This window comes from Nyctereutes procyonoides, unplaced genomic scaffold (genome assembly GCF_905146905.1).
Source record: "Nyctereutes procyonoides isolate TBG_1078 unplaced genomic scaffold, NYPRO_anot_genome, whole genome shotgun sequence".
Classification (NCBI taxonomy): domain Eukaryota; kingdom Metazoa; phylum Chordata; class Mammalia; order Carnivora; family Canidae; genus Nyctereutes; species Nyctereutes procyonoides.
In genome coordinates, this window is record NW_026575134.1 from 25,494,748 (window position 1) to 25,562,982 (window position 68,235).

Consider the following 68,235-nt stretch of genomic DNA (forward strand, 5'->3'; position numbering starts at 1 on the left):
AGTAGACCCCTGGGCCAGGTCCCCCATGTGCACCTAAGCCTGAGGACAGCTGTTGCCCGAGTGCACGAGCCAGTCCAGGCACCGTGTTTGGGTGTGTCAGCAGCTCCCAGCACTGGCAAATGTGTAAGGGTCTGGGTCCCTTGTGGCTTTGGGGGTTGGAGTGGGCAGCATGCCCGGGAACAGGTGTGGTGACGTGGGGCCTTGCAACCAGAAGCCTTACTCTGGGTGTGGCACAGTCCTGCCTGCGTGGGTCCCTGTGGACAGCAGGGACTCTCACAGCACGATGCCAGAGGCCAACAGAGGTCATGGTGACTGGAGTTAGGCAGGGGTCCCCCCGGGTGACCTTGGGGGTGTTGCCCTCTGTACCTACATGGTCACACTGGCTCATCTTCCCGCTTCCTGAGTGGGTTCCATTCTAGAGGGTCAGCCCCGAGACCCTGAGGGCCCCCTAGCCCCCGGCAGGTGTCGAGGGGGACGCCCAGCCCTGGGTGGCATGGGCTGCTGCAGGGGAGCAACTGGCAGTCAGCGCTTCCCCCCGGGGCCTCGGGACAGACGGCTCTGCAGCCAGTAGCCTGGGTCTGGATGACTGACTCCTGGGGAGGGTCCAGGCCTCCTGGGGGAAGGGGGTCACGGCTGAGGTCCTGATCTGTGGGGCTCGTGGGCATGGTGTCCTGGGGCATCATCGGCCAGCTGCCTGGCACCTCATCACCCAGGTGGGCCAGGTAAGGTTGGGCCGGGCATAGGGCTCTGCGGGGACGGGAGTGGTGCCTGTGAACCTGGGGTTATGCTTCGGGTCAGGGACCCCGAAACACGTGCTGCGGTTAGAAGGTCCTGTGGTTTCATTCCTGTCTCTGGAAACGGCCCCAGACGGAGCAGGGATGGGTGAGGGGGAGCCATGCCAGGAACCTTCCCCGGCACCTGGTGGTTGAGCGTCTGCCTTCGGCTCAGAGTGTGACCCCAGGGTCCCGGGATTGAGTCCCACATCGGGCCCCCCACAGGGAGCCTGCTTCTCCCTCTGCCTGGGTCTCTGCTTCTCTCTGTGTGTGTTTCCTATGAATAAATAAATAAAATCTTAAAAAAATAAACAAAAGAAAGCACATTTACTAAACGTGAGTAGATGGCAAGGAGGTCAGCCTGGAACAGGAGAGTGTGGTTCCTTCCACCAGAGATTGCAAGGCGTAAATGGAAAAGGGAGCAGCAGTGATGTGTGATTAACTGGGCCCTTAGGACCTCCGGCTCAGGAGAGGAGCCACCGGCCCGTCACGGAGTGACGGTATTTGCGCAGCGACAAGACGTGGTGTGCAAAACACAGAAAGGGCCTCCGAGTCTGGGGGAGGCGGCCTTCCCTCGGCAGGAACAGACACACCAACGGGAAAAATCACCCGAGGCAAGACCCACGCGGCCGAGAACTTCGTGAAAAGCAGTACATTAGATGGCAGCAAACAGAAGCAACAGGAAGAGGCCTTTGCCTCCCCTGCGCGGGTGAGTGTGGTGTGTCACCCTGCCCGCGTCCCTCGCAGCCGGCCCGCAGCTGGTGCATTTGCGCGGATGGGGCCGCAGGGCGGTGGGGACACGTGTGCACCCGCCTTCACAGCGGTGTCCCCCGTGGCGGGAAGGGGTCTGCGGGCCAAGTGGACACGGGATCCATCAGCGGCGCAACCTCACAATGTGGCTCAGCCCAGGAAGGGTGTTCTGACCCCCGCCGCGGTGTGGACGGGCCTGGAGGACGTGGGTCAGACCCGGACGCCGCAGGATTGCCCCACGCGAGTCCCTAGGTCTCCGGACCTCGCACAGCAACACATGTGCCTAATGCTCAAGCTGTGTGCTCGATTCAGCCGGGCTGGGGAGGGTTCTGCGGATTTGACGACAGAGATCTGCTTGCGGCGCACGCATCCCACCCCAGACACGGGGCCCACGTGGCATCACGATCATATCTCGAGTTGCAAAGGCTTGGAAACAAGCCTGGCCCCCGGGGGACCGACGAGGGCGGCAGGCGGCAGCGGGACTTCTAGGCGGAGATGGCGGAGCTCTGCGCCCCTGCACACATTCTCAAGAACATCAGGGGGGCCTGTTCGGGTTTAGGGCACAAGCCACAGAAAGGGGAGACGGGGAGAGGGAGTGGACAGCCAAGGGCGGCAGGTGACCCAATCAGCCCGAGGGGTGGCCCTGGTGCAGTGGGGCAGGTGGGCCGGACGCTGGACTTCAGGGCCACTGCCCTGCTCCACGGCCCCCCGCCCCGTGGGCCCGGCTCTGGCAGGTGGCTGTGGGCGGGGTCCGGAGGGCGTCCCTGGGCCGGGACTTCAGGGCTGCTCAGCATGTTTTCGCTCTAAGTGGTTCTCTGGACCTGCCTGGGCCTGCCGTGCGGGGACACGGCCGGGGAGTGCCACTCAGGGAGGTGGGTACCGGGAAGAAAAGAGAAGGGCGTGCCTCCGACACGGCAGCCCCACGGGGCCTTGCCCCCCGAAAGCCTCCCGCTTGCCCACAGCTGAAGTCCTCAGCCGGGGTGGGCTTGGGCAGCTGTGGGCCGCGGAGGAGGAAAGCCCGCCTCCCCAGTCTGGTCTGGGCCCCACAGATGGGGTGCTCACGGCAGGGAATGGAGAGACACCCGCAGGCTGGAGACCCGAGCCCGGGAGCGAGGTGCCCCAGGCCTGGGGCTGGGAGTCCACCTAGGGTCAGGGCCCAGGCTCCCTGTTCTTCCCTGGAAGCCTGGCGGGGCGGCGGGGGCCCGGCCCCGCGTGGGCCCTGCTCTCCCAGCCCCGAGCAGGCGAGGACACCAGCCCGGCCATTACACAACAGTTTATTTCAGACTCGGCCTGTGCTCAGGCCTGGGGTCCCAGTGGCCGGTTGGCTAGGCTCCCCCCGCGCCCGTGCCCGCTGCCACTGCGCTGAGGGCTGCACGGCAGTGTCCCTGCAGGCTCAGCGGGCCGGTGCCCATGTGTGCCAGGCCCCCTCCAAGCAGCTCTACTCTAGGGGTTATTGCATGTATACGCTAGTGAGACTCAAAGGGCGCAGTGGCGGGGCACAAGCTGGGCCCGGCTGGGGCGCAGGTGATGGGCAGGGGGCATGGAAGCTCGGCCGCTGTGTGGCCTTGGCTCAGTTGCCCAGTGCCGGGCCTACCCACGTGGACCCCCGGCCCGGCCCGGCCCAGCTACAAACAAAGAGCAGAAATGGGGAGAGTGAAACAGCCATACCCTTTAATGTCCCCACACAGGCTGGGCCTGTGCCCTGGGGACCTGTCCGCACCCCGCTGCCAGGGAGCACACAGGACCACCGGGGCCTCTCTCGGGGCCGGCGGGCGCTCAGGAGCGTGTCCAGTGGGGACACGACTGTGGCGGGCAGGCCGCACCGGAGGGCCGCTGCCCCCACTGCCCCCGGACCACGGCCCCAGCCGGGACGTCTGCCCAGGACGGGGAGGGAAAGTGCTGGGGGCCGCGAGGGGGCTTGCTTTCCATTGTGGGGGCCGGTCCATGTCGGTGCCTGCGCGTGTGTGGGGGCTGTGCGTATATGTGTTACAAGGTACGGATGTCTAGTAGCTGCGTGAGCTGGGCATGCACTACGTTCCTGAGGTCTGTACAGAGTGGCTCTGCCCCCACCTGGGCACCGGCCATCATTTTTTCCGGGCCAGGAAGGCCACACCTAGGATTAGGGCCATGGCTGCCACAGCCACACCCCCCGCCACCAGCAGGGGCGTCAAGTTCTCAAAGGGGCAAGGGCCTCGGCCCCCGGGGCCCCCGCTGGGGGCTTCCTCCTCCTCGGCCCCATCCCCAGGGCCCTTGGGCTCGGGGGTGGCTTCGGGGCTGCTGGGGGCTGCTGGGGTCGGCTTCAGGTTGCTGTGGTTATTGAGGAGGGTGGGGTCGGCCTTGGCCGGGGTCTTCTTGGCGGTTGGTGGGGTGGGGGCCGCCGCAGGCTCTTGCTTCTCTGCTTGGGCCTCCTTCTTCCCGGGCTTAGCGGAGGGGGCTTTCCCGTCTGCAGCTGGCGGGGCTCTGGGCTCAGCAGCAGCCTGGGGGGCCTTGGTGTCCGGCTTGGGGCTGCTGGTCGGCTTCCCCCGGGACTCCATGATGGGAGGAGCTGCAGGCTGCGTGGGGTGTGCGTGGACAGGTAGCTGGAACACAGTGGCTCAGGACAGCTCACCCCTGGGCATTATCTAGGCCTGGAGAGAGACACAGTCAGGCTAGGGCAAGAGACTCAGCCCTCCTGGTGGCCCCTACCATCTTGTCCCCACAGAGGCCCCGCCCAGGTCTCTGGACAGCCCCAGGAGACCCCGCTCAGGGCGCTCTTCTTGCAGGGCCTGTTCTCCGTCTGTCCCCGACCGACCACTCCCCGAGAAGCCCCTCCAACCGCACAGGAAGAGCCTGCTTGCCCCAAGCAGACTGGGGGACGGGATGAGACCAGCCATCTGCAAAACAGTCCTGCTCCTACGTGTGCAATTTCCATCTGGCTGGGGGAAGGGGGGCCGAGGGGGAAGGGTATGTGGTCCTGAGGAGGCATGTGGTCAGCGGAGGGTGTGGCAGCCGTGCGGTGCCAGGGCAGAAACCCAGGCTGGGCTCGCTGGTGCCAGGGGGTGGGAACGGGCCCTCGGCTGCTGGAACTGGGATACAGCACACCTGAGGTGTCGCCCCGCAGCTGGAGAGCCCAGCTGGAGAGCCCAGCCGGGCAGGCAGGGACAGGCCCTGCCCCTCCCCAGCTCCAGGGACCCACCCCCAAGACCCGCCTTGCCTGCTGCCGTTCAAGGGCAGGGAGTCCTTCCTGAGCCTGTGGGGGGGGGCCCTGGTGTGAGCCTGGGTGGACACAGGCCATGTCCGTCAGCCTCAGCCCCAGCACCCTCAAACCTGGTCCCGGGCAGAGGATGGGGGCTCCAGGCTATGGGAAAGGACGGGCCCAGATCCTGTGTTCCACTGGGGGGTGCTGGGGGCACTGGAGGTACCGGCTGGGCCTGAGCCATCTCTCCCGGAAGATCTGGACGCCCCGTCTGCCCCTCCTCGGGGAGGATTAGAAGCCCCCCAACTGGGGCAGGGAGCCCACCTGGGAAGCCGAGGCCCAGGTTTTCCACCCAGGTCAGGCACCCTGACCACACCTGAAGGTCACCTGTAGGTCGCCGCGTGATGAGGGTGTCCCAGCGAGCAGCCCAGCTGCTGCCCCGCTTCCCGGGGAGCCCGGGCGGCCCCTCGACCCCTGCCGCTCGGGATGGGCGCCCAGCAGCGGGGCGCCGAGTTCACCAAGGGCGGGTGGTCTGCGCCCCCCGCAGCCCCCCGTTATTTTTGGTTCGCGCTGACGTCAGCCAGTGCCCCCTCCCCCTCCCAGGAGCCGCCGGGCCGGAGAGCGAGGCCCGCCAGGCGCCCCCCGTGACCTTCAAGGCGGGAGCCACCCACTCGCCCCGCGAGGCCGCCCTGTCGCAGCCCGCGCCCCGGGCCCCGGAGCCCCGCGGCCTTACGCTGCTGCTCCCGGCGCTCGGTCCTCGGCGCGGCGCGCTCTCCGGGACCAGGGCGGCGGCGGCGGCGGCTGCGGCTGCGGCTGCGGCGACTGGGAGTTTCCCACAATGCACTGCTCTGGGCGCCGCAGCCCGAGGGGGCGGGGCCGCATCGCCGCAGGCCCCGCCCCCTCGCATCACCGCAGGCCCCGCCCCCTCGGCCTCCAGGGCGCCCTCGGCTGGCGGGAACGCCGGGCCTGGCCCAGCTCCGCCGTGGGGCCCCAGGGAGGTTGCGGTGGGGCGGGGGGGGGGGGGGGGGGGGGAGGGGGCCGCCGTCCCGCACCTCCGATCCCGCCGCCGAGGGGGTCGGGGGGCTCAGGCCCTCCCCCAGGCCGGGGCGGGTCCGCGAGTGGGTGGACGGAGGTCGGCGAGCAGGACAGGGAGCCGGTTCCGAGGAGCACCCCCACCCCACCCCACCCCTGCCCCCAGTGGATCTGAGAGAAGTCATCTACTTAGAATATTTATTTATCTTCTCACAAGACAAGACACAAAAAGTTACAACTTCTTAAAACTCTTCAAAAGAAAAAATATAATTCTGTAAGCAGCAGCAGCAGCTTCCAAGGTACAGATGTGGTGGGAGAGGACGCTCCCAGGAACAACCGTGAACTGAGGGGCCCGGCCCGAGCCCCAGGTAGTGTCACCGGAAGGGGCCTCCAAGGACGAGGACGGAGCCCAGGTGGGGTACACAGCACCAGCACATCAGGATCAATCACCAATACAATCACGTGGCCTGGGGGGGGGGCGGCGGCAGGGGGCAGGGGGTAGGGGGCAGGCCTGCTTCGGCTCACAACATCCACAAAAGAGGGCGGTCTCGGGAGGGCAGAGTTTACGGAGTGTGGTCAGAGCCCTTCTGCAGAGGCCCAGAGAGTACGGTGGGCCCTGGCAGGGCTGAGGGGGTAGGTACCCCCAGGCTCCCTACTGGTCCTCATGCCTGCCCTCCCCACTGGCCAATCCTGGACCCAGGGTCGGGGGGTCTCAGGAGAGGGGTCTGCCGAGGTGCAGCAAGAACCAGGCTGGAAAAATAAGTTCCTGGATGGGGTCAGAGAGGAGCCTAGGGCACACATAGCACAAACACACACACATTGCCCGCTGTGTGGATAAGGCCAGCAGCGCCCCCCCACCGCCCACAGCCCCACCTTTGAAGGGCCAGGCCAGTTGAGGGCTGCTGGACACAACCTGCTCCCCAGACATTTGCACATGCACACAGACCTCACACGCTACGGGTTCCTAGCCTGCGGCGGGGGTAGAGGCCCACCAGGAGGGATGCTGGATCCCACGGAGGGGGGGGGGCTTGCCTGGAGGGGTCAGACCTCAGTGTGACCCCCCACTCGGACTCCTGGCTCAATAATGGGGGGCTGGAGACCCCAATCCTCCCGCAAGGCTGGCCAAGGTGAGAGGGGCGGCGGCAGGGAGAGGCTGGACGGATGGACACAGGGATGGACAGAGCACTTGTGCTCGGCAATAAATAGGTTTGTGCAGGGCCCCCTTTGTGGACTAGGGGCCAAGCCTCGGGGATGAGAGCTGGTAGACTGGAGTGTAGGGTCCGCTGGCTCAGCCCAGGCCTGGAGGCCCCAGCCCAGAGGCCAGCTCTGTCCCTGGGGCTGTTCAGGCCGGGGCGGAGCCGTGGCGGGGCTGGCTCCAGGAATGTAAAGGTTTCTGCGTTTTCTACATAAATAAGACATTGCTCCCAATGGTGGCACAGGCAGGGCCCCTCAGGGGCCCGGGTGCACCACCCATGTGGACCCTGCTCCCTTCCTCCGCTTCCCCCCACCCGCGTGGGAAGGCTGGGGAGAGACTTCCTCTGCTCAGTCCTGGGCGGCCGCCGGGCTCCGGCCCCCACTCTGGTCCCACTGGGCTGGAGGGCGTGGGTGGCTGCCGGGCTCAGAGCTGGGGCCCGGGCAGCAGCCCCAGCAGGCTCTCGGCGATGCCCAGGAAGTAGACCACTTGAGCGATGCCGAACAGCGGCGCGATGACCAGGGCGCGGCAGTAGGCACCCTTCAGGAAAGCCGCGGGGCCCTCGTGCCTCAGGATCTTCCTGTGGGGAGACGGTGGTCAGGACCGCTGGCCCCAACCGGCCCCAGCCCCAGCCCAGCCCCCGCCCCCGGGCCTCCCCACCTGGCGCAGTCCAGGAACCCCGTGTATGTGTCCTCGTTGACACCGCGCTGCAGCGACTGGAGCCTCGTCTTCACCACTGCAGGGGGGTGTGCGGGTCAGCGCGCGGCCCACCTCCACCCCGCGCCTGAGCCTCCACCTACAGCCCCCCACGCGGTGCCAGGCACTGACCGTCACAGGGGTTGACGGCCACGGCGGCCGCGCTCCCAGCCACACAGCCAGCCAAGAAGGACACGTAGAAGGGAGACTTCTCCCCGGATGCGGGACGGCCCAGCTGGTTCAGGTTGGCAAAGAGGGGGAAGTAGACGATGGAGAAGGGGACGTCCCTGGGTGGGGAAGAGAGGGCCGCTGGTCACCTAGCTGTGCCCTAGAGGCGGGCAGTGGGCAGGCCTCCCCCCCCAGACCGTCACCGGCCTGCCACCTGAGCAGTGTGGCCCCCAGGCCCTTGTAGAGGCCGGCGATGCCCTGGCTCCGAAGCAGGTCCCGGGTTAGCTGAGTAGCTGTGGGCCGGGGAGCGGCCGGGGCCTCCATGGCGGGCTGGGCGCCCCCTTGGGCGGATAGCTGGGCCTGAATCTTCTTCTGGGCAGCTGGGGAGAGAAAGCAGGGCTTGCTGGCTCTTCATCTGCACCTCCACCTCCCCACCTCCCGCCCCCGTGGGGATGGGGCTCCAGCTGAGACCCCGCCCTCCCCTCCTCACCAATGCGGCCTGCGTCCTGAAGCTGGATCTTCAGCATCTCCATGGGGGTGGTCACGATCACCTGGCAGGTGCCGGCCCCGCAGCCGGCCAACATCTCCTTAAACAGGGTCAGCTTCTGCCTGCGGGGAAGGGGTGGGGGCCGAGCTGCGGAAGCGGAAGCGGAAGCCCCGCAGCTCAGGGGGCTGCCGGCTGCCCTGGGCGTGAAGGGGAAGGGGTGGCAGGGGCAGATGCGGCCCTGGAGGGGTACAGGACCCGCCAGCCTCAGACTTCCCCTCCGGCCCTCCAGCAGTGGGCACCGAGCCCAGCGGACAGATGGCCCCACTGATGGGGCCTGGGAAAGATGGAAGGGCCATTCTCAGGCAAAGAGCAGTGGAGAGACCAGGGGCCTCATGTCCCCAAAGGGCCAGCCTTGCGGCCTGGGCCTCGGGTGACAGGGAAAGCGGGTCAGGCCCCCCACATCCCACCCTCCAGGGGCTGGTGCACGTGGCTGGGCCCTAAGCACCACTGACTCAGCATCCCTTAGTCCTCGTGCAGGAGGCAGGGGGGATGGGTCGGCAGGCAGAGCACTCTGTGGCCGTGGACCCCTCCCCCTCACAACCTCGGCCCACACCCCTCACCCATCCTTGGAGAGCTGGTATCGGAAGAAGTCATTGGCTGCCAGCTTGATGGCCTTCTCTGGGGTGACAAGGGTCAGGTTCACAGCGGCTCCTGCGGGCACGGGGGACACAGGCAGGTCGGTGGCCAGGGCGGGGGAGGCTCTGAGCCAGCACCAGCCTCCCAGCTGGCGAAGCCTCACCCCACCCCAGTCACTCCTTGGCTCCCCGTCCTGCCCTCTCACCCACATTGGTGCCAGGCGGGCAGGACAGGGCAGGGACAGGGGCAGTGCCTCTGCCTGGCGCTCCATTCACCCTGCCTGTGTGATCTTCCCGCTCTGGCTTCCCCGAGGAGCACCTCGGGGGGGGGGGGGGGCAGAGGTCAGCAGGTGCTCCTACTGGGTGGGGGCTGTGGGTGTGCGCAGGAGCCCCGGGGGAGGACACAGGCCTCAGTGAGCCAGAGCCCGGGAGGCAGTGGCCGGGCCCCCGCTCAGGGTCTGGGCAGAGCCAGGCCTGGGGATTGTCTCCTAAGCAGCTTTGCGTGAGGCCTCCTCCTGTGGGGCTCCCAGCACAGGTGGGAGGAGGCCCACCTGTCCCGAGGGCGGGGGGGGGTGCCCTGGGAGGGCGCTGGGAGCTTCCCCTCCCCACGGAGCCCAGGCCAAGGCCGCGTGGCCCTCCCGGCACCCAGGCCCCTCGGTCTCGTCCATACTCGCACAGGCCCGAGGGGGGCACCCTGCCTGGCTCTGACCCCCGCCTCCCGGGCGCACCGGCCTCAGAGGCTGCCCCGACCCTGGCCTCACCGCGGTACATGCCGAAGTAGCCCTCCGAGCGGATGGTCTTGATGAGGCAGTCGGACCTGCGGCCAGGGAGGAGGGGGAGGGAGGAGGGAGGAGGAGGGGGAGGAGTGAGGGGGGGGAGGAGGAGGGGGAGGAGAGGAGGGGGAGGAGGGGGGAGGAGGAGGGTGAGCCGAGCGGGCGCGGGCGCGCACCCTGACCCCGGGGAGCCCCCGCCGGCCTCCCCGCCCGCCCCGCCGCGGGCTCACATGCTGCTGTACAGGCGCTGGCCGTTCTGCTGGTTCTGCAGCCGCGTCTTGGCCAGGTCGATGGGGAACACGCAGGTGACGCCGATGAGACCCGCGATGCCGCCATTGAGGAGCTTGGCCGGCAGGCTGAGGGAGGCAGGGTCAGCGCGGGCGGGGGGCGCGGGGGGTTGCAGGGGCGCGGGGGGGGGCGGGGCGGGGCGGGCGCGCGGCCCCCTCACCTGATCTGCTGCTCGGCCATGGGAGTGGGCGCTCCCGGTGGCCCGGGCGGCGCGGGCGAGGCGGCGGCGCGGGGCGGTCCTGGGGCCCGGAGCTCGGGGCCGCCGCTGCCGTCCTGGGGGGGCCGAGCGCGTCAGCGGGCAGGGCGGGCGCCCCGAGCCCCCCGCGCCCCCGCGCCCCCGCACGGCCACCTGGTCCCCCGCAGGCCCGCCGCGCCGCCTCCGCCCGCACACTCACACTCACACTCACACTCACACTCACACTCACGCTCGCACACACTCATGCGCACACGGGCCGCGCGCTGGAGCGCTCTCTGCCTTAAAGGGCCAGGCGCCTTCGGGGACTCGGGCGCCACCCGGCATCTGGCGGCGGCCCCCACCCCGGCAGCCGCGCCCGGCGCCCGCCCTCTTCAGGACCGAGGCGGCGGGGGCCGGAGCCCCCCCCCGCCCCCGGCTCCGCGCAGCCCAGGGGAGCCCCAGCCGCCGGGCCCCAGGCAGTCCCCCCGGGGAGAGGCGCACGCGCCCCGCGCCCCACCCCGCGTCCGCCTCCAATGCAGCGCGCCCAAGAACCTCAGCGCCCCCGGCCCAGGTCCCCTGTGAGCTCGGGGTGCCTGGGCCCGGGGCAGGGGCCGCCCACCGAGCTCCCTGCGCCTGACCCCTCCACCCCGGGGAGCCCTCGCCCTAGGGACAGGGCAGGGGAGCGGAGCTGGCCTCGGGGACCCTCCGGGGGCCTCCCGGGGCCCTGGAGCCTCCCCACCGCCCCACGCCCCGGCTGGCTCCCGGCACCCCCCCCCCCCCGGCTGCCTCCCCCCGGCCTCCCCACCCCCCGGCTGGCTCCCCCGGCCCCCGCACCGCCCCCAGCTGACTCCCGGCCCCTCCACCCCCCACCGCGGCTGGCTCCCCCGCCCACCCCCACCCGGCTGGCTCCCCCCGGCCCCCTCAGACACCAGCTGTCACCGGCTCGCCCAGGGCACTGCCACGCGGGGTCACAAGGCTGGCTGCCGCCCGTGGTCCCCCGAGGGCTGCTGACCGTCGCCCCGGCCTCCCGGGCCCGCTGTGCCCCGAGCGCCCCGTGCCCCCTGCCCTGGGCCCCAGCGGCCGCGCGGCCCCCGCCCCACTCACCCCGAGTGCACCGGGGCCGGGCTGATCGGGACTGCGGCCGCCGGGGCTCGCGGAGGAGGAGGCCGGGGCGAGGGAGGCGCCCGAGGCCGGGATTGGCCGCCGGGCGGGGCGGGGCCGGCCTTGGGGGGGCCACTTTCTCTTTCACTTTGGGCGCGTTGGCGACTGTGCAGCGGGAGCCCGAGCGGGAGGGGGTGTGACAGCTTCCGAGGCCTGGTCAGTCCCTGGGCGGTGGGCGGGGCTCACGCTGACCCCCGCCGGGCCCACCGCCACCCCGGCTCCTCCAGGGCTCCCCCTCCCTCCCCCAGCCCCGGCCCACCAAGACCCCAGCTGACCCCAGGGCCCCCCTTCCCCCCCAACCCCAGCCCCAGCCCACCTCAACCCCAGCTGCCCCCGGAGCCCCCCCACAGCCTGGGCCTACCACGACCCCAGCTGCCCCCACCCCCCTCCGGGGACCCCAGGCCCCCCCACCCCCACTCAGCCCCAGCCCACTGGAACTCCAGCTGCAGCTGCTGGCTGGTTCTGTCTAGAGCTCTGGGACCCCAGGGATGGGGCGCTCTGTGTGCCCAGGTGCCCTGGGTGGACAGGGGTCTGTGCCCACCTCTGTTTGTGAGACCCGCATGTCTGTTGGATGAAGACACATTTCGTGGAAACCTCCCCCTAGGGCAGAGGAAGACATCCCCGTCCACAAAAGAGCTCAGGGAAGGGGTGGCAAAGTCCCCAGAGGCTGCTGGCTGCCACCCACACAACTGCTTACCTGGCAGGTCCAGAGGGCATGGGAACTGGCACTCCCAGAGCCCTCTGCCCTGCCGAGGAGCCCCTGACACACACACCCATGCCCCTAGCCCCCAGATAAGAGTCTGATCTCTGAACTTCCACCTGGCTTTTGCCTCCCCCCCGCCTCCAGGTGTAGACTGACTACAGCCAGCTGTCTGCTGTCCCAGGGCATCAGGGGCAGGGGCTATACTCTCTGAGGCCTACCCCTGCCCTCCGGGAAGCCGAGTGAGCCCTGCCTCCTGTCTAGGGTATGGGACACCTGGGGGGGGGGGCGGAAGTCAGAAAGACTAAGGTGAGCAGGAGAGGGGTCCAGAGGGATCCTTACCAGGGCTCCCTGCCTGGGCTGGTGCCAGCTGTTTCTCTCCAAGACCGACTCCGTGTCACAGCTGAGCTGCTAACACCCGTACTCAGCACACCTCAACAGTCCGGTAGGAATGTTCTGCTTGGGTTTATAGCCCCAATACAAAGAGTCAGGGTGCCCCCTAAGTGAGGTAGACTCGCTGCTGCCAACAGGGCAGATCCTCCGAGCTCTCTTACCTCCTGCCTCGGAGCTCCGCAGTGGACTTTGAGCAACCTAGATATGCTCGGAGGCGCTCTTAGCCCGGTTGCTCAGCACTGGCAGCACGTTAGAACCACTTGGGGGGCTTTGGAAAGTCCTGATGCCCAGATTATGCCTCCAGAGCAGCTAAACCAGAATCTTTGGAGCTAGGGCCCACAGATCTGTATTTTATCTCCCCCAGATCATTGTCATGTGTCCAAGCTTGGGAAATGGCGTTCCAGGGGCCGGGAACCTGGTTTCTGCCAAATATCAAAGGGGCCGGCACCACGCACGGAGCCATCTGGTTGGATCTCTCCTAGCTTCCCTTTTCCCCCTGCCAAAGCTGAAATCAAATTGTTTCTAAACCAGATTATCAAATTACATTAATTTGTATCATTATAGCCCAGCTTTTAATTTAAATCCTGCAGCCTGGCATCTGCTCTGTTATAGGGAACGAAAGAAAGGGGGCCTTACCTAAGTTTGGGCCATAGCATTAAATGGAGGGGGTGGGAGGAGGTTTCCTCTAAAGCCTGGATTCCCTTGGGATCCACGGGGAACTGAATTCAGGTGCCAAAGATCTAACCACAGCAACTTGCCCAAATGGCAGCTCTCCGTGGGTCGCCTGGGAAGATGAAGTTAAGTCCTATTTCAGGAGTCGGGGCATTTCTTTGTAGTCTTTACCTGAAGCAAGTAGGAGGTTGGGGGGGGCGGATACTGACTGTGTGAAGACTGGTTTCTGTCTTTCCAGCCCTAGAGAACAACTGGACTATATGCCCTTTCCAGGCAGCGCACGGGCTCCAAGCAGCCCAACAGGAAGGCCCATCTGTGTTTTAGTTTAGACCAGCAGTTCCATCTTCTGGCTCTTCCCTACCCGCATCCTGCCCACCTTCAAACTCCGGTCCTGCCACCAAGACAGCGAACTGGGTGTCAGCGGATTCGAGGGCTGTCAGAGGCCCAAGCAGACCCAGGAATGCCCCCGTGGCTTTGAGGTCTAGCCAAGATCCCAGCTTGGGATGGGACTCGGTACCTGTGTCCTGAAGCAGCCGGCACAGCTGGTACTGGGCGATGCCAGGCACACTGCGGAGGCAGCCAGAAGGGCTCACGGCAGAGGCCACCTCCTGGTTGTGTGTGTGAAGAACACGAAAACGGAAGCCAGAGATGCCGAAATCCTAGAGGGGAAGAAGGAGGGGAGGGAAACCTGGTTTGCCCGGCTCGGCTCCCGGCTCCCTTTCCTTTCCCACCGAAAGACAGGAAGCTGGGGCTCACCCTACTGGTGCCCCCGATCACATGGGTCCTGCTGGGGTCGGGCAAACTGGAGAGGAGACAGTACAATCAAGGTCATGAAGAACTACTGAAGGATGAAACTGGAGTCAATGAGGCAAGACAGGAAGGCGGGCTTGAGGTCCTTCTAGACATGAGAGCCTGCAGGGCCCAAAGCTCAAGAAACAGTTGCCGCAGCAAAGCTGGGGAGGCAGCTAGAGGTCCCCTTGGGAACTCGGTGGGTCAGCTCTCCGGTGCCCGCTCAGCCAAGTCCAGGCCCCTCAGCCTGGCCGGGGCCTTCCTGCAGCTGGTGCAAAGCCCCCCTCCTGGCAGGCAGCTCTTCACACGTGCGGGCCACCCACCGTTTCCAAAACGTGCTGCCCCACTTTTGGCAAAGCTGCTCCTTCTGCCAGGCCTGGCCTGGCCTCACTTCGGCGGCCGGGATCCTATCTTCGGGCCTCCGCTGCCCCGTATCTTTGCTTTGCGCTGCTTCCCCAGAAGTGCCGACCCTGACCTTCCCGGGGCCTTAGGCAGGCTGTGACAGCACTCCCTCCCTTGCCTTCCAGTTACCTCACGTATAGAACAGCATTTTAAGAAAGACAGTTGCTGGGGTACCTGGGTGGCTCAGGTGGTTAAGCATCTGCCTTCAGCTCAGATCATGATCCCAGAGTCCTTGGATCAAGCCCCACATCAGCTCCTTGCTCAGAGCGGAGTCTGCTTCTCCCTCTCCCTCTGCCCATCCCCCCCACCTTGTTCATGCTTGCTCGGTCACTCTCTCAAATAAATAAAATCTTAAAAAAAAAAAAAAAAGAAATACACTTGGGAGGAAAGACGATGCTTTGCCTGTTTTCATGCTCCCAGGGGCACTTGGCCCCCAGCTCCTAGCGCGGAGCCACTTAAGTCTATGGCCCGCGCGCGGCCTCACCCTGCCAAAGCAGGAACCTCGTGGCTCTCATTCCCAAGCCCCGCTGAAGCCAGCTCACCTTTCCACGCTCAGAACACTGTGGAGCGTGATGGGTTGGTCGAGCACAGGCAGCACGTCAGTGTCCCCTGTAATCACACATAGGCTGTACCTGCATATCGCACGAAAGAAGGGAAGCAATATCTGGGTTCCCGCTAATCTCCCCTTGGTCCCTTTCATGGTCTCCTCGGGCTACAGCTCTGATACTCTTACTGCTCCAGCACCCATCCAACCCTCCCAAAGGGGGCATGGTGAGGTGGTGGGGGGACCGGAAGGGGTCCTTAGACCTGGCTTGGGGGTAGCAAGGAAGAGGATCCAGAGACGCTCAGGACAACATCTAATCCTTCATCCGCCAGGCAGAGGCCAGTGCAATGGGGAGGGTGCGTGTCCCAGAGAGTCTCCCCGTAGAGTCAGGAGCTCCCACCCAGGGTCCCGACTGAATAGTGACATTATGTATGTGGCCGTCGTCGTGTTTGTTCTCCCCACGGCCCCCTGGTATCTCCATTTCACGGACCAAGAAACAGTTTCTTCAAAGAGACAAAGTTAATTCCCTCGCTTAGCAGGTGCTCGAGCTGAGGTTTGAACCCTGTCTTGTCAAATTCCAGCCCACACCCTTCCAGCGTTCCTCCTCTCATCCTCAGGCCCTGCCATGAACTGGGCTGGACTAGAGTCATGAAATTTGGACGTGTGTGTTTCTTCTAGAAAATGGGAGATCATCACCCCTAACCAGTGAGGACTCCAGAGGTAACTGATGTTAACGTGTGCGTGGGAACGGGACATGGGTTCTCTGGGGACACGTCCTCACCCCCACAGAGTCTGGGAGTCCGGCTTGGCCTCAGGCCAAGTGGCCGTGAAGTGGCTGCTGGGAGAAAGTGGTTATGTGGCAAGAAGAGGAAAAGCAGCAAAACCAGATCACGTTTGTTGTGTCGGTGTCTGTACCCGGGCAAAGGAATAAAAAAGGAAAATGGCAAAAAAAAAAAGTTTGGCTGAAGCATGTGGGTACGTTTGCTTTCACTTCAATTTCAGGGAGTTGTGCACAGCTTTGCAGGGTACACTAGGCGGTAAGACTATCGGGGTACATTGCATCAGGTTCTGACTTCTTGGCCTCGAGTGACAGGAACCCGCTCAGGGGCCTCATCTCGAGGCTGGAAGTCCAACCTCTCAGCAAATTCCAGGTATTTGTTCAGTGAGTCTCGGGAGTAGATGTCTCCCAGAGGGCTCCGAGGGTTGATTAGTGTGAGGCCTCTGACCTTTCTCCCCTAAAAAAGACCAAAAAACTGAAAACAAAAAACCAAAATAAATAAAACAAACCAAACCACCACCACCCCCCAACCATAACGGAGTTGGACACAACGGGTCCTACACATCTACCTCGAGTTCAGCCAGGGATCAAGCCAAGATGCCCAGTTCGCACACTTACCCGAGGCCTCTCGTCGGGATCTCAGCTCCTCCGGGAGGATCTCGAACATGCAGCTCTCCCACTGCCCCCCCGGGACAGCAGGAGCGAGGACCTGGCTCAGGGCTCCCAGCGGGACACGTCCCCGGGGCCCACAGCGCCTCGGCCCTCCAGCCCCATTGGGGCAGCGGCACCCACCTTCCAGGCGTCTGCCTCATCACGGCAGGCCCGGCCTCACGCACGGCCCCTCAGTGCCCGGTCCTCGCCTCCGTGGTTGGGAAGGCAGGCACGGCCCGAGCACCGCCGCCCCAGAGCTCCGAGCCTCAGCCCCCGTAACCCCGAGCAATCCCTCGCTCCCGGGCTGCGGTCCCACTGCCTCTCCCTGCCCTGATTTCTCTATCCTTCCCCCGCCGTCGCTTACGTGGGGGGACAGCAGGGGCCCTTCCCCTTCCACATGCCGCGGGACATTCCACGACCTAGGTGGGCTAGCGGAGAAGGGGCCCACCCTCAGCTCAACCTTCCAGTACAGGCGGGAACTGAAGGCGGAGCCGCCGTAGAAGCAGGTGGGGACCAGAGAGGCTTCTGGAAGCACAGGGCTACGAGGCCGTCAGTCTGGGGGTCTCTCTGTCAGGACGTGCCAGGCCCCCCAGACCAGTAGCCACACTACAGACGGAGAAGGTTCCTTGGGCCATCCCTCCTACCCGGGGCTTAATTTTTGGTCTGAGGCTCCGTAGAAGTGACCTTCCTGTAGCCGTTCTTTGGGGAAATGCTAGAGAAGGAGGAAGGGAAGACCATGGCTCCGAATGGTTTGGGATCCCGGTGACAAACCCCAATGGGCCCGCTGGCAGGTGAAACGTAGTCCTCGGCACGTCTCGCCAGCCCCCTGTCCACGCCTTGGGAGCCGAGGTCCATGCCGGGGAGGGCTGCATCTCTGCACGGCTTGGGGTACCTGCACCTGGCGAGCCTGTCGGTTCTTTCCTTCCCCCCTTCGGCCTCACTGATGAGCTAACCAAGGGCCCAGGCCTCCGAGTGGAACTGGCCATCTGGCCACCACCTTCTGCGCGGCCGGAGCTCGCTGGGCCCAACGCTCTTGCTTGGGTGGTAGTCGGAGGGAGGCTGACAACACATCCCGCGGCCTTATTGGACCTAAAACTAATCCGCCGCCCCCCTTCTTGGCAGAGGAGACAGGAGTTAGGAAGTTGAAATGACTAAGCCAGCTTCCCGGGGCTCCCCGTACCGGAGGGGGGTCCCGAAGCCCAGCTAATGACTCAGCGAGTTGGCTCCAGTTGTCCCTATTTCTGAGGAGACCTCCTTGAGGACTGTCCCGTGATTTCCTTCCATACTCGTGGGGGCCTGAGTCTGTCCCTCCTACAGGAGTAACAGGAAGGTGTTTTCATCAGGGTAGAAGTTCCAGCGCTTCGGGGCAAAGGCCTGTGCGTCCAAATATCCTTCTTCCCGGAGACCCGATGCCCGCGTGCTGCTGTTTCGCCGGGGAAAGCACGTTGACTTTCCACCCGGATCACGCAGAACCTTGGTGGGAGTGGGGAGTACAGAGGCGATTCAGAGCCACCACCTGGGGACCCACAGGAGGCAGAGGTCAAAAACCATGTAAGTCCCCATGTGAGAAGGTTGAACCCCTTCGTCTCCCGCCCCCGCCCCCAGGAGGGACAGGCACCGGGAACTCCCTCATGTGGGACCCGCCGGCCTTTGCTCTGCCCTGGCCTTGAGGGTCTCTGCTGGTTCTAGAAAATTCAGAAATTCCCCCAAGAATACCGCCCTCTACCAGGGAGGCCTGAGGCTGCGGGACTGACTCCCGTTTTCGGGATCCAGCTGAGCAGGTGGCTTGCAGGAGTGGGTTGGGAGCCGGGCGTCCTCCCCCCGTAGCCCGTGGATAGACCCGGAGGGACTGGTGCCCAGGCCCCGGCCTTGCCTCGCTCAGCGTCAGACTACGGTCTTTCCCAACGAGCAGAGCATCCAATCCCACGTCACGGGGCGCCTGCCTGAAGCTATCAACTCTCCAGGTGACGCAGACCATTAAGTGTGAGAGTTTGGACAAGAACTCAGGCCTTTTGAGTTCTAGGGCAGTGCTCTCTCCACCAGCCCGGCTGCCTCCTGAGGACGTTTCACTCTGGACATTTTCTAGAAGTTTCTAGAAGTTGTTCTAGAAGTTGTTACCCAAAGAAATAGGGAGGAAGCCAACCAAGAATCTGGCGCCTCGGGTCCTTCCCTCGATGAGAACAGGTGTCCGGTGGCCATGAGCCTTTAGACCCTGGAGTTACTCGCAGCGGTTGCCCTGTCCAGTCGGGATATTGCGGCAGGACATCCTCGGTGACGTTCATGTCACTGTGACTCTGCTGTTGACAAACAGAGCGTGAGGACAGCCAGACTGGGAAGACCCACAGGCCTCAGCCTACTGCTAGCACGCGTGTGGGCCTCACAGAGGAGGACGGGGGAGCGTGCCCCGTGATGAACAGAGCCCCCGTCTTCCTGTCGTAGGTTACACGCGTGGGGGATTCACGGGCGAGTGTGGCCTCCCCTCCTGTGCACTTGGGCCGGGGCCATAGATGCACAAACACCCATCCAGAGCACAGCCCCGAACACAGTAAGCCAGGAGTTCACGTGTGTTGTTCTAGAAGCTGTTTCCCTGCTCCCTGCCCTGAACTCTTAAGTCTGGTCACTAAGGAACATTCTAGGTGGACTAGACCCGGTGTTGGGTCCCAGCACAGCCCAACACTTGGCTTACGGTCAGTCATCAGAGCAAGGCAGAGCTTATTCGCACGGATTCCAAGCTTAATGAAGCCCCGGAGATGGAAGGAGACTAATGGCTCCACTTGCCCTGCCCTATACGGACCTCTCTCAACGTCTAGTAAGTACTCAGAACATTTTAAGGGGAAATCTCATGGCCCCACAAGGCAGTTCAGTCCATGTTTAACAACTTCCAAGTGTGGACCCCCGGGTGGCTCAGCGCTTCAGCACCCGCCTTCAGCCCAGGGTGTGACCCCGGGGTCCCGGGATCGAGTCCCGTGTCAGGCTCCCTGCAGGGAGCCTGCTTCTCCCTCTGCCTGTGTCTCTGCCCCTCCCTGTGTCTCTCATGAATAGATAAATAAAACATTTTAAAAAAATAAAACACTTTCTTCTGAGAAAGGCCTACTTTGAGAAAAAAGGGAAACTGAACAGGTAGGTGCTGCATGTCCACCCTGTGCCTCAGCAAGAACCCCGCAAAGCAGGAATCGCTCTAAGAAAAAGGGATTTTGGGATCCCTGGGTGGCACAGCGGTTTAGCGCCTGCCTTTGGCCCAGGGCGCGATCTTGGAGACCCGGGATCGAATCCCACGTCGGGCTCCCGGTGCATGGAGCCTGCTTCTCCCTCTGCCTGTGTCTCTGCCTCTCTCTCTCTCTCTCTGTGTGTGACTATCATAAATAAATAAAAATTTTTAAAAAAAGAAAAAGGGATTTTGAAAGAAGGGAGGGAGGAAGAGAGGGAGGAAGGGAGAGGGAGAGACAGAGAAGGAGAGACAGAGACGGATAGAAAATCAAAAGCCTGAGTACATTTTTCTGCTGGACTAGAGGTTAGGAAACTCCTGCCCAAGGGGCCAAATCCAGCTGCCTCTTTTGGTTTCGTTTTGCTTTTAACTTTTAAAGATTTATTTATTTATTTGAGAGAGAGAGAGAGGGAGAGAGAGAGATGCACACGCAAAAGGGGAGGAGAAGCAGACTCCCGGCCCAGCAGGGATCCCGATGCGGGGCTTGATCCCAGGACCCCGAGATCACAACCCAAGCCAAGGGCAGATGCTCACTGGCTGAGCCCCGCAGGCGCCCCAGATGCCTCTTCCTGTAAATGAAGCACGGCCGCGCACGTCTGTGGATGCGTGTCCTTGGCCGCGTGTACGCTTCCACGGGAGGGCGGAGGAGCGGTGACACAGACCCGGGCTCACGAGGCCCAATGCTTCCCTAGGTAGCCCCGTGTGGAAGGCGCTTGCCATCCCTTACTCCAGAACATGGGCCCTTCTTTCCCCGTTTCTCCTAGGTTGGCCACTCCAGACCCTCGGAGCTCGGTCCTCGCATCCTTCCCGTGTCACCTCCTTACAAATGCCGCCAGCGGCTCCCGGGCCCGGCCGTGGCCTCTCCCCGCCGGGAGCCGTGCGCGCCGTACACCTGCCTCTTGATCCGCACGGAGGACTTCCAGGACGGCGGAGGCTAGGCCTCATTGCCAGACGTTCGTTCGGGGCATGGGGGTGAGAGTCTTCAGTTCTAGCAAGCTCCCGAGACTCTCGACTATTCAAAGCACCTTGCCTCTGAGGGAAGGCGAAGCGATGGGGAGGACGGAGGAAACACCTTCCTAAAGCCTCGAAGAGTCAACCACCCGAAATGAGGCAGCGGGAAGCCCCGAGGTAAGAAAACCTGAGGCCAACAGCTGCCTCTAATTCTTTATAGGACAGTCCTCAGGTTCCCAGACACAGAGACTCCTTTTTTTCTAAAAATCTAGATTTACACCCCTTCGGGCAGAAGGCCACAGTTTGAATTCTTATTCTGGGTTACGTGCCCCCGTGCCCTCACGTCTGCTAAACCTTGTTGCTCCTCTCATGGGTTCGCGGCCCAACCTGTTCCAGCCCCGGCCAGTCTGCCGTGCTATCTCCAGGGCAGCCTGTACTCTCACCAGCGCCGCTGCAGGCTCCCAGATCAGGATCTCCCCAGGTCGGCCTTCACCGTCCCGAGCTCGGGCCTGGCACGGAGGGGTCAGGGGGAGGGGCACAGCCCCGGCCGAGGCTGAGCCCCGAGAGCAGGGTGCCGACTGAGCACTTTTGCTATGCGAGGTGGAGCAGCGACCAGACGAAGCCACAGGACAAAGTAGTGCCATCCTCAGCCGTCATATGGAGGACCTCACCCGCCAGAACTGGGAACGTGCAGGCTGGTCAGAAAGAATCGAACCAACATAAGCTCTCATGTCTACGCTAACCCTTTGCTCTACAAGCAAACGCTCTGTTCTGGCTCAACCCCCTTCCCCTAAAAGTAGGAGAGTCCTTTCCATGGGGCTCTCAACCCCGCAGAAAGTAGGTCATGCCTTCGTTCCCGACAGCCCTCACTTTAGGATGCTCCAACTGATGATTTTTTTTTTCTACTTTGCAATGGTGCAAAAGTGATATGCATTCAGTAGAGACTACTTGGAATTTTGAATTTTTTTCCTGGGCCAGACCCTGGGCACCGGCAGCAAGCGGCAGCCCCCAGTCAGCCCCACGATCACAAAGGTCAACAGGCATCTCACGACCATCCTGTACCCAGACGATGACCCTCCTACATTTCACTTGCAGTACAGGATCCGAGAAGTTACAGGAGATGTTTGACTCTTGATGGTAAGACAGACTGTGTAGAGGCCTGTGCCCAGGTGAAGGCCAACGTGAGCGGGCTGAGCACAATTCGGGGAAGTCAGGCTGGACTGCAATGCTCAGCAGCTGCGGTGTATGGGATGCGTTCTCACCCTGCAGCGGGCTCCTCAGCACGTAGCCCCTCGTGAGTCGAGGAGGACGTGCACTTGGAGAGCACAGAGCGGAAGGCAAGGGCCAACAGGGAGTCCCGGTTCCTCTTCGCGAAGGGTGGACCCCTCCGCCCCTGCCGGTCCTGGGGCGCTGGTGGGAAGGACTGCAGCGGTGGACAAGCGCTCTTTTCGATGGGCATGAAGTTACCACCAGGGAGGGGTCTGCTTCCCTCCAGGCTGGGCCCCCGCAGAGTGAAGGCCTTGTCCCGCGTCACCTTCATAACGAAATCAAAGATGCCACGTGGTCCCAGGACTTCAGCAGTAGCTCCAGTTCGGGCTGCTCGAGAGCCACCCTTGGTTCTCGCCCTGGAAGTCCTCGACGTTACCAGCGCTCCGGGATTCTCCCCCGTCCCCGGCTCTCAGCCAGAGACCCCCGGGGCCAGGAAAGCAGCGACCGACCGGGGCCAGGCAGGGAACCTGGAGACCAGTGTGGCCAACAAGCCGCCGAGGACAGAGGCTGCTCGCCGCGGTCAGAGTGAGAGCTTCTCAGATGGGGTGTGGAACGACAGCCAGATGCCGAGGCAAGTACCTCAAAGAAGTGTATTTTCTTGGCAAAACATATTTTCTAATAAGGAAGTGACTCTGTGATGAGGCCAGGAGGACACTGGCAGGTAGACCTCTGCCAAGATAGGTCTTTTCTTTTCAAGATTTTATTTATTTATTCATGAGAGACACAGAGAGAGGCAGAGACACAGGCAGAGGGAGAAGCAGGCTCCATGCGGGGAACCCGATGTGGGACCCGATCCCAGGACCCCGGGGTCACCCCCTGAACCGAAGGTGGACGCTCCACCACCGAGCCCCCAGGCGTCCCAACATGTGTCTTTTCTATTGGGAAAGTCTACTGTGAGAGTCGTTGGCCCACAAAGGCAATAATGTCCCTAAGTTGTCTGCTATTGGGGCCTACCAACCCTTTCCTCAATCCTCTTGTGTGCATCTTTGGTTTCGGCATCCCCCAGCTTCCAACCGTCTACCTATTACATCACACTGTTATGGAAGAGGGCCTTCTGGGGGCCCCTGGGGGGCTCAGTCGTTTAAGCGTCTGCCCTCGGCTCAGGCCCTGACCCCAGGGTCCTGGGATGGAGGCCCGAGTCAGGCTCCCTGCTCGGTGGGGAGTCTGCTTCTCCCTCTGCCTCTGCCTCTCCCCCCAGCTTGCGCACTCTCACTCTCTCTCACGCCCTGTCTCTCTCTCCCCCAATTAATAAAATCTTTTTAAAAGTCAGGGGGGGCGCTCCTGTAACAGCTAGAAGCTGTGTCTCAGAACCAGCTTAGCAGATGTCAACAGCCTCAAACAGTAGAAGCGGAGAAGGAGGAGCGAACGTGGGAAACGAGCCGGGAACAGCTGGTCTCCTGGTTGTTTGCGGTGTACAGGGGTAAACTCTTTATAGCAGGAGCTTTTTTATGTCACTTTTCCGTGTACCCCACAAGCTCTTCTAGCCCTGACTTGCCCTCCAGCCTTCCTTCCCTTTGCCACGTACCAACCTCTCCTGGAGTCCCAGTCCCCTGACCTAATTCAGACACTTCCTTCTTATTATGGTAAGTATGATAAGGATTGCAGAGACTCCTTTATGTGCATGGGAAGCAAGGTGCTGGGAAAATACACCCCTGAACACAAGCTGCAAAACTGAAATCTCAGGTAGCAGCAGCCTTTGAAGAGCCTAGGTTATATCTTATAGCTCCTACTCACCGACTGTAGCCTGTTGCAAGAAATACCTTCCCGTCTGGGCATGGGTTTCTCCACATGAAGGTAAGAAGATACCTCAATTCAAGGTGATAAAACTGAAGCTTAATGAGGATGAGTCACTTCTGAGGTCCCACAGTAGAGCCAGGATTTAAACCTTAGACCTCCCACTCTAGCCCAGAACTGAAATCCAGTCCTGCATGGACAGCAGCTGGGCTGCATGTCACAATGCTCAGGAGATCTCAATTTCTGGAACTGGATTAACTTCATCCCACAACCTTGTCCTCCCGTATTGTTCATGACTCAAAGCCCCTGGCCAGGAGCCGATAAATACTCTGGAAGTGGTTGCCTTGGTCTTGCATTTCTCAGAGGATCACTTTTCAAATACAGTGTCCAGAACACAAAATCCAGACACAGGAACAAACAGCATGAGACAAGACCAGTAGAGACAACAGAAAGACCCACTGGGCTCCGGCTACTAAGAGTAGACTGCAAAATAATTGCTTTTCTGTTCAAGGGGATAAAAATCCAAGTCTGAAAATTGGCAGATTAGAAATTATTAATATAACAGATTTGAAAGAAAACAATCAAATAGAGGTTAAAATGCAATGACCAAAAATGTGAAAAGCCTCAATGGGACAGTTTGTCATCATATTAGATAGAGGTAAGGAGAAAATTCATGACCCAGAAGAGGAAGCTAAAGAAACTTTCCAGAGTGTGATATGAAGACACAAAAGAAAGTTAAGAGAAGACATGAGAAAGTCTAAAATATACATATACATATTCATTTGGAGTCCCGAAGGAAGAGAAAAATGGAGCAGAAATAATCTGAGTAAGATGTTTTATCAGTGCCAAATAATCAGACACCAAAGCATGGATTCAAGAAGCCCAACAAATGCAAATTAGAATAAAGAAATCTACATATACATACAGATATATATATATATATATACATATATATATATATTTAGGATAAAATATGTATAATCTACAAAAAGACAAACATCTCAAAAGTAGCCAAGAGAAAAGTTACCCTTAAAGGAATAATAGACCAGAAGCTGGCTTCTGCCAACAGTGGCAACCTGAAACAATGAAATGTTATTTTCTTTTTTTTTAAATTTTTTATGATAGTCACACAGAGAGAGAGAGGGGCAGAGACATAGGCAGAGGGAGAAGCAGGCTCCATGCACCAGGAGCCCGACGTGGGATTCGACCCCGGGTCTTCAGGATCGCGCCCTGGGCCAAAGGCAGGCACAAAACTGCTGCGCCACCCAGGGATCCCTGTTATTTTCAATATACAGAGAGAAACTAGCTCCCAACCTAGAACCCCGTAGCCATCGAGGCACTGATATGTCATTAGGCGGTGCCACTTCCTCCCCCAGGGACTGGATTTGTGCAGAGGATACTACTAATCCACACGAGTAGGTTTGCCCTTAAAAACTAAGGCCCTCTGAGTGAAGGAGACCAGACGCAGTACGCATCGTGTCGTCCTACTTATAGAACAAGCAGAAGTAATCCAAGGTGATAAAGATCAGGACAGCGGTTGCCTGGGGAGGGAGTTGGGAAACTGAGCACACTGGAGTGTGGGGACCTTTCTGGGTCTAGATGATCTAGAGCTTGATGAGGTGGTGGCTACGTGGCTATAACCATTTGTCACAGTTTGAACTGCACACTTAGGAATTTTACTGTATTTAGGAAGTGGGTTTTTAAAATGCAGCTGTAGCTAATTTAAAACTCTGTTGGGATAATAAATAGCAAAGCGAAGTTTGTTTCCAGTGCTGGCCCATGGAGTGGAAAGTCCAACATGGGGGCCGGTGCCAAGGACACAGGACACCATATTTACATAATTATTTACAATAGGAAAAAAAATGAAGAGCCAATTCTCAAAAAAAAAAAAAAAAGGCAATATAGAGAATGTTTAAGTCTGGATGAAATGGATTAATTTAGCTTAAACATGTAATTTATTAATCCTAATTCCAGATGAGAAATATTGAAACAGTTTACACAGAAGTTATCAAAGAACTAATTCCCTAAAAAAGTACCTGGCCCAGACAGTCTCAGCAGGAATTCTACATTTATTTATTTATTTATAGTTTTATTTTTTAAAAGATTTTATTTATTTATTTATGAGAGACAGAGAGAGAGAGAGAGAGGCAGAGACACAGGCAGAGGGAGAGGCAGGCTCCATGCAGGGAGCCCGACGTGGGACTCGATTCCGGGTCTCTAGGGTCATGCCCCAGGCTGAAGGCGGCGCTAAACCACTGAGCCACCCGGGCTGCCTTCTACAGTTATTTATTTATTTATTTATTATTTTTTTCCTCTACATATATTTAAAGGAGTATATTATTCTAGTGCTATGCAAGCTACTCTAGAAAAAGGAAAAATATCCATGTTTCATAATTAAACAATAACAGATTTCAGAAAGTTTATAGGAAGAACTATGGACAACTCTCCCCAATGATTAGATCGTCAGTACCTAAAAGCTGGATACTACTCAGCGAACATAACCCAACAGCATCGTGACATAACCTTGGACCAAACAGGATCATTCTGAGGATGGCAAGATGGTTCAATCCTAGGATTTATTTTTTTTTATTTTTATTTTTTTTCAATCCTAGGATTTAAATTAACTTTTCATTAATAGATTCTAGAGGCATAAAAATCACTTGATCTAAAGACATTAAAAAAAAAATCTGACAAGTGTAGCCCCGGTGGCACAGTGGTTTTGGTGCCGCCTGCAGCCTGGAGTGTGATCCTGGCGACCCGGGATCGAGTCCCACGTCGGGCTCCCTGCACGGAGCCTGCTTCTCCCTCTGCCTGTGTCTCTGCCTCTCTCTCTGTTCTCTTATAAATGAATAAATAAAAATCTTAAAAAAAATCTGACAAAATTAGAAGCCATTCTTGACTTGGGCAATCGGATGAATAGATACAACTTTAACGTTAGATACCTCTCAGCCAGAAAGCCAGCCTCCTGCTTAGTTGGGGAAACTCTGAAACTTTGAACTCCTGGACAAAAGAAAAGGCCACCCATTGTGGCTGTTAACTAACACAGTACCAGAAGTCTCAAGTGAGAACATTAGGCGGGGAAATAAACTAGGGTTAGAACAAGGGAATTTGGAGATCTGTTATCTACAGATTATCCCTGTCTGCCCGAAAGACACGAGAGGATTAGGAGATGTTCTATGAGAGAATTTAGTAGAATAGAGGCCCAACTCGTGTTTCGTTAAATACAATTTTATCGGAACACAGTCACATCTGTGTGGCACATATATGCCAGTCAGACTTTGGTAGTAAACACCAGACCAGCATGTTCGACACTGGGTCACTTACGTAACGAGCGTACCCAGCAACTGCCCAGCAGCCCCAGCCCCGTGCAGTGTTTAATCCCAACTGCTAGGAAGTAAGAATGACTCCCAGCCTTCAGCTGGGCAAACTAAGGACATAATTTATTATGTCCCTTAATTGAACAGGGTCCCCCAACATATCCAGAATAGGTATGAATGGTCTAAGCTGTTTGGGGGGGACACAGAACCCTCCAAAACTACGGTATTATCAATGACAGCTAACGCTGGGCGCTGCCTTCAACTAGGCCCTGGTCTGGGGGACGTAATCCTCAAATCAACTCTGTTAGCCTCACTTTACAGGTGAGAAAACAGGCCCAAAAGATGGAGGTGACTCACACGAGTAGGTGGGGAAGGGGGGCTTTAACGGGAAGTTAGGTGGGGAAGGGGGGCTTTAACGGGAAGTCTGCTAAGCCCGGGCCCCAACTGCCCCCCTAAACTATCCCTCCCGAAGGCCTCTCCCTGGAAAGCTGTAGACACCTTCAAAGCTTGGTGTTCACCTCCGGGGATCCAGAAGCCCCCTGAGTCCATTGGTGCCCCTACCCCACCGGGGGCTCAGGAACCCCAGCTGAAGCCCCCCTCCCACTCCACAGCCTGCAGCTCCCCCATCCACACTACCCCACGTTTACCTTTGTCTCTGTTCCCACTCATCTCTCTGCCAGTCTAAAGTCCCAGTTGTGCCTGAGAAACTATCCTTGAGCATCGGGGCTCAAAGACGGCTCCACGTGGCACCCGCCTCCTCTCACGAGGCTTGCTCCCAGCTCCGCCCATAAGTACAAGGTGGTTTCAAGGGCGATCCCAAGATCCACCTTTTCCCTTCCAGGGTCGCCCCATGGCATTCCCGAGGACCTACACTGGCCTTTCTTTGCATCTTTACGGAGTAAGACTGTGACGCCCGTCCATGGAAGAGCCATATGTCGGAGCGGTGGTGCTCAAACTTCGAGGCACTGGCACGTCCTGGGGAGCTGCTGTCGCACAGGAGGCTCCTGGAAGCAGGCTGGGGCCTGGGCCCGGGCCCGGGGATCAGGCAGCACCTGAGAACCGCTGCAGCAACTGCGCCTCAAGTAAAGAGTGGATGAGCTACTAACTGTCCCCGTTTCTGGAGGACAAGTTGAGGGGGCTGACCTGGGCAGGAGGGGCGGCTTGACAAGGCAGCAGGGCCGTGCTGGCCCGAGGGACTACCCCCAGTCATTGTCCCGGGCTTCGGTTCCTCCCTGTTAGAGGGGGGAGGTCGTGAGGACTCCCTGGCCGAGGCTGGTGTAAAGGCCAAGTGGGGGCAGATGCCGAAGAGGCGGGCGGCTGGAGTTCCGCGGGTTAGCGGGTGCGTCTCGCCTCGTGCAGCTGCTGTTCACTGTCCCTGACCGTGGACAAGTAAGGCCCAGGGTGGCCCACGTGCTGAAAGGCCCCTGCCTGGTGACTTCCCCACCGGAGTGGGGGCGTGTGGCGCCCGGAGACCTGGGCTCCACCCAGGATCCCAGCGCGGGAGGCCGTAACTGGGTCGGGGCCGTGTCCGCAGACAAGCACGATGGGTGACACGGACTCCAGGTGACAGCGAGCAGGAGCCGTGGGGGGCACCTTCCCACAGGGGTCAGGACCTCGTACCCCCCAGCCCGGCCTCGCACTCCTCCTGTACCTCCCGCCCTGCTCAGGAAGCCCTTCCTCCCACTCACCTGGTTGGCGGGCCTCTGCTTCCCCTTCCCGGCTAGTGTGTGTCACTGCCACCAAGGCATCTTCGTCCTGGACACCCCAGGGGGGTGTGGGGGCCACACCCTAGATCCCCTGACTTTGCCCAAGCGAGGGCAGAAAGCACACAAGCCAGGCAGTGTGCCTCAGGGCCCCTGCTGTACCTGGGCCTGGCCTGGCCTGCCCCCGGGGCCCGCTGGGCTGTCACCTCCCGTCCCTGCTCAAGTGTCTCCTGCTCCCACAGGGCCGCCTGCCTCGCCCACGGCCTGCTTCCCCCCGGGCACGCTGTGGTGCCTCCTGCCCCGGCTACCTCCCATTTCACGGCGCTCTCCCTTCCACGCGCACCACACGCGTCCTTATTCATCACCCGCTCCATCTATTTTGAGTCCACACGCAACTCCGTGAAGGCAAAGGCCTTCAGCTGCTTGTTTACTGGTGTTTCTCCAATGCGAAGGCTCACACCTGGCCCTTGGGGAGGCTCCGGAGCAGTTGTGCAGGAATGAGTGGATGGTCGGACGGATGGATGGATGGACAGACAGATGGACGGATGGACGGATGGTCGGCTGGACGGATGAACACCATAAGGCAGCTGCCCCAGGTCAGAGCCTGCCTGCACTTGGGCCTCCCAGGTTCTGCCCTCGTTCCCCGGGCTCTGGGGTGCGGGTGTGGGTGGGGGTCTTGGTTTCTGTCTGCTCAGTGTTCCTGGCCACTTAACAGTAACTGGGACCCGCGTGAGGGAATCGGCTGTGGGGGGACAGCAGGCGGGTGCTGGCCTGCGAGAGGGCTGCCCAGAGGAAGGTTCATTTCCCACCGCCTGGACGTCGTGGGGCCCCTGCCCCCTGCCCCTGCCTGCAGCCCCAGCCCCTGCCCGCAGCCCCAGCCCGCAGCCCCTGCCCCCTGCCCGCAGCCCCCTGCCCCTGCCCGCAGCCCCAGCCTGCAGCCCCAGCCTCTGCCCGCAGCCCCTGCCCCTGCCCCCTGCCCCTGCCTGCAGCCCCAGCCCCTGCCCGCAGCCCCAGCCCGCAGCCCCTGCCCCCTGCCCGCAGCCCCTGCCCCTGCCCCCTGCCCCTGCCTGCAGCCCCAGCCCCTGTCCGCAGTCCCGCCCTCCTGCGCCGCCGTAACGTGGGTTCGCCATGAGGGGGCGCTACACCCTCACTTTCCTTCCGGGCTTGGCGGGCGGGCGGGCGGGGCGGGCAGCACGACCCACTCCCGCCGCGGCCCTGCGCCCGCTCTCCCGGGCCCGCCAATGTCACGCGACCACACAGCGTCAGTGGCAGGAGGAGAATCCGGACGTGGGGAGCACCGAGGGCCGCCCGCCCGCCCGCCCCCCCTCCCCTCCCCCCCAGCTCCCTGCGGCACCCGCGAGCCCCACGTCCCGCTGCGGCTGGGCCTCCCTCGCGGGGTCCCCGGGTCCCCTCCAGGCGCGCAGGGCGGGAAAGGCGGAGCTGCGCCCCAGGGCCGGACCCCACTGCGCGGCCCGCTTCGGGGGGCCTCCGGCCGGGCAGGCTCAGCGCTGAGCGCGGCGGGCGGAGGACCCCGCCGGGAGTCTGCAGGCGGGGCTCGCTCCCCGGCGCCCGGCCTCCAGCAGGTCCAGCAGCCGCGCGTCCTCGGCCTCCCGGTGTCGGTGGGAAACGGAGGCCGGACCGGCCTTGGGGCGCTCGGACCGGCCTGACTCGGCGTGAGCCCGGCCTGCGCGTGCCCCTCCCAGCCCCCCGCGCCACCCACCGCGCGGCGCCCTCCCCCGTGGGCTGGCCCTTGTGCAGGTGGCATGAGGTCCCGGGGTCAGACGGAGGGCGAGAAGAGGGGAGGGGGAAGGGAGAGAGGTGGGGGAGGAGGCGGAGGGCGGGAGGAGGGGGAGGAGAGGGGAGCGGCCCCCCCCTCCTGGGGCAGTGCCTGAAGCCAGTCACCTCCTGGCGCCCACACGGTTCCCTCGTGGGTCCTGCCCCCCCAGCACCCCTCCTCCCCCTCCCCCCTCCTCCTACCCCCCCAGCACCCCTCCCCACCCCTCCGGCTCCTGGGGCAGCAGGGCGTGTCCAGGGTCCTGAGCAGCCCCCGCCCCCCAGTGCTCACAGGGGCCAGGGAGGACCTTGAGGAGAGGACTCTGCCTCCACCTCCCCATCGCGTCGGGCACACAATGGGCGTCAAGTGGCGTCCGCCCCAGCAGTGCCGAGCGATCCTGCAAAGCCCTGTGGGGGGAGATTAGCATCCTTCGTTCATTCAGCTCCGGCCACCCCAGGGACCAGGGACGGGGTGGGGAGCAGGAGGGGCGCCACCCACACGTCGCTGGCACAGAGCACAGGGACAGGGACGAGGAGCAATCCACCCGGTCTGCGGGGAAGGAAGCAGGCCCAGGCAGCCGGGGTGGCTGTGCAAAGGCCCTGAGGTAGGAGCACGGCCTGCAGTATTTAAGGCAGGGACCTCGTAGGGCTTGGTGGCCCCTGAGAAGGACCTTGGCTTTGATCCGAGCTTGATGGGAAGACAGCACAGGCATCCTGGGGCTGCCAAGTGGGTCACCCGCCGCCTTGTAGGGGGCAGGGTCCTGCTCTGCCCTCGCTTGCTCGCTCCCACTACAGCTTGGGATGCGCTTGCTCCCTGGAAGCCCAAGGTCCCCACAGGGCTGGGACCGCCGTGTCCTCCAGGGGCCTGTCACACTCACGGGAAGCTTCTCCCCCAAACCAGTGCCCAGGTGCCCAGAACCACTGTCTGGGGGCAGCAGGCGGGCCAGGGGAACCCTCCCACCCCACCTGACATTTGTGCCCTTGGGCACCCACAGGTGACGAGGACGCAGCTTTTATCACTGCTCCCCCGCCCCACTGAGGCTTGTGGGTTGTGGGGGGGATGGCACTAGGGTGACCAGATGTGCTGGGGGCACTGCAGTGGGGTGATGGGGCATGCTGGGGGATGGCACTGGGGTGACTGGATGTGCTGGGGGACTGCACTGGGGTGACTGGGCCGGCGCTGTGTGGCCTGGGCAGGCACCGAGCTCACCTGCTGCCTGGGACCCGGGAACTGCACCAGCCCTGTCCCACACGGGGTGGTGGGCCGCAGTCTGCTGTGTCCCCATGTGTCCCCTGTGTATCCTGCTGTGTACCATGTGTCCCCTTGTGTTCCTGTGTCCCCCCCGTGTCCCCTGTGTGTCCCCCTGCGTATCCCACTGTGTGTCCCTCATATGTCCCCTATGTATCCTGCTGTGTTGCATGTGTCCCCGTGTGTCCCCTGTGTATCCTGCTGTGTCCCGTGTGTCCCCTTGTGTCCCCGTGTACCCCTGTGTCCCACGTGTGTCCCGTGTCCCCTGCATGTCCGTCTGTGTATCCCACTGCGTGTATCCCCATGTGTCCCTTGCGTATCCTACCATGTGTCCCCTGTGTGTTCCTGAGTGTCCCCAGTGTGTCCCACTGTGTCCCTGAGCATCCTCGAGTGTCCCCCGTGTGTCCCCCATATGTTCCTTGTGTGTCCCCTTGACTGTCCCCCTGTGTGTCCCCTGTGTCCACCTGTGTGTCCCGAGTGTCCCCCGTGTGTCCCCCGTGTATCCTCCTATGTGTCCCCTTGTGTTCCTGTGTGTCCCCTGAGTGTCCCCTGTGTGTCCCCGAGTGTCCCCCTGTGTCCCCATGAGTGTCCCCAAGTGTCCCCCTGAGTGTCCCGAGTGTCCCCTGTGTGTCCCCCTGTGTGTCTCCAGTGTGTCCCTGAGGGGCAGGTTCCTCGGGGACAGGAGGACTGGGACGTCGCAGAGCCTCCGCCTGTCCCACTCGCGCGTCCCCGGCGCCCCCGCCCCTTGCAGGTGCTGCGCAGGCCCCAGCCCCCAGGGACACAGGAAGGACAAGCCGCGCCTGGGCCCTGACACACGTGCCTCATCAGGAAGTGGGCCGGAGCCTCCGGGGAGCAGGGGTGCCCGCCCACGCGGCCCCCACACTGTGGCCCGTGCCCGCAGGGTTGCACCCGGGACACAGGCCTGGGCGTGAGGGCCCCGCAGTCACAGCGACCCACGGACAGTCCCCAGCGCTGTCCCCCCCACGGAGCCTGGCGGCCAGCACGGGCCTGGGGGCACCCCCCGGGGCCTGGGCTGGAGCGGTGCTCCCTGCTGCCCCCTCCGCTGCTCCTCCCCCCCTAAGCACATACAATCCTCAGAAAACCAGAAAAGACCACAGAGCCTGGCGCTCGTGGGTGTTCAGGCCGCCCGCTGCGCTCCCTCTGCTGTTGTTGACCCAAGTACGGTAGGAAGGTTTGGGTTGTTTTTCTTTTTTTTTAACCGGTGAACTCAGGCTGCCGAGGGCCCCGGCCGGCCGTCCAGGCTGGCCCTAATCCGGTGCCGCTTCCCTTCCTATGAAAACGCGACGGACCCGCCCCTGAACTCTGGTCGGCTGGGAGGGAGCCCACAGAGACTGAGGGCTTCGAGCCAGGACTCCCCCCCGCAGAAACCCAAAAAAACCAAAAAACAAAAAACCCCGGATTCCTTCCCCATGAGGGAGGTTTTCTGCAGGGACACGGCCCCCCTTTGGCCCAGGGGCCGCTGCTCTGTCCTTGAGAAAGCTCCTGAGATAAAAATAGTGGGAGGCGGCTCTCCTGGGGCTGGGGGGAGGCGGCCTGGCTGCTGGACACCTGCCTGCTGGGAGGCGGCGAGGGCTGCACAACTGGGGGCCGAGAGGTGCCCCCTCCCCGGAGACGGGGGACGGATGGCAGGTCGGGACTCTACCGTCATGGGGCCAGAGAACCCCAAGGAGACCCCCCGGGAGCCGAGCCGAGGAGGGGTCGGGGTCAGCTCGGTGACCCAGGTGGCAAGGCCTCACTGGGAAAGCTAAGAGAACGCCCTGAGCCCCCCAAGGCCGGGGGCGGGCGCTTCGGTGTCTGGGGCCAACCGGCCAGCGGAGCTGCCTCCAGAGGCCCGGGGTGCAGAAGTGGACCTCTGCCCGCTCGGCCCCACCCCCGGGACCCGGATTGATTCGGGTTTTTTCTTATGAGCTAATTTGTATACTTTATTCAATCTTAAAAGGAAATATTTAAAAGGTTATGTCTAGACTGATATAAATATTTTCTTACTCTGGTTTTTAAATTCGTTTTTAATTTATTTTTATTTTTTAATATTTTATTTAAATTCCGTTTGCCAGCACACAGTGTAGCACCCAGTGGGACCCCGAGTTGGGCCCCATGCTTCTCCCTAAGCGACAGCTTGGCCGCCCGAGGCCGCCCAGCCCTCTGGAGGGCCCCCCATGAGCCATCGGGCCAGCACAGGACGGGAGGCCCCAAGGTGCTGGGGCCCGCCTCGCCCGCTCCGCCGAGTCCTGGAGGCCGGCAGTCCCCTCGTGGGGCCCCAAGCACAAGCGTTCCGAGCCGCCGCTGGTCCCACCGCCCGGACCGCCACTCATCCAGCAGGGACGCCCAAGCGGCCCGGCCTGCTGCTGTCCCGGGGAGGCAGCCGGGTCGGGCCGAGGCCGTAGCAGGAGGCAGGCCTCAGGGTGGCTGGGAAGGGGAGCACCGTGAACTGAGTGGGTGGCCCCTGGGGGACAAGTGCGCGGCCCAGCCTGAGTGGGAAGGCCCTCGGGGCCTCTTGGCAGGTGCGGGGTACGGGGGCTGGGAACAGCCCACGAGCCAGTTCAGCACAGGCCGAGCAGCCCAGAGGGTGGCGTAGGCCCAGGCCCCATGCGGGCCACACTCCATCACCCCCAGCTCGCCCACACTGCACCCCGCACCCAGCCCGGCCTGACCCCAGTGGCCCCAAGAAACTCATCTACTCTGAAAATATTTTTAGACAATTTTTTCCATTTCTCTACTTAGTGATTTATAAAAACATTCTTTCCTGTGTTAGTCCCTGACCCTCATCACGAGCCTAAGTGATACACGGGGCAGGACTTCCTAGACCTATTTTCCGTAGGGGGAAACTGAGGCATGGGAAGGCTAAGCCCCTCGGGCAGGCCGCATAGCCACGCAATCCGGGGGCAGGAACAGAACCCTTGTCCCCTGCGTCCTGGGCCCCGGCTCCGCGTACCACCTCTAGGCCCAGGGGAGCAGCAGGGCCGAGCTCTCTGGCACGGCTGTCCCTGTTGGAATTCAAATTTAAAAGGATTCAGATTAAATACTATGTGAAAATCTAATTCCTCAGCCACCCGGGCCACCCCCAAGTCCTTGATGTGGCCGGGGCTGCCATCTGAGCAGCATAGACGGGAGACGGTTCCCTTCTGCAGAAGCCCCTCTGGGTGCTGCCATGGGCACCCCCGCCCCCCACCCTCCCACCACCACAGCGGACGGCTTTTGGGGAGACTGTGGCATCGGGCCAACTGCCATCATGCTCCTTTTGCCCTGAGAGCATACCATGCCTTGCGTAATAATTGTTTATATATATTTTTAAATTGTATTTATTTATTTACTTATTGAGAGAGAGAGTACGTGCGTACCTGCGAGCACGGGGAGGGCAGAGGGAGAGAGAATCTCAAGCTGACCCTGTGCCGAGTCAGGACCCCGAGACCACGACCTGAGCTGGAATCAAGAGTTGGAGGCCTAACCGACTGCACCCCTCAGGCGCCCTATAGATTGACTAAGTAGAGATGTGTGCCTTGGCCTAAACATAGAGGCAGGGATTGGGGATACAAATTACAGACACACACACACACAGGCAGTGACTGGGGGTGCCTGGGGGCTCAGGGGTGGAGCGTCTACCCTCGGCTCAGGACATAACCCCGGGGTCTTGGGATCGAGGCCCACGTCGGGCTCCCCGCATGGAGCCTGCTTCTCCCTCTGCCTGTGTCTCTGCCTCTCTCTCTGGGTGTCTCTCATGGATAAATAGATAAAATTAAAAAAAAAAAGAAAGTTGTTAAGTGATTATCCCTATATTCCCTCAAATCATCTTGTGATGGAGAAACACCGGTACCGTAAGAGCACGGGAAACGGAGAAGAACTTTGCCATTGACCAGCTGGGTGCCCTTGGGCACATCTTTGCTTTTCTGAGCCCCCAGCCTTTTCACCCATAAAGTAAATTTCCAGGAAAAAATCAACTGAGTTCAGGGGCTCCTGGGTGACACGGTCAGTAAGCGACCGACTCTTGGTTTCTGCTCAGGTTGTGATCTCAGGCCGTGACCTCAGGGTCGTAGGATGGAGCCCTGTGTCGGGCTCCACGCTCAGTGGGGACTCTGCTGAGATTCACTCTCTCCCTCCCCCTCTGGCCCTCCCCTGCTCTCTCTCTTTCTCTCTCAAATAAATGGATCAACCTTTTTTTTAAAAAATCAGCTGAGTCTTATAAGAATCAGGTGAAGAGGTTCATGGTGAGAGTGCTAGCACTGAGCCTGGCACAGAGTAAGTGTTAGCTCCTTTCCCTCCTCTTTTTGGCTTTCCCAGCCCCATTCGGAGCCCAAAACTTAAAAGTAGATGCAAGAATGGAATGTCCAGAGGGCTGTGACAAGTGCCAATGTCCTCCTGGGGCCTAGAGCCCGCATACACGCACAGGACTGTGAGCACACCCGGGACAGTTCTAAGAAGGCCTTCACCTCTCTCTCTGGCTGACGTTGAGCCTCCGTGCAAGGAAGTGGAAGCTAAAGGCCAAGTTGTAAACTGTCCTGTAAACAGGACACTGAGCACTCACACCGCCTCCCCCCCACCCCCCCGGCCTTCCCCATGCAGGCCCCTTGGCAAAGTCTGAGATACTTACTGGATCTGGCATTTAAGGAAGTCTGTGTCCCATGACTAGCTGACCAGTAGGCGAACACTAGAGGCATCAGGGGCCACAGGTACTAAAGACTGCAGATTTCCCAGAACGGTCCAGCAAGCAGCAACAATAACAGACCCCGGGGCTGGGTCAGGCTCTGATTTCCTGAGCTGCTACACTGTATTATTGGAAATGTCTACATTTCAACAACAACAAAATTACAAGATGCACCAAGAAACTGGAAAGTCTGGCCAACACATGGGGGAAAAAGCAGCCAATCAACACTATCCCCAAGGAAGCCCAGATACTGAGTTTACTCCACTTTCCATAAGGACATTTAATAACTGGATGGGTGATCAGCAATGGAATGGAAAATTTGAACAACATTTTAAACCAACTAGAGCTAACATATTTAAAGAACTCTCTACCCAAAAAAGCGGAAGACACATTCCTCCCCTATCCACAAGGAACATTCTCGGGACAGACCTTCTTTAGGCCCTAAAATAAGTCTCAATAAATCTAAAAGGATTGAAGTGATACAAACTATGTTCTCTGAACACAATGGAATGAAACAGAAATCAACAGAAGAAAATATGTGGAAATTAAACAACCCACTCTTAAACAACCCATGGATTAAAGAAGAAAACGCAAGGAAAATGAGAAATGCTTTGAACTGAGTAAAAACAGAACACAACATACCAACCTTGTGAGATGCAGTTAAAGCAGCGCCTAGAGGGAAACTGACAGCTGTAAAAAACTCTATTGAAAACGAAGAAAGATCTCAACCCGTTTTCAACTTAAGAAGTTAAGAAATGTATGAAGTGGGTGTGAAGGAGGTCAAAAAGGTCAAAAGTGTTAGTTATAGAATAAATAAGTCATAGGATATGATGTACCACATGGTGACTATAGTTGAGATATATATGTAGTGATGCTATATTATGTATTTGAAAGTTGCTAGGAGGGTAGATCTTCAAATTTCCCATCACCAGAAAAACATCCGTGACTCTGTATGATGACGGATATTAACTAGACTTGTCGTGGTGATTATTTCATGATATACACATATATAAAATCATGATGTTGTGCATCTGAAACTGATAATGTTACATATCAAATATATCTCAATAAAAAATAAAGAAGAATGAAAGAAAGAAAGAGTAGAATGAACTAAACCCAAAGCAAGCAGGAGGAAATAAATAATAAAAACTAGGGCAAAATTAGAAACAACAAATACCCACCATTTGCTTCAACGTGGATGGAACTGGAGGGTATTATGCTGAGTGAAGTAAGTCAATCGGAGAAGGACAAACAGTGTATGTTCTCACTCATTTGGGGAATATGAATAATAGTGAAGGGGAATATAAGGGAAGGGAGAAGAAATGTGTGGGAGATATCAGAAAGGGACACAGAACATAAAGACTTCTAACTCTGGGAAATGAACTAGGGGTGGTGGAAGGGGAGGAGGGCGGGGGGTAGGGGTGAATGGGTGACGGGCACGGAGGGGGACACTTGACGGGATGAGCACTGGGTGTTATTCTGTATGTTGGTAAATTGAACACCAATAAAAATTAATTTATAAAAAAAAAAAAAAAACTAGGGCAAACTAAATGAAACAGAAAATAGAAAAATCGTACAGAAAATAAATAAAACAAAGCATTGAGTCTTTGAAAAAACACAAATATAATATAATACTTTTATATATAACTTTTAATATAATACTGTATGTGGACTATACTGGAATTAAAAATATTTTTAAAAGGAAAAAATGTAAAAAAAAAAGAAGGGGGAAAGAAAGAAAAACAAAGAATAATGCTTGACACAGACTAGGTCCCAATAAATACTTACTGAATTAACAATTGATAAACCTTTAGCTAGACTGACCAAGAAGAAAATAAAACATTAAAATTACTATAATAAAAAATGAAATACTAGCCTTACAGAAATAAAAGGATTATAAGGGAATATTACCAACCACTGTATGCCAACAAATTCGATGATTTAAACTAAATAGACAAATTCCTAGAAAGATGCAAACTATTAAAATTGACTCAAGAAGAAATAGAAAATCTGAATAGACCTATGATAAGAGAAAGAATTAGTCATCAAAATCTCCCACAAAGAAAACTCCAGGCCCAGATGGCTTCATGGGTAAATTATATCAAACATTTAAAGAAAAATCAACCCAAACTCTTCTGAAAAATAGAAAAGAAGGGAACACTTCAGAGAATGATGCCAATATTAACCTAACATTCAAAATCAGACAAAATTAGCATAAGAAAAAAACCCTAGGGACGCCTGGGTGGCTCAGTAGTTGAGTGTCTGCCTTTGGTTCAGAGCGTGATTCCGGGGTCCTGGGATCGAGTCCCACATCGGGCTCCCTGCGTGGAGCCTGCTTCTCCCTCTGCCTGTGTCTCTGCCTCTCTCTGTGTGTCTCTCATGAATAAATAAATAGCATCTTAAAAAATTTTTTTTAATCTTAAAAAAAGAAAAAAAACCTACAAAGATATCCCTTATACATATAGACATAAAAACTTCAAATAAAATACTAACAAACTGAATCCAGCAAGATATAAAAGGGATTATACACCATGACCAGTAATGCAAGGCTGCATTAACATCCCAAAATCAATCACTGTAATATACCATGTTAATAGAATTAGGACAAAAACCATGTGAACATCTTAATAGAATCAGAAAAGGCATTTGATAGAACCAAACATCCTTTTATGATAAAAGGACTCAATAGGAATAGAAGGGAACTTTTTTAACCTGATAAAGGGTATCTATGAAAAATCTACAGTTAACATCTTTTTCTTTCCTTTTTTTTTTAGTGATCTCTACACTCAACGTGGGGCTTGAACTCACAACCCTAGATCAAGAGTCCCATGCTTTTCCAACTCAGCTAGCCAGGCACCCCAACAGCTAACATCATTCTTAATGGTGACAGACTGAAAGCTCTTCTCCTAAGATCAGAAGCAAGAAAAGAAAATCTGCTTTCACTATTCCTGTTTAGTGTTGAACTGGAAGTTCAGGACGATTAAACAAGAAAAATAAAATAAGATAAAAGGCATCCAGGAGGAGGGAGAGGAAACTATTTGCAGATGATATGAAAATCCTTATACGTAGAAAATCCTAAGGAAACACAGGTGTGCAGGTGCGTGCAGGCACACACGTAATTAGAGCTAAAGAATGAATTCAACAGGGGTGCAGGATACAAGATTAAAATCTAAAAATTGCTTGTATTTCTACACTCTAGCAATGGACAAATTCAAAAATGAAATTGAAAAACTAATTCCATACTTGTTCTGCAAGACAGAAGAATAAAATACTTAGGAATAAATTTAACAAAAGAAATAAAAATTTGTATGTTTAATGCTACAAAACATCACTGAAAGAAACTAAAGGAGATCGGGCGCCTGGTGGTCTCAGGGGTTGAGCATCCCCTTCAGCTCGGGGGGTGACCCCGGCCGGGGTCCTGTGTCTCACTCCCTGCATGGAGCCTGCTTCTCCCCCTCCCTCTGCTGCTCCCCCAGCGTGAGCTGGTTCTCTCTCTCTCTAATAAATAAATAAAATATTTTTTTAAAGATTTATTTGTTTATCAGAGAGAGAGAGAGAGAGAGGGGCAGAGACACAGGAGGAGGGAGAAGCAGGCTCCATGCCGGGAGCCGGACGTGGGACTCGATCCCAGGACTCCAGGATCGCGTCCGGACCAAAGGCAGGCGCTAAACCGCTGAGCCACCCAGGGATCCTCCAAATAAATAAAATCTTTAAAAAAAACCAGTATTATTTATTCCTAATAGCCAAGCCTGGAAACAATCCACTCACACTGATGACCGGATAAACAAATGTGGCGTGTCCATGCGACGGAGCCGGACTCCTCGAAAGGGAAGGCGAGTACCGGTGTTGGCAGGTGCTGGGCCCGCGCTGAGTGCCCCCGGACACCCCCAGGGAACACCCTCACCCCCCCCCCCGCCGTCTGACCGGGGCGCCGCCTCCGCGCAGCCTCTGAACAGGCTGCCAGGTCCTTCCAAGTGGCAGGTCCCAAAACACGGCTTCAGCACGTGTGGGGGCAGCGGGGACGCTGGCTCCGCGGGCATGGAAATCGCCCCTCGGAGGCTGGACGCGGCCCTGTTCGCTTACCCATTCTTCCAGCCAGGGTCTGCCACCCGCCGCGGCCCGGGGTCGGGCCACAGCACTGTGGGTGTCCGGGGTGGAGGCCGGGGCTCGTGGCGTGGCCGTGACTGTCCTCCAGAGCTGCGATGGGAAAGCCCAGGCGGCCACATCCAGGAGGTCCAGGACAGGAGGCAGCCCTGGCCATGACCAGCCCTGGCCCGCAGCCCGCAGCCCCGAGCATGGCGGGCGCTTGAACGAGGGCAGGTGCCAGAGCCGGTGCCAGAGCCGGTGCCCAGCCGGCGGGCTGGAGGTGCCGCCTGGGGAGCCGTCCAGGCGGGGGGGGGGGCGGCAGGGGCCGCAGACACCGCCTGGGCCCCCCACCAGCCCCGAGGGCCCCACAGGCGGGCGCCGTTGGCCCTTTTGTTCCCTTTGTGTCCCGCGCAGCCGAGGACGGAGGCCCCTTGCCCGCGTGGGCTTTCTGGCTCTCGCCTCGACCCTGGCTTCCCGGGGCCCGAAGCCCCCCTCGTGCTGCCTCCTCTTTGCCCGTTTCCTGTTGCTGCTCTTGGGCGCAGGTGTCCTGCCAGGAGCCGGGGACAAGGGCGCTGAGCGTGGATACCCGGCTCCTTGGGTGCACGCGCTCCGGGTGCCGTCGCCCAGCCCCGCACGCACAGGTCCCTGAGGCGCTGAGTGCCCGCGGACTAGCGCACGCCACCGCGCTGTGGCAGCGCCTGTGCACCTGTGGGTCCCTGTGCCCCGCGGTGTCCGTCGCTGAGGGGTCGCCTGGGGTGGGTGGCTCCCACCTCACATCCAGCATCAGCCGGGAAGAGAGAAGTCGGGGTGACCAGGGAGGGCAGAGGGACGAGAGAGCGGGGTTCCGTGCATTCCCAGAGTGCGGCTCGGGAGGACACACACGTCGGGCACGGCCACACCGGCAAGGCACCGACGTGGGCTCCACGGGGCCACACCCCACAACCCTGACATCAGGACGGGGCCAAACCTCATGACTTGATGCTTCTTCACTCCCGTCCTTACAGCCTCCTAAAGCCCTGAGCCTTGGGGATTCCTGAGTGGCTCAGCGGTTTAACACCCCCTTCAGCCCGGGGTGTGATCCTGGGGACCCGGGATCGAGTTCTGCATCAGGCTCCCCGCTGGGAGTCTGCTTCTCCCTCTGTCTGTGTCTCTGCCTCTCCCTTTCTCTCTGTGTCTCATGGATAAATAAATAAAAAATCTTAAAAAAAAAATAAAGCTCTGAGCCTTACTGTTTCTGGTCAGGTGTTTTCCTCTTCCGCCGGTCTCCTCTGGTGCGCCCCCCCCACCAGTCCCTCACCACCCGGCTGTGGCTTGGAGACCCAGGGATCCGTGGGGATCCTCCTCCAGGTGGATGCAGTCATGGGGGGCGGCTCCTTAAACTCAGGCGCCGGGCCCCCGCCTGCCCCCTAACCCCCCTGCCCGCCTTCTAACCCTGAGCCCAGGTCCACAAACCCTCCTTCAACAGAGCAACAGGTTGAGGCCGGGACAGCCCTGCTCACCCCGGGACAGGCTCATCCCCGGGGTGTGCAGGCCCCCCGACGCTGACCCCGACGCCGACCCCTCCGCTCGCCGGGCCCACTCCCTGACAGCCCTTGGGTGACCGGAGCTCAAGCAGGTGCCCCCCAACCTAGCTGCCTCTTCTTGGCCGGCCTCCAGGGTCTTGTCCCTGTGATGCCAGGGACACAGGGTGGGGACCCGCCTCCTCGCAGGACCAAGAGGGCCCAAGTGACCCGTGACTGGGCAGCCACCTCGAAGTCTATTTCTAGAGGGATCTTTTAAAATCTTTATTTTTAAGATTTTAGTTATTAGAGAGAGCGAGCACAGGGGAGGCTCAGGGGGAGAGGGACACGGGAGCCCGACGCGGGGTTCACCCCACGACCCTGGGATCACAACCGGCGCTGAAACCAGCTGAGCCCCCTGGCACCCCTCGGAGGGGTCCCCAAAGCCGAGGCTTTGCCCACATGCTCCCCAGAAGCGGCGGCACCTGGGACTCCGGGACCCAGGCACACCCCCCGCCGGCTCTGGCAGGTCTGACGGGCGTGGGGCCTGGAGCTGGGGCCTCTTCCCTTAAGCGGGCTTCCAAGAAAGCTCAGCCCCCGGAGAGTCATCCATCTGAGGGCGACGGAGCCTGTGGTGTCCCGGGCAGCCCGCCCCCGGCCCTGCCCCAAGGGGCTGCGGGTGGCCCCAGCGAGGCCTTGTATGGGCAAAATCACCCCGCAGAGCTTGCTCCGCGTCCGCTCCGTCTCTATTTCGGGCCTGGAGGGTAGGTCAGCGGCTGCCCTGAGCTCCGCTTGGCTAGAACATGCGCCAGGCCCGCCAGCACCGGGGCAGCTGGGGGCCAAGGTCAGCCAAGTCCCCAGCCTCGGGGGGAGGAGACCACTAGCGACACCCCGAAGAGCACCCAGCGAGCTGTCACTCCCTCAGCCCTCGGGGCTCGTGCATGGTGTCCTCCGGCCCTCCCCTCACCCAGCGCCTTCTCCAGTTGGGTCACTCGTCCCCGAGGGGCTGCGACGCCAGCGTCCCGTCTCTTGGCCACTCCAAGGAGCCGCGCCAGCTGGCACCTGGAGCTGGGGGCCCGGCCGCATCCAGGGCAGCCCCTCTGCCCCACGGGGGAGCCTGGGCCGCCCGTGCTGCTGTCCCCCAGGAGGCCAGCAGGTCCCACTGTGCAGCCAACCGTCCTGAGCCAGGTCCAGGTCCGGGATCCAGCAGCAAACAGTCGGCCCACAGGAGGGCCGGGGCCTCGGGCAGCTGGAGGAGGGCTGGGGGCCCCGGGCCTCGGCCGGGTTCCAAGCACAGGCTGGGACCCTGCAACCTGCGCCTGCAGACCACCCTCCCCTGTGCTCTGGCACTGGGGCCGGGTCCTTGTGCCATAGATCCTGAGGGTCAGACACGCGTGGGTCCAAATCCAGCTTCTGCGACTTCACAGCGGTTTGGCCCCTGGGGAAAATCCTCGGGCCCCTTGTGCGCTGGTGTCTCCGTGGGTGAAATGGGGTCAGTGGGTGTCCTGCCTCTTGCAGCTTTGGTGACCACTGCCTGGGACGGCGGCCGGGGGGCGGTCCGGGGGCACAGGGAAGCAGGGGTGCCAGCCCCCGTCACGGGCACTGGTCACAGACGCTGCACATGCAGCCCCCATCAAGGCAATGAGGCATCCAGGGGCTGGGCGCCCGTTGGCCCACGCGGGAGGGGTACCGCGCGGGACAATGAGCCTCCCGGGGGCTGCTGGGGGCAGGGACGGACGGGGAGGCGAATCCTGAGGCCCCAGGCAGCTGGCGCGGGCAGGGAGGGCCCTGCAGCCCACCCCTCGGGGCCGCGTCCCCCCACAAGCGAGATCTCCCGTCAGGCGTGTGGGGGGGGGTCCGCCCTCGGGAGCCAGCTGTCCCCTCCCGCCGAGAAGCCACCCGCCCCAAGTAACCAGCTGGGGAGCTTGGACGCCGCGCTTCTCCGCCTGGGGGTGCTTGCAAATTAGCAGGGTTCGGGCTGAAACATGGGTCCTGGTGTCGGGGCTCCGGGGGTCCCGGAATCCCGCACTGCTCACTGCATCGGGGGACAGGGTGGGTGGGCGGGCAGCTGGGGCTCGTCTTCCCAGCCTGCGGCATCGGGCCACCCCGACATTCTCAGGGCCTTGTCACCCTAACCTGGAAAACAGGGGCCGTGGTGTTGCGAGCAGGACAAGGGGCTGGGCGCAGCCGTTGGGGGCACGTGGCGGCCTCGGTGGGGAGCAGCCCGACCTCGGCTTGGCTCGGCCCACTCAGAAACCCCTGGCGAGCTCCAGTTTCAGAGCAGGCCGGTGACACTGTGTGTCCCCTCCTCGATCCTGGGTTCTGTGGGGCTCTGGGGGCTCCGGGGGACAGCTGGGCAGGCAGACGCCGGGACGACCCCAACTGTGCCCCCGTGACCTGCCCCCAGGCTCGGTGCTCCGGCTGCCTGGACACCCTCCTCTCCTTCCCCCGACTCACTCCCAGGAGCCCACTGGCCTCAGTTTTCCTTTCCCGACTCAGAGCTGCGGGGAGCCAGGCCGACCTCGCTCAGGGTGCAGGGGGCCCGGACCCTGTGACCCTGACCGCCGCCGCTCCCAGGACGGAGGCCCGGCCTCGCTTGGCCTGCTGTGGCCCCCCAAGAACCTCGCTGCTGTCTGTCCGGCTGCAAGGCCTCGGGGCGCCTCCCCGCTGCTGCCACGGCCAGACGCTCTTCCATGGGTGGCCCCGTCCTGGCCAGGAGCAGCTGCCCCAGCAGGACCTGGCACAACCCACAGGCAGCCACTGTGTCTGGGCCCCTGGGGACTCGCGGCCTGGCTCCGCGTGTGGGCACCCGGGAGGGTGGGTCGGGACCCCAGGGGCCTGAGGAGAGCCTGCGGCCGCCGCCACTGGACCCTGGGCCACGGGGGCTGTGCTTCGCTCTCTCTCTGTTTATTTAATTAATTAATTAATTAATTTATTTATTTATTTATTGTTTTATTTATCCATGAGAGACACACAGAGAGAGGCAGAGACACAGGCAGAGGGAGAAGCAGGCTCCATGCCGGGAGCCCTACGTGGGACTCGATCCAGGGACCCCGGGGTCAAGCCCTGGGCCACAGGCAGATGCTCCACTGCTGGGCCCCCGGGGAACCCCTCTCACTCCTTTTAAAAACAGGCTCCGTGGGGGCACCTGGCTCAGCCCATGGGGTGGCCAGCCCCTTATCTGGGGGTTGTGAGTTCAAGCCCCACTGTGCGTGGAGATCACTTTAAAAATTAAAACAACAACAACAGCAAAAAAAAAAACAAAAAACAAGTTTCTAGTAATTGAGTTACTTCCTGCAAAACATAGTAACGCTTTGCATTCAAGAACGTCTGTCACGAGAGATCAGACGAACCCGAAGGTCTCACCCGCGTCCACCCACCGAGCTCCGGCAGCAAGACCCCAGCAGCGCAGCTGCGGCCTCCGCGCCTGGGGGCCCCTTCCCCGCAGGGCCGCCCTCCCTGGGCGCCACCCGGACCCCGGGGCCCCGAGCAGGGCCAGGGCGGCCGCCGCGTCCAACCACCTCATGGATCTGCACGCGGAAGTCGCTGTGGGTGAGGGTTCCGAGGCTCAGGGACGCTGAGTAGCTCCCCGACCCCACACAGCGCTCAGCCCCGAGGAAAGCAGGCGCCCAAACGCCCTTCTCCAGAAGCCAGGTGGGCCCGGGAAGGGGGTGCCGAGCCTGCGATGCCCCCGGCCAGCCCAGGCCTTGAGGCTCTCTGGTGGTTCCCAAGGCGCGGTGTGGCGGGAAGGGGCCGTGGAGCCCCGCGCAGGTCATGGGACGCGTCTGGCCCTCCTGGGTCAGGACTCTTTATGCGCGGAAGCCACAGACCCTCATGGCGGAAGCTTTGCCCCCCAACCCCCCCGGGCTGCGGCCTCCTCCATCAGGCGGGTGAGTCCCGGGGTCCTCTGTGCCCCAGCTGGTGCCCCAGGTGGACTCGGGGGCGGGGAGGCTGCAGGAGTAGGGAGTGGTCAGGTCCCTCCAGGCCCGGAGCAGCACGAGGCCAACCCCACGCACTCCCAGTGGCCCCAGCCGGAGGCGCTGCCGTGTCCCTGCCTGCAGCTGGAAGAACTGCAAAGGCGGCCGCTGCCAAGCCCTGCCCTGCCCTGCCCTGCCCGCCACCTGCCCTCCCGTCCCCATGAGCATGCACACTGTCCCCGGAGGCCGGAGGCCGTCACCGGGAGCCCCGGGGGGCCTCTGAGCCTCCACAGCCCTTCCCCGTGGCGGGGGGAGAGGGGCCCGGCGGGATCCCCACTGTGTTGAGAGAATGCAGGGGCGGGCAGTGGCTCTCCACCCCACGGACGGCAACCTGGTCACCTGCAGGAGAGGCGCGACTTCCAGGCCCTTCCACGCTGTCCTACCCCCAAATCTTGTCCTAACGTTTCCCCATTTTCATAATTTTGAAATTTCTCTTTTTCCTTTTTTTTTTTTTTAAGCTGGGATCCTGTTGCTGTTCTCCACCCGCAGAAGCCTGGATGCAACCCGAGGGGACCGCGGGGGACCTGGCGGCAGCCGCCCCCCAGAGCCAGCGCCTTGCTCGCGCCTGGACGCCCGCGCCGCTCTCCGCATGGCCGTGTTCCGCCTGAACACCGAGTGGGATCCATCGGTTCTGCTGCTGCCGAGTGGTTGCTGGTTCACGCACCGCCTGGGACGAGGTGTGTTTCCGCGTCTGTCCCCCCCCAAGACTGAGCGCTCCTGGCGGGTACAGCCCTGCGGCCCAGCGCCCCTGACGCACCAGTGGCCGCCGTCCCGGCTGTGGGGTCTGCGGGCCAGGGCGCGGGCAGGCCGGGGGGGGGGCGCCCCCACCTCACCGCCGGCTTCCTGTCTGGCCTGTTTCCCTGACCCCTCCGCCTCGGCCTCCCGGTGGGTGACACGGGCCCGGGGTGTTTGTTTCCAGGGTCAAAGACGGGAGGAAAGACTGTGGCGAGGCTCACACTTCAGCAGCTGAACCACGTCAACTGAGTCTCCCCTGGTGTCCCCCGTGGTCACCGTCCCCGGGGCGCTGGGCTCTGAGGGCCGACCCCTCCCCAGATGCGGAGCCTGAGGCACCAAACAGGAAGCTGCGGAGCTGGGGTTCGAGCGAGGGTTTGCGCTATGCTGGCGGTCTGGTGACCGAGGGGCAGCGGGAGTCCCGGGCGGCTGACCCAGCACCCACGCTCCCGTGCTGCCCCCCTGCCGGGCTCCCCAAGGTGCTGGAGGAGGCAGGCGCTCTGCTGCAGCGAGGCGAGGCCAGGGGACCGCAGGGCACCACTGCCAGCGCCCCGGGGCCTCCGAGTCAGCGGCTGGGCCCTACCCCTCGGGGAAGAACAAAGCCGCGCCTGACCCTTCCACACGGCCCACGGGCTCCGGACCACGGGATGGGTTGTCCGCGGGTCGGGGGGCTCCCGCCTGCTGGCTCGCTGCTGGGGGAGCCTCAAACTGCACCCCGACTCTCGATTCCTGCCCGGCCTCACAGGACCACGGCCGCCGAGGATTTCTGCAGGCCCAGGGCGTGGGCCGGGAGGGGCACCAACGCGGGCTCCCCAGCAGGTGCCACCCTGGCAGCACCTCTCACGATGGCCCCGCAGTCCGCGTGTCTCCCCGGGCTCCCGTGGACGGGGGGGGGGCACGACGCAAACGGACAGGCCCACCCCGTGCTGCAGGCCCCAAGCCCGGCAGCCGCGGGGGCTGTGACCCTGCCTCAGCGCCGGGGCCTCGGCTCTGCTCCCCCGTCCTCACGCCGTGTCCGAGCTCACGCTCCCCACCCACCCCCAGGTCGGGGTCACAGCGTGTTAGGGTGACGATCTCGGGCTACCCTGAGCCTCCGCAAGGCCCCGATCTCCAAGGGCTGGGCCGTGGCCTCTGCGGGCCGGGGGCGGGAGGGACGCTGGGGCTGAGCACCAAGCTCCTCCGACTCGGCAGGGGCACCGCGCCCGGATCTGGCTGCCGCTCCCCCTGCGGCTGCAGGTGCCCAGCGCCCTCCCACGGACGCAGCTTCCGACAGCTGGACGTGTGGCCTCCGGGTGGGAGCTCTGGGTCCCTGCGGCCCCCCGGGCCAGGCCGGGCTTCCTGGCTCCCGGCTCCCGTGCTCCACGCCTGGCTGCTCATGCGCGTGGCAGCTCCTCCCCGGCAGGTGCGCTCCCGGAGGCAGGCGCTATCAGTTCTGCGGCCCCGGGCCGTGCACGTCCCCAGCACGCATGGATCGCCGACTGCTTGGCGACAACCACCGTCTCCTGATGCACCCTTTTTCAGTGCGGAGGTGCCCTGCGTGTGGAGCCCGAGCCCGAAGGGCTTCCCGGGGCCCCGGCCCCACCCGCCAAGTGTGGGCCGGGCACCCACCTTCCTGGGAAGCAATGGGCCCAAGGGCGCCGTCTCCGCGTCCACGATGCCTGGCTCGGTGCCCAGCACGCGGCGGGCTCCTGGGGAGGCAGTGCCCAGCTGGGGGGAGGCCCGAGCCTCCCTGCCTCCCTGCCCTCCCCCCCGGGGTGAGAGCTGCACCTAGCGCGTGCAGGGCCCCCTTCTGTCACACACGTGTCCGCGCCCCCTTCCCCTCCCGAGGCGAAATTCTTGAAACAAGAAATTAGCCACCGACCGACTGGAAGCACAGGCCCCCGCCCTAATATCTCCTCTGATAACAGGAGAAGCAAAGGGAAGCATCTCCGCACTAAGGTCTTGGGGACTTTAAGACTCCGCAGGGTCTGGGCGTCAGCCGCGGCCGAGGGAGCAGCGGGGCAGCGAGTGGAGAGCTGCAGACCCGGGTGCCGCCCAGTTCAGGGGCAGCGCCAGGGGACACCGTTTTCTGAGGCTGAAAAACTCCCGGTAAAGTTCCCAAGGGAACGAAACACATTAATCCAAACGGCAGTCGCAATCCAGAGAATTTTTGTGAACATAAAAATGTGGAAACTAGTTTGCGTTTAGACGCCAAAGGGAACCACAGTCGAGGCTCAAATGCTCACAGACCGGTGTCCCCCCCCGATGGCTGTTCTCCGTGTAGCCCCCGTAGGAACGGGGACGACAGCCGCCCACCCTCCCCACCTGGAGCCCAGGTGGAGCCCGGCGTGGGCGCCGTCAGGCTGTGCGCGCTCAGGTGTGGGGGCACCGCGCCCCGGCACAGACAGCGGGGCCTTGGAGGCTGTGCAGGATGCAGGGCGCCCCCCACCCGGACCCTGTGGCCGCCCTGGGGTGCCCGCCCCGTCGGCGCAGCAGCACGGGAGGCCCCGCAGGCCCCAAAGTCTCCTCTGGGGACCGCTGGCCTTGAGAGTCAGTGCTTCCCCAGGATCCTGGGCGGGAGCGGGACTCGCTGTGGACGGGAGGCCGGGACGCTGCCACCGAGCCAGCGGGCTCCCAGGTGTCCTGGCTCAGGATGTTTCTCACCCGCGGGGCGGCTGGGGGCTAGTGTCTGCTTCCGACGGCTGGACGTTCGAGGGGAGACCAGGCTTGGCTTCCAAAGAGCCGTTCACGCTGCAGCCAAGCGCACATGGCCACAGGAATAGGCCTGGTCTTCGCTCCGGAGGGGCCAGGGCCGCAGCGGGCAGCTGTGACGAGCCGAAGGGCCAGGAAGGACGCTACTTAGGGCACGGCCCAGCCCACTCTAGACCAAGGAAGAAGGGCGGCAGCCCCCCGGGGCCGGACCCCCACAGCTGCGAAGCCCTGTCCCGGAGCCCTGAGCCACCCCCAGGCCCCAGGGGGAGTGTTGACCCCGGGCCATCCTCCAGCCCCACGGGGGCCTCCCTAAGCCGCCCCCGGCCCACCCTGGCCAGCGGTCAGCCTCCATCTCTCTATCTGCTGAGTCAGTCCCGCACAGCGTGGCTTGTGGGGCAGCCCCGTCCCCTTCACCGTGGCCTGGGGGTGTGCCCGAGGAGCTACACGCCCCGGGTGACAAGGAGGACACTGGTGGCTGCAGCAAGAGCCCGGGCCCAGGGTGGGAGGCTGGGGGGCCGTTCCTGACCTGGCAGTGACATGGGGCCTCCTTGAGGAGACGGGACGGGCTGTCGGGAAAAGGGGAGGCGGCAAGAAATTCCAGGAGAGGGGACCAGGGGGGCAGAGGGCAGGGGTGAGAAGGGCGCATGGCCTGGGGAGGGAGGGACATGTGGGCTGGCCTAGGGGGGCGCAGACACCCAGAGCCGGGGCCGCGGGTGGGGGCGTCTACTGAGACCACCAGAGCCCTAAGGCCAGGCCCGAGGCCCAAGGCCCGCACGAAACGTGGGGGGTTGTGAGGAGCCGAGGGTGCCTGGGGCTCTGGGGGTGGGTGGGGGGAGCACCTGCCCTCACGCTTGAGCCGTCGGAGCCAGCACCTGGGCGTCGTCGATCCCTGCGTGCTCCCCGGGCCACTGGCGCTGCCGCAACCGAGGAGCCCCGGGGCTGGGACCCCCCCCATGGCTGAGCGTGGGGAGGGGGGTCGGGGGGGGGCGCCCAAGTACCTGTCGGGGAGTGAGTCGGACTCCACAGAGGCCAGGCAGCGGGCAGCGGCCTCCCGGCGTCCCGGGCTCCCCTCCTCTTAGGGCCTCCCCGCGGCTGACTGCATCCACCTGGGCGGTTCACCTTGTTTCAAATGGGATTTCTTTTTCTTCCTCTTCTTCTCCTCCCTCTCCCTCTTCCTCTCCTTTTCAGAGGTGAACGAGGACAGCGGCAGAGGAGGTAAAAACCGTATCAAAGAACCAGAGGGGTGGACTGTGGGGACCGGGGAGAGAACAAGGGTGACAGTCTGTCGACAGGCACTGTCCCAGGCGCTCCACCAGGATCAACTCAATTCACTTCCCCGCAGGCCTGTGGAGGAGACCTCTCCTCATCTCCATTCCACGGATAAGCAAGTTGAGGCATGGAGAGGTGAAAGGTCACACATCTATTAAGGGGGGGGGGGACTCAAAGCCAGGCAGGAGGGGTCAGAGCTCTGTGCGGAGAGGAGGCAGGGAGGAGGAGGAGGAGGAGGCCAGCGTAGCTCCTGGGCGGTGTGGGCCCCTGCTTCCCCTGCTGGCCTGGCATCTCGACCGGCCAGGCCAGGGGCCCGGGAGCGGCCTAACTTTGAGGCTGGACCATCCTCCTGGGTGCGTCCCTGGGTAGGCCCCCGAGGTGGCTGTGGAGGCCGCGTGTAAAACAGATGGCCCCACCTCCACCCCGCTGTGAGAACGGGGTGCTGGGCCCTCGGAGGGCAGGCCTGGGCCAGCCAGGGGCGGGGCCACGGCCACACGGGGTCGGCCCGAACCCCCCTCCACGTTCTCCGTGTGGGAGGCCAGTGACCTGCCCCGTGGACGCCTGGCCTCTGCCCCTCTGGGTGGGGGCTGGGCTGTCTGTGTGGGGGGCTGGAATGGGGGGATCACAGGCCCGGGCCCTGTGGAAGGAGGAGGTCGGGCTCCAAGCCCATCCTGTGAGCAGAGGCCCGCAGCCGCCACATGGCCCCAGGCGGAAAGGAAACGGGAGGCTTCTCAAAATAGACTGAGCGTGCAGCAGGCTGCGTCTCCAGGTCCCACCATCTGGCCGCCTGGGCCAGAAGCGAGGCGGGGGAGGGGAGCGCAGAGCTGGAGGGGCCGCGGGCGCCCGCCTTCACCCGGTGCCTCCCCGCCAGCTTTCTGTTCATCTTCCGGGGACTCCGATGGCACCGTTGTGGGGCGAGGAGTGTTGTCGCTATAACCACCGGGAAGCTGAGACCCGGAGTCGTGAAGTGACTTGTCCAGGGCCCCAGAGGGGCCGGTGGCAGAGCAGGTGGGCTGCGACCAGCGTCGAGCTGTCCCCGCAGTGGGGGGCGGCCAGGCCTGCAGCCCGTAAGCCCTGGGCTGCCGTAGGTCTCAGCCTGAGGCTAGACCAGCTCCCCAAAGGCCAAGCTGCGACCCCCAGAGAGGGCCCAGAGGACCCGCCTGTGGCTGCCTGCACTGTGGCCTGCGAGGGCCCAGCACTGAGAGGCCCAGCAGAGAAGGGGGCCTGGGCGCTCTGACCCCCACCCCGGGCTCTGCCTGGAGGACGGAGGCCCCCCAGACCTGGCAGATCCAGAGGCCCGTCTTCCACTTCCAGGCCTGGGACCTGGCTTGGCCCTTCCCACCCGCTGCCACCGTCACCCACACACCTGCTGGCAGGGGTTTTCCAGCGCGGGGCACTACTGCACCCGGTCCGCTCCACTGCCTTGAAAGGAAGGAGGAAGGCGCAGGGACCCCTCCCCAGAGGCTCCTGAGGCTCAGGGAGGTGAGGGGATGCATCTGAGGGGAGGCCCCGCCAGGACTGCTGTCCTCCACGAGCATTGGCTCGCTGCCTGCTGTGCCTGGGGACGTGGTTGGGGGCCATGCAAGTGTGGAATGCAGGCTCCAGACTCCTACTCCAGGGCTCTCCCCTCTTCCCCAGGCTTCCTTATGCACCAGCCCACGGGGGCTGGCTTCATCCCCACCAGCGAGTCTTGGCTCCAGTGCCGGGCCCCCCTGGGGGAGGGCTGTGCTGGTGCTGGGTGTTGTCCCCGGTCCTCCCTGCAGGGGTGCTCAGCCCGGAGAAATGCCAGCAACACCGGGCTCTGCTGCCCTGTGCATCCCCATCAGCAGAACTCGGCCATTCTGGTCCCCCCGAGGAGGTGAGCTCAGGGTGGCAGTGGCTTCCAGTCCTTCACAGACAAGGTAGGAGTAGGGGAAGGAGGTAACAGGGGAGCGGGAGGAAGAGGGGAAAGTGGAACGGATGAAAAAGGAGGAAGAAATTGAGGGTACAGGTAAGACAAATGGGAGCACCTCTGTCCAAGACTGGGAGCGAGGAGACAGAATAGAAGTGGGAACTCCAAGGGGTGGGCCGAGTCTCTATCTCCAGTCTTCTCCCAGGGGCAGGGCTCACAGTGTGTGGCCACTGAGAGCCTCCTGGACCCTGAGCAGTGGAAGCAGCACGTGTGGGTGTGGCTCATCTGGATGGGCTTCCAGGAGGAGGAGGGCCGGGACCCAGGGCAGGAAGATGGGTCGGGAGGCTGTGGCTCTGGCACCACCAGCCTCACAGGCACACCTGGGTGTGACCACAGCCCTGCCACGTCTCTGTGGGGTGGGAGGGGTTCACGACCACCGTCCTGGCTTCTGGGGCCCCAGAGGGTGTGGAAGCGGGAGCGCCCCCAGGCTCACAGCCAACATTTCCTGAAGACCTGGTGCGTGCCAGCCTGTGCTAGAGTCTGGGGGGCCCCAGTGAGGTGCCCTGCTCTCCCGCACAGGCTGGACTTCCCGTGTCTCTCCCAGCCCGCCACGGGGCTGGGCATCCCAGGTGGGAAGGGGGAGCGCCACTGCTGACCTCTCCTCGGCCCTCTCCCGGGTCACCTTGCAGGATCTGGGGGCTTCCTGGAGGAAACCGCGGCTCCCACCTATTTGGAGTCATCCTGGCATGTGCCTAACACCCCCATGGAGACACGTGCTAGGGGGTAAGTGCCACCTTTTAACGAACTTGAGAGATGGCCTGTTCATTCTTGGGTCCCACTCACCTCGCCTGCTGGGTCAGGGGTGTGTTCTGGAGTAAGACTGTCTTGACTTGAACCCAGCTCCACCACTGTCAGATTAGGTTAAGTTATTTGCCTTCCTTGAGCCTTGGCCCCCCAAACCCTCGTCAGACGGGCCGAGAATAGTACCTCCCGCGCCAGGCGGTGGGCTCACTGGCCCGGTGCACACACCCTTCCCGGCTGCAGACTGTGGGCGTCTAGAGGCCACCCTGCCACCACCGTTACTCATGTAAACAAAAGGCAAAAGGAGAAATTAAATCCCTCCCTGCCCGCAGCGCACCCAGTAGCCCCGGCAGGAGGCGGAGGGGCCGCCGCTGGGAGCTGGGCTGCGCCGTGTTGGCACCTGCTAGGGCAGGGGCGATCTGAGCCGAGTGCTCCCTGCCTCCCGGATCCCAGGAGTCTTTCACAAATAGAACTTCCTGTGGAAAAACCTCCTCTATCTCTACCCGCACCCCGCCCCCACCCCAAGATACATGCTGGGATCATCCTGCAAGCGGATACCCAACCACGGGGCCCCTGACCCAGGGCTTACCAGACGGTCATGTGTGACCTTGTCCAAGCAGTGGCGAGGGCCCCGGGTCGGGATGGGGACGCAGTTGGGCCCCTGGGACGGGAGCCGGGGAACCGGTCCCCACGTAGACTCTGCCGGGGCCGCTGGCCTTCCCCCCAGGACGTCCTGGGAGGAGGCGCAGGGACAAGTGCCGGCTGGAAGGGCCGGTCAGGAGAACCTGCCCTGCCCGCCACCGCGCCCGCCACCATGCCCATCACTGTTCCCCCCACCTCTCCTGCCACTGCCACCATTCCTGCCGCCGTTCCCACCACCTCTCCTGCCACCGTACCCATCACTGTTCCCGCCACCACCCAGACACCTTGTGCTGGGACTTGGCCGTGACCTCCAGCATGCTGGGTTGCCTGCTCCAGCGGCCAGGGCAGAGCCAGGAGCCTACCTGGGCGGCTGGCGAGGCCTCCTGTCCTGGGCTCCCCCGGCCGCCCCATAGCTCGGGGAGGAGATGTGGGAGGCTGGGCGCACAGGAGGCACAGCCAGGGGCCTGGGGCGCGGCTGGGGGGCTGCTGCCCCACACTCCACTTCCCATCTGCTCGCCTCCATCCCCTGCGGCTCCCGCAGCCCTTCCCTGGCCCTTCCCCTGGGAGTCGGGGACTTGGCCGTGTGAGGGCCGGCACCCCTTCCCTTCAACGCGGGAGCAAAGGAAGCCCCAGAACCGGGACAGGGCCGGGGCTCGGCCACGCGGTGGGTGGTGGAGGGCACGAGAAGGCCGGGACTGGTGAATCAGGGGGTTGGGGTGGAGGTAGGCATGGCAATCCTGAAGCACGTGCCCCTACAGCAGGGATGCCCCAAAGGACCCACTGGGCAGCTCTCCTTACAGACCACCCGGGGAGCGGGGCGCGGGGGTGGGAGTGAGGCCCGGCTCCTGCAGCACCACCGCAGCTGGCGTGGGGGGCGCTAGGCCTCTCCTGAGTCCAGGACCCCACTTCTCTCCTCTAAGGAGCTGCTGCCTTGGCCTCCCGGGATGGGGTGACGATGGTGCACGCCCTCCCCTTGCCCAGGGAAGTTCTGGGCCACGGAAGCCACACTGTGACCGTCGGGGGCCATGTCCCTGCCCTCGTGGAGGGGACGGCGAACCAGTGACCCACGGGCACTGGGGAGACAGGGCAGGCGGGGGCTGCGCTGCTCTCCCATGAGTTGGCACGGAGCCCGCAGGGTGAGAAGGTCCGGCTGGGTCAAGTGGTCCAGAGGGGCTTTTCCAGCAGTGGAGGCAGCCGGGCAGGGGCTCTCCGGGAGCGGGACCCCAGGCCATCGTCAGCGCCCAAGACCACAACTGGAGGAAGGGGTGCAGGGTGACCCCGCAGGTGTGAGGGGCTGGCCAGGGCATGTCCCGCGGGGCTCCCGGGTGCAGTGTGGAGCTCGGGGTGTCCTGAGGGCACCAGGCGGGGGTGGGGGGAGGGAGGCCATGGAGTGGCTGGGCGCCAGGGTGTGCTTGAGGACCACAGGGGGCTCTGAGTGGGTGGGCAGGGTGGGGGGCGGACGGTGCCCTGGGGGCAGCATCCCCGTGAAGACGCCCAGCACCCAGGGAGCTCTGGTGGCACAGAGGGCAGGGCTGCCCAAGACGCTGAGGCCGTGGGGGGAGCAACGGGCGTCCAGGGGAGACGCGGCGCAGCGGGGTTCTCGGAGCAACACGAGACCTGTGCCCATCAAACCTGAGTAGTTCCCCTCATCCTGTGTGCCCTGTGCCCCCATGGTGCCGGGGCAGGGACTCTCAGCCTGGAATCTGGGGCCGCCTGGCACTGCTTGGGGCAGGGGCTCAGTGACCGGCTCTCAGAGACAACTGATCCACGGGAGGCGGGAGACCAGGCCCCGTTCAAGCTGCGGACTGTCACTGCAGCCCCTTCCACGAGCTCCCATGAGCCTTGAAAGTAGCCCCGGGGCGGGGGGGGGCACTGCCCAGCTGCCTGCGGGGATGGACCTGGGGGCTGGGGGCACTAGAGTGAGGGGTGTCATTGCGGCCCCGCGGGGCTGACACCCCAGGAGAGTGGGCTGGGGAGGCCTGGGGCGCCCGGCCGGGCTCATCTGCACACTGCCCTCTGTGCCGCGCCTCCGGGAACATCCCGTGGAAAGCCCCCCCAACCCCCGCGGTCAGTGTCCCTGGGGAGAGCCTCCCCCAGTACCGCTCCCCTCCTAGGTGGCAGTCCCCCTGAAGGCCACCCCATCCTCGGAGTGACCTGGGTGAGTGCCGGCACCGTTCCCCATCTTGCCCGCGGCCTGGGGCTCCAGGGCGCTCCTTAACCTGTGCACAGCTCCCTGTCTGTGGGCTCCCAGCTCCAGGCCCCACGGGTGGGGCTCCTGGGTGCCCAGGCCCTGGCTCAGGGCTGGGGACTCCGCGCTCGGGGCTTGGGGCTCCACTGCCTCCCCCGGGACATGGCACATACACGCACACAGGTGCACACACATGCACTCACACAGGTGTGCACACTGCACACACACGCACACACATGCAGGTGCACACACAGGCACATGCACACAGGTGCACACACGCACATGCACGCACCCCTGTAAAGAAAGCCCATTGTCTAACGTGGTGATGAGTTGTATAAATAAAAGTTTAGAAATGGGCGCATGAGGCCCGGAGGGTGCTGGGGTGGGGGCAGGTCAGACCAGGCCGTGAAGGCCTCTGGGAAGGAGCCCCAGGGGAAGGGTGGGGTCAGCGGAGGGTCCAGCCCAGCCACAGACCTGACTGCGGTCCTGCCCACGGGGCTCGGCTGTGCCTCCCTGTGAGCAGATGGGGGGTGCTGGTGGGTGGGGCCTCTGGGGGGGCGCTGGGGGGTGGGGGAGCTTTTCGGGGGGGCCACTGTGTAACCCCCCTCGTCCCTGTGCCCCCGCCCCCGCCCCAGGGAGCTGACTGTCACCAAGGCCAGCTCAGCAAATGGGTTCAGGCCACTGTACACACTCAACGTCAGGGGCAGACCCAACCCCACAGGCGCCCCTCTCCTTTGAGGCCCCGGCACAGGCTGCTTAGACTGGTACTGGGGTGAGGAAAGGAGGGTGATGGGGTGATGATGATGATGCCTCCCACCGGGGGGTGCAGAAGGGGCGGGCACAGAAGGAGCCAGGCCGGCCTCCGAGAACCCCACTGCAGGAGCCCAGGCACCTGGCCCAGGGAGGCCACGGGAGGGGCTGGGGCGCCGAGGGCCTGGGCTCAGCTCCCCGCCAGCTCCACAGGCAGACCGCCCGGAGGATGGGCGGGAAGGGGAGTCTTCCGAACCCCACGGCTGGGGTGGGGGGCCCAGGTCGGGAGGGGCCCATGCACTGTTGCGCTGGGGCAGCCGTGTCCCTCCATGGATGAGTGCGGACCAGAAATGGCCCCAGAAACGGGAATCCGAAGTGAAGGCCGCTCGCAAGGTGAGAGCAAAACAGCAAGAAGATAACCAGGGGCAGCGCACTGGTGGCCTTCTGCTTGCGCTTCCTTCCTTCCTTCCTTTTTTTTTTTGGAATTTTGTATTTCTCATATTTTCCCCAAAGAGCAAGTATTTCTTTTATAACTGAACGAATGTGCATTTAAAAGGGGTGGCAGCAAGGTGGGGGCGTTTCAACTTGTCATGCCAGAGGCTTCCTTCTGGGGGGTGATGTGAGAACATTCTAGAATGCAAGTCAAACACGGGCCACCCTAGGTGGCTCGAAAGCTTCTCTGAGTCCTGCAGCCTTGTCCCTGGCGACAGAAGGCCTGGCTGCCACAACCAGGCCCCCGGCCCAGCCCCACGGGATGGCAGGGGGTCTCATCGAGCCTTGGTCGGGATTAGGCTCGGATGCCACAGAAGCCGCGAGCAGTTTGCTTGGGCCACCTCCGAGCCGCCGCGGCCGGCACGCGAGGGCTCCTCCTTGGTCCTCCGCCCGGAGTTAAGGGACAGCAACTGGAAATATTCTTACCTGGAAATCCCAACGACCAGCACGGAAGGCTTTCCTGAAGACAGCCCAGGTCAGTCTCGCACTCAGGGCGACAGTGGGGCCGGACAGAGGAATGAGGACTCCTCACCAGACCAGGGGCTCGGAGCCGGGTGGGGTCGTCCTTCCATTTATTGCTGAAAAGCCACCTTCTCCACCAGGAAGTTACATCCATTTTATTTTGGGGGTTTGGTTTTTTTTGGGGATAAAGTCAGTGAGGTGTTTCACCAACCCCCCCGCCCCCGTAAGCACAGTCTCGAGCAGAAAGAGAAAATCAAGTCTCCCCACCTCAAAAGGATGGGGCGGAGGGACACAGCGCCGCCGGGCCCACGTGCAGGCCTGGGCAAAGGCACCCGGTCTGTGGGGAGGTGAGGAGGGAGCCTCTGGGCCCCTTGTGGCCACTGTCCTGCCCGGACCTCAGAAGAGCCTCTATGACTCAGGCACCGGTCGATCCGTATGAACCTGTAGTATTAATGGGACACCTTCCTCGTGACCCTATTTCATGAGTGCCTTACAAAGACAGGCGACAAAGTGGCAGGCGGAGGACGGACCTCACTTGTCTTGGGCTGGAGCTTCCTCGAGGCAGCAGGGGGCTCCCCCAACCAGGGACACACGGACCCATCGTTGTCGCCGGGGCCACGGAGCGTATCCTGCACGCCACACGAAACAACGGCCCCAACAGCTCTACCGTCCCCACCTTGCAGACGGGGAAAGGGAGGCGCAGAGACATGGGCTGACCTGCTCGGTACCCAGCCTGTGAGCGGGGAGGTCAAGGTTCGACCCAGGCTACACGACTGGGGACCACTGTCAGGTTGAGAGAGACGTTGCCAAGCCACCCCGGCGGGGCCCCAGGCAGGCTCCCCAGGATGTTCGTTCCCGTTGTCGCTATGACGAGTCTCACAAACTGAGTGGCTTAAAACAACACAAACTGCTTATCTCAGAATTCGGGGGAGGTCAGGCACGTGGGAGGTCTCAGCGGCTGAGCCCAAGGTGCTGGCAGGGCCGCCTTCCTTTCCGGAGGCTTAGGGGGACACCCATGTCCCTGTGCCCCCACCTCCGGGGCCACCTGCACCCCTTGGCCGGTGGCCCCCCACAGCGTCTTCAAGGCCGGCAAAGGCCATGGCGTTCCTCGAGGTTGTCACTCTGCTGCCCCCGAGCCCTAGGTCACCACCCCGTCGTACACTGGGCCCCGTGGGTCATCCCGGATCACCTCTCTAAGGTCCTCTGAGCTGCGACCTTACTTCGCCTGCAGCCGTGGTAACTGCCCCTGCTAGTGCCCGATGCACCACCGGTCCCGAGGATGGGCCCACGTGCCCGGACGCCACCAGGCTCAGGGTCAGGCTTCCGCCCGCACGTGGGCTTTGAGAAACCGAGTCACCCTGCCCGACACGCCGGGCACTGACGCCAGGACCGGGCCCTCACTGACCTGCCCCAGTGGCAGGGAAGCTGCCCGTCCCGGTCCCGACAGGGCCAAGACCCCGCGCGAGGGCTGCGTGCCTGGCCTCTTCACGGCGACAAAAGGGACACGTGCGCAGGCGGGGCTCACCTGACTCTTGGGAACCCCCCTGCCTCCCACTGCTGGCCCACGCCTGGCCCTGCTACCCCGCCCTCCCTCGGGTCCGTGCGGCCCCGGGATGGTGGTGGCGGGGGACGCCGCTCACAGGCCCAGCCCTGGACGCCCCCAGAGGCCGCTTCCCCGGGACCCCCGGGCACACTCGTCGAGGATGCGGCGCCCCTGCCCTGGGCTTCACGGGCCCCAGGTGACGGTCCGCTGCTCACCAGGTGGCCTGGCGGCTGCAGGGACCAGCAACCGTTTCCCGGACGGACGCCTGGGCCCGGGAGCCCCACTGCATCTCGCACAAGGACACACGCCGGGCAGCCAGCGGGCACCCACGGGCCACGCGAGCACCACTTGTCCCCTTGTCCAGATGCTGTGCTGCCGCTCGCTCTCCTCGTGCGCTGGGCCGCGGGCACGTCGGGGCACCTGCAGAGCTCCCGGGCGCTGGCCTAACAGCCTCATGAGGCCAGGTCGGCAGGCGGAGCACTGCATGTTTGATGTGACGCTGTGGCGAGCCTGGAGACGTGCAGACACGGCCACGGCCAGCACCCCGTTTCCTCGGCCGCGTCCGCTCCGACAGGGGACCTGCCCTGTTGACAACCGCAACGCGGACAGAGCTGCACGGTTAGCTTGACTCGCTGCTGCTGCTCAGACCTTGGGCTAAGAGCAAGTGTATCCACCCTGTGTTCCTAGACGCATCCCATTCCTGGGGGGCCCTGGACCCTGCTCCCCCTCCAGGGCTGTCCGGGGATCCCAGCTGTTTGCTCTTCTGAGTAGCGCTGCACACACACGTCCCTGCGCAGCCCGCGGTCCTGGAGGCCGGGTCCCCGCGAGGAGACTGCTGGGGCCGACCTGCATGGCCAGGTGACGGCCACCGCCTGCCTGCCCCAGGCTGCCCAGGGTCAGCCCCATGAGCAGCGAATGGAGGGGCCCGTCCCCGGCCCGACGGGTCCCGTGTGCCGCCCAGCCACCCAGCTCTGCCCACGGCCGCTCACTTCTCCGCGGGCCTCATGTGCCTCCCGCTCGGCGAGGCGTCCTGGTGCTCCGTGTCTCTGCCTTCCTCCCAGTGCCCGGGCGGGCGGGCATCACGGGGTAGGAGGCCGGCGGGACCCTGGGACATCCAGGCCGCAAAACACAGAGGGCCCACCCCAACTGAGGACGGGGCCCGCTCGGGGGCTGACACGGCCCGCCCAGGACGTACAGAGGGTATGGAAAGCGCCGTCCTCCCTCGGGGCTGTGGTGGCATCGGGCAAGTGCTTACTAAGTGCCCACTATGCACCAAGGACTGGCTACGCCCCGGGGTTCAGAGGAAACCGAGGCAGCCCTCCTTCCTCCCTCCCTCCCCTCCTTCTCCATCTCCATCTCGCCCTCCCTTCCCTCCCTCCACCCCCCTTCCTTCCCAGAAGAGGATGATTTTGTTCACCTTCACGCAGCACTGCCCGGTCCCCCCCATCCCAGGGGGCAGGTCCTGGATCCCTAGGGGAGTCTAGATTGATCCCACTACCTGGGCCGCGTGACTAGCTGCAGTGTCCACACGTGACATAATTCTGCCCAATAGAAGGTTCGGGAGTATCCGATAGGGAGCTTCTGAGGAGGTTTTCTTTCTTTCTTTTTTTAGATTTTATTTATTTATTCACGAGAGACACAAGAATGGCAGAGACCCAGGCAGAGGGAGAAGCAGGCTCCACGCAGGGAGCCCGACATGGGACTCCATCCCAGGACTCCAGGATCAGGCCCCAGGCTGAAGGCAGCACTTAACCGCTGCACCGCCGCCGGAGGTTTCCTTTAATCCGACAAGGACACAGGAGGCTGGTGTGCCTGGAGCGGCCTGGAGCATCCGGGCACCTGGGGTGCAGGGGCGCGGGGCGGGGGGGTTCTGCCCTGGGATGCCATCCCCAGGCACTGAGCTAACTGAGCCTGTTTCCTGCGATGAGTCAGGAGACAATAAGCAATCCGGCCTAATTAGCCCCGTGAGTCGAGTCATCTGTGACTCGCGACCGAAGACACACTTGTGTCCGCCCGTCAGGCAGCGGGGCAAGGTCTCCGAGGGACCTGGTTCTGCGGGGCGAGGAGGGGCCGCTGGGAAGAGGCCCAACCCCCTGGGAGCCGCTGGAGCGAGGGCGGGCCAGGCAGGGGCCGGCGTGGGGGTCCCCTGAAGGCCCAGGGCACCCAAGGCCCTGAGAACCCAGGCACCAGGGCCTTTCCCGTGGCCGCAGCCGGGAGGCCGGGCGGGCCTGTGTTGCCTGTGCCCACGATGCACCGACGGCAGCCACGTCCCCCTGCCAGGCCTGCCCGGCCAACCTGTCCCCCCAGATGCCACCTGGGTCGGCTGGCAGGTGCACAGAGGGGCGAGCACGGCCGGGGGAGAGGATGCGTTGCCATCTGCCTGCGCCCGTAGACCCCGGGGACCTCACGCTCAGGGACAAGTCAGCCTCGAGAGGACAAACGCAGCCGGAGCGCTGGAAGTAGTTGGGGCTCCCAGGGCAGGGCGAGGGGGGCCTGGGGAGTCAGCGTTCCCCCTGCAAGATGAGAATGTTCCAGAGAAGGCCGGGGGCAGTGGTGCAGTGAACGCGTCGAGGGCTGGGGCACAGGTACCCTAGCAGAAGAGTGACACTCGCATCATGTGTATTTTACTACGACACAAATTATTTTTAAGACCAAGAGAGTGAGCCCAGCGCCACGGCAACCATGTGCGGATGACGGAGGAAAGGAGGGGCGGCTGCGGTCCTGCAGGCAGGCGAGGTGTCTGTACCGAAGTCGGTAGACAATTCGGGGACGATTGAGGCGCAGTGTCCGAAGCGTCACTGAAGTAGTTGGTTAAGTGCTGAGCTTCCCTACTGCACGCAGCTGCCGCCTGAAAGAATAAGCTTTTTAAGAACTGGCGCCCACGGGCCTGTCGCCAAAGACGCACGTGTCCAGGAGGTGCCTGGAGCGGCTCAGCCGGGGGCTGCTCCTGTGTCACCTGCCGTGTAGGTCCCTTCCTCCCGCAGCACGTCGTGCTTCCTCCCCGCACTCCCTGTTTCTCTTGGGCGAACAAGGCCCTGGCCCGGGGGAGGCCTGGCCTCAGAGGCCCCGGAACTTTGGGGTGATGCTCACGGGGGGGGGGGGTGGACTGAGAGGAGGCGTCGGCTCCAGCCTGGCTTAGGCACCTGACAGCGCTGCAGGCTGGACAAGGACAAGGACGGAGATGCCACGCCCCCTTGGGAGGTGACTCCGCAGAGCAGAGCCGCGGGGTTGGCAACCAGAGCCCCTAGGACGCCAGGAACTAGGCGGGAAGCGCATCTGGCATCTGGGCATTCTGGACCCACCAGGTCATCATCCGCTTCCTTTTAAAAAAGTTACTCTCACTCTTGATTTCGAGTCACTTCAAAGAGAGAGGAAAATGTGAAGACCAGCACCCCGTCCCGTGTCACCTGCACTGAGCAGACGTCACATGGTCTCCGGAGGCAGCAGTGTAAGTACAGTGGGAAGCTCGCCTGCACACTTACCTCGCCCCCTGCACCTCGGGTGACCGCCCGCCCGGGGCTCGCGGTGCAGCGTCTTCGTGAATCTGGGAGTCGTGGTTTGCCATAGAGCATCCCCTGGGACTTGCCTTAATCGTCCAATGTCACGTAGGTACCGTGTATCCTTGTGGGAACACCCCGCTCTACCTCATTCATTTTGAGCTATGGACTAGCTCCGTGCTACAGTTATGACGACCCGGTCACGCCAGGTCATGCATGTGTCATGGGATCACAAGGTTGGATCCACTGGGATAATAGGTTTGTCTTCATCTTGTTTTGTTTTGTCTCGTTTTGTTGCTTCTGTGGCAATTAACAGCCTTGGGCCCGTTTCTTTGTGAGCTGATGAGAGTTTCTGGACAGACACCTAGATGTAGAGTCCTAGGGCAACCGGGCAGTGAACATTTTCTTTTCTTTTCTTTTTTCTTTTCCTTTTCTTTCTTTTCTTTTCTTTTCTAAGATTTTTATCCATTTATTCACGAAAGACACAGAGAGAGGCAGAGACACAGGCAGGGGGAGAAGCAGGCTCCATGCAGGGAGCCCGATGGGGGACTCGATCCCAGGACCCCGGGGTCACGGCCTGGGCCAAAGGCAGGCACTCAACCACTGAGCCCCCCAGGGATCCCCAAACATTTTCAACCTTAGTGGGTATCATAAAATTCTAAGGTGCTTGTACCCATTTTTACACGCCCACCTGCAAATATTACTAGATTAGATCATTCTTGCTAAGTTGACAAACGTGAAATTTCATAGTTGTTGTGATTTGTATGTTTTGATTTCTAGTGAGGTGGAGCATCTTCTCAGTAAAGTCGCCAGATAAAACACAGGCAGCCCAGCACATATGTGGTGCATCTTTTAACTTGATGCATGATGTATCTTTTGTCATATGCAGGATCGGGTTTTTTTTTTTTTGATTTCAGTAGAGTCATAAAGATCTAAAGACATTTCTTCCATGTTTGCTGCTAAAAAAAGTCTAAAATCTGTCTGAAATCTATGACTACATGTGGTGTGAGTTAGTAACTTAGCTTTATGTTTTTCCATATGGATAGCCATCTTCCCCAGCAGAATACATTAAGTTGGCCGTACTTGCCTCGGTGATGCACAACGCCTCCCTACTGAGTCTATATTCCCATACTTATGTGGGTCTGTTTCTAGGTTCTTAATTCCATTCTGCTGTCTTTGTCTACCCCTCCCCCTAAAACACAGTACTTAATAATTATTTTTTAAAGATCTATTTGTTTATTTGGGAGAGAGAGAGAACAAGCGCATGCGAGTTGCGGGAGCAGCCAAGAGAAAGGACCCTTCATGCAGACCACCTGCTCTGGGAGGGCCCGATGTGGGGCTTGATTCTACAGCCCATTCATCAGGACCTGAGCTGAAACCAAAAGGCAGACACTTAACTGGCTGAGCCACCCAGGCGCTCCAAGAATTATTGCTTTACTAAATACTGGCATCTTATAGGATGATTTTTCCAATCTGCTCCAAAATTACCTTTGCTCTCATAAACGAATTGTTCTTCCATATGAATTTTTCCCCCAGTCTGATAACAAAGATTATTTACAGACTTAAAGGTATGATCAGGGGCAGCCCGGGTTGGCCCAGTGGTTTAGCGCCGCCTTCAGCCCAGGGTGTGATCCTGAGACCCGGGATCGAGTCCCACGTCAGGCTCCCTGCATGGAGCCTGCTTTTCCCTCCGCCTGTGTCTCTGCCTCTCTCTGTATCTCTCATTAATTAATAAATAAAATCTTAAAAAAAAAGGTATGATCAATACATCCAAAAAGCCTTTCACTTGTGTTTCCAGAGTGTTGTGATGACCACGATGTGGTCTACGGTACACGGCCTGGCACAGAAGCTCAGAAAGGGTCACACAGAGTTCCCAGCTCTGTCCCCTCCTCGCGCTCTGACTTAGGACTTAACGTGTTTATGCCCTGTCTCCACATCTTCAAATGGGGATGAAAAATAGAATCTATCTCATAGCGTCATTATGAGGGTTAAATAAGTTAACACGTATGACGAGCGTTACGTATTATTAGGTAATTAGAAAGCACAGGATTAATGCGGCTAAAGGCTTATGCTTTGAGGTCAGGCTGCCTGGAACAGAATCACGCCCATCACCCATCACCAACAAAACCAGAGCAAACTCTTGTGAAATAGGACGCAGAAGAGAACATAAGGCAAAAGTATGTTATATCCGACGCACAACAGTGATAAAGCCAACACCCGTATGATCACCGTCCGGCCGGGAAACTGACTTATCATTGGCAGCACTAAATCCCCCGACTGGTCCTTACCGGGGCCCCTCAAGCCCTCCCTGCAGACTCTTAACTGTAATCAAGACATGGATCCTTCTTTAACGACCATCTTTATCTCTACTACTCTCTATTTTTTTTAAAGATTTTATTTATTTATTCTTCATAGAGACACACACACAGAGAGAGGCAGAGACACAGGCAGAGGGAGAAGCAGGCTCCACGCGGGAAGCCCGACGTGGGACTCGATCCAGGGTCTCCAGGATCATGCCCTGGGCTGCAGGCGGTGCTAAACCACTACGCCACCGGGGCTGCCCTACTCTCTACTTTTTTTGACTTTTTTTTTTCTATTTTTTTTTTAAACTTACTTTGTCTGCGTCTCCCAAGGCAAGGGAAACAAAAGCAGAAATGAACTACTGGGACGTCATCAAGATTAAAAGCTGCTGCACAGCGCCAAACCGCTGAGCCACCCAGGGATCCCCTCACTCCGTAGTTTTAAGGGCACTGTTAGTATTGTTTTCTGATGCACATTTGGATTGACCTCTTCTTTGCCATTTTCTTTCTCCTTCACTTCTGCATTTCTCACCTTGCAGCTGTAATGATCTCCCTCTGCCTGAAACTCCTTTAGAATTTCCTGGACTGCAGGGTTTCTTGTCCGAAGCATCTTTCTATTTTGACTTTGTTCTTTTTAAAACTTTTTAGTGTGAAAACTTTAGCATAAGCAAAAGAAAAGAAACTGGTATCACGGACCCCACTGGCCCATCGTAAGTTTCAGCTATTTTCAATCACAGACAATCCTGTTTCCTTGGCCTCCCACCCACGTCTATTCACCCTGAATTACTGCGGCAAATGTCTTACCGGTTTACCTGTAAATGTGTGTATGTATATCTTCAGGGGGAACTCTTAAAAAAAAATCCATATTGTCCACCAAAAAAATATCCATGATGGATGTTAACAAAGATTATGGAGGGAATCATTTTGCAGTATGTACGTGTGTCAAATCATCACAATGTACACCTTGAGCTAATAGGATGTTATACGTCAATTGTATCACAGCAAGGCTGAAAATAATACCAAAGGGGGGAGAAACTACTAGTTACAAAGCCTTCATGTCAGCATGCATCTTGACGTTCGCATTTCCCCAGTTGCCCCACTAGGTTCTCCTCCTACTGTTGACGTGTTTCAGCTGGGATGCAAATGAATCATTTACACTGTTCTCGTGGACTTGCCACTTAGTTTCTTGGGCTCTAGAGATGTTCCTCCAAGTCTTCTTTTTCTTGCATTTTTTGTTGCTGTGGTTGTTGCAGAAACAATTGGGGCTTCGCCAATGGCATCCCTTTTCTGTCACTGAACACCTTCCTCTGCTCCCTGTTCTTCCTGTGCATTCATAACTGGATCTGGAGACATAATCAAATCGAGGCTCAATTATTTGGCAAGACTACGTCACACGTGAGGTTGTGTTCTTCTACCAAGAAGCACATAGTGTCTGGTTGTTTCCCTTTGGGGAATATAAGTAGGAAGGATGATTGCTGCCTAGATCCGGGAACTCATTAGAGGTGGGGAGACGGCGATGCGCTAACCCTAGCAGTCCCTCTCTACTAACCAGCTGGAATATTCATGCGGAGAGAAACTCCCCATCAATCATTTGGTGATTTTGAAGTGCAGTTTACGTAGGAAAGGAAGAATAACTGATTCTTGCCCTATTGTTAGCATTTCCAAAATGAGTTGTTCTTGGCATCTCCCAAAGGTGGTTAATGAGATCTTTTTTTTTTAATTTTTTTAAATTTTTATTTATTTATGATAGTCACATAGAATGAGAGAGAGAGAGGCAGAGACACAGGCAGAGGCAGAGGGAGAAGCAGGCTCCATGCACCGGGAGCCCGATGTGGGATTCGATCCCGGGTCTCCAGGATCGCGCCCTGGGCCAAAGGCAGGCGCCAAACCGCTGCGCCACCCAGGGATCCCTGGTTAATGAGATCTTAATCACTATAGAAATTATGCGATTAAGCATATTTGGTATGTTTCAATCCACTGCAGTCCCTATCCTTACCGACGCTCCGATTGCTCCCTCAGTGGTCAGTGTGAGCTTATTCAAGTTGGCTCCAGAGTCCTTTTGACTGACTCTAGTAGCCTTTAACAGATTCCTTGCTTTTTGGTGAGAAAAAATATTCCAGGCTCACCCTGTATATTTTCCCAAAGATCCATGGCACTTTTGGTGGCAAGTGGTATTTAAAGACCATAATTTGGGCACCAGGGGTGCTTTTTACTACCGGATTAGTCATTGTTTCTGGACTTTTCAATGCACAGAACTAGGAAATGTGTTCTTACTTTTAAAATAAAATACATCACAAGAAGAAAAACATGAATTGATACTGATACTTCCAATTCAAGTTTAGGAGTACACTGTTGATTTTGCTTCCTCTCCTGCATCACTCACACACCAAAGACTGTGGTTTTCAATGACAGTAGAATATTTCACTTCATCCTGCACAGAGCCAGGACGAGGGCAAAGCAAGTGAGGCCCACATGGTGCAAGATTTCAGGAGGCATCACTCTCAGGCTGGCGCAAGAGCACGAGGGCCTCCTCGGCCACGGTGGATCCCACATAGCCACTGGGGAAAACAGATAAAAAAAGAGTTCTGGGTTGAGGTGGCATTTACTAAATGAAGAAACACAGAATGCTGTGACATGGCCTAACTCGAGGGAAATGTGTGGAGTAAATTGCCCTCGCGCCCTTCGTCTTTCATCGAGGATTCACGAACAACTCCCTCAACACTTACTGCAGCCACCGCAGTGCTCCTGCACCTTTCCTCCTTCACTGAACATTTCTCTTTTCTTTCCTGACCTATGAGCCCCCTTGTATATCAGCTGCAATCCAACTGTCCTACCCTCGCCCACCACAGGGGCTGAACGCAGACCCAAGCGATTTTTTAGACCATTAAGAACATGGAGATGGCATCTGATTAAGCATTATTACCTTGCAAACTATTATTACATATATTGAGGTTTCTTTTCCCCCATATATATCGAAGCCAACCAAAGAACGGGACATCTACATTTTAAAAAACCCCAAAACTCCATGATGTAGATGCATATAGAACGCATGAAATGAAACAGTCATGCATTAGAGCTACCACTTATAATTATTTAGTGTGCAGAACGTATTATGCAAAATTTCCTAGCTGTCCGGGATAACCAGTGTTGTATTATCTCACGGAGTTCGCATTCCCACCCATATATTTGGTACTGGAGGTTTCTCATGCCAGGTCACATCATGTAGTCTTTTCTCGATGACACTGGACTGCAAAGACCAGCAGAAATCAGCATCCCTTTGGGTGGATGGATGCTTATGAGAGAGGAAAGTTCTTAGAGAT

The 68,235-nt window shown here is 60.6% G+C and overlaps 3 protein-coding genes across 4 annotated transcripts; 1 reads left to right on the forward strand and 2 right to left on the reverse strand.

The window, feature by feature from the left end:
• Positions 1–3,172: 3,172 nt before the first annotated feature.
• On the reverse strand, positions 3,173–5,532 carry CEND1 (cell cycle exit and neuronal differentiation 1). The gene is made up of 2 exons (XM_055301087.1): positions 5,432–5,532; positions 3,173–4,150 (listed from the first exon to the last, which is right to left on the reverse strand). Exon 2 carries the CDS (start codon positions 4,055–4,057, stop codon positions 3,608–3,610), a length of 450 nt encoding a protein of 149 aa, XP_055157062.1. The 5' UTR covers positions 4,058–4,150; positions 5,432–5,532; the 3' UTR covers positions 3,173–3,607.
• Positions 5,533–5,914: 382 nt separating this feature from the next.
• Positions 5,915–11,362, reverse strand: SLC25A22 (solute carrier family 25 member 22). 2 transcript variants are annotated; one of them, XM_055301262.1, is made up of 10 exons: positions 11,249–11,362; positions 10,130–10,242; positions 9,912–10,037; positions 9,670–9,725; positions 8,894–8,984; positions 8,277–8,395; positions 8,001–8,166; positions 7,751–7,905; positions 7,583–7,658; positions 5,915–7,502 (listed from the first exon to the last, which is right to left on the reverse strand). In XM_055301262.1, exons 2-10 carry the CDS (start codon positions 10,147–10,149, stop codon positions 7,349–7,351), a joined length of 963 nt encoding a protein of 320 aa, XP_055157237.1. In that variant the 5' UTR covers positions 10,150–10,242; positions 11,249–11,362; the 3' UTR covers positions 5,915–7,348. The 2 variants fall into 2 exon arrangements, with proteins under 2 accessions (XP_055157237.1, XP_055157239.1); XM_055301264.1 differs by lacking the exon at positions 11,249–11,362 and adding an exon at positions 11,084–11,190.
• A 28,534-nt stretch (positions 11,363–39,896) lies between these two features.
• Positions 39,897–48,160, forward strand: LOC129494160 (collagen alpha-1(I) chain-like). The gene is made up of 10 exons (XM_055300919.1): positions 39,897–40,275; positions 40,376–40,461; positions 40,724–40,889; positions 42,210–42,444; positions 44,180–44,497; positions 45,129–45,228; positions 45,413–45,570; positions 46,147–46,334; positions 46,711–46,902; positions 47,247–48,160. Exons 1-10 carry the CDS (start codon positions 39,897–39,899, stop codon positions 48,158–48,160), a joined length of 2,736 nt encoding a protein of 911 aa, XP_055156894.1.
• Positions 48,161–68,235: the final 20,075 nt, after the last annotated feature.

What these genes read in the sequence shown, in the direction of transcription:
- CEND1 (XM_055301087.1), bottom strand. Translation starts at nt 4,057, where the DNA reads ATGGAGTCCCGGGGGAAGCCGACCAGCAGCCCCAAGCCGGACACCAAG.
- SLC25A22 (XM_055301262.1), bottom strand. Translation starts at nt 10,149, where the DNA reads ATGGCCGAGCAGCAGATCAG. An exon ending in ATGGCCGAGCAGCAGATCAG is followed by an intron (nt 10,038 to 10,129) that starts GTGAGGGGGCCG and finishes TGCCTCCCTCAG; the next exon opens with CCTGCCGGCCAAGCTCCTCA. An exon ending in CTGGGGGCCACACTGCTCAG is followed by an intron (nt 7,906 to 8,000) that starts GTGGCAGGCCGG and finishes TTCCCCACCCAG; the next exon opens with GGACGTCCCCTTCTCCATCG.
- LOC129494160 (XM_055300919.1), top strand. Translation starts at nt 39,897, where the DNA reads ATGCGACGGAGCCGGACTCCTCGAAAGGGAAGGCGAGTACCGGTGTTG. An exon ending in GCGTGTGGGCACCCGGGAGG is followed by an intron (nt 44,498 to 45,128) that starts GTGGGTCGGGAC and finishes CCTTCCCCGCAG; the next exon opens with GGCCGCCCTCCCTGGGCGCC. An exon ending in CACGCACCGCCTGGGACGAG is followed by an intron (nt 46,335 to 46,710) that starts GTGTGTTTCCGC and finishes ACCCCTCCCCAG; the next exon opens with ATGCGGAGCCTGAGGCACCA.